Source organism: Thermobia domestica, chromosome 14 (assembly GCF_964235325.1).
Source record: "Thermobia domestica chromosome 14, izTheDome1.hap1.1, whole genome shotgun sequence".
Lineage (NCBI taxonomy): Eukaryota > Metazoa > Arthropoda > Insecta > Zygentoma > Lepismatidae > Thermobia > Thermobia domestica.
In genome coordinates this window covers 157933317-158005405 of record NC_137467.1, presented here as the reverse complement: position 1 = coordinate 158005405, position 72089 = coordinate 157933317, and the positions used below count along the sequence as shown (strand labels likewise).

Here is a 72089-nt window from a genome sequence, read left to right as displayed (position 1 = left end):
GCCCGGCGTCGACCAATCAGCGCGGTACTCCTAAAAGACCATGCGCGTGGCCAGCCAATCAGCGTCAAGGGGGGTGGGGTCCGGTGCCAGCCAATCGGCGTGAATGGGGCGGGAGGGTCCTGCGCCAGCCAATCGGCGGGGTCCCGCGCCAGCCAGTCGGCGCAGTAGATACTCCTAAAATGGAGGTCATAAAAGAGCGTGGCCGGTGCCAGCCAATCAGCGTCAAGGGGCGTGGCCAGCCAATTAGCGTCAAGGGGCGTGGCCAAGCGGGCGGGGTCACGTGACCTGCCTTTGCCAATCAGCGTCAAGAATTTGCGCATGCGCAGTAGGAAAAATAACAGCACCAAGAGACCCCACTCTACCGACATGAACACAGAAACATATGGAACAGTTACAAATCATAGATGCTCTCCCGCCGGGAATCGAAACCGGGGCACCAGACACCAAAGGCGCACGTGCTAGCCACTAGACCAGCGGGCAGGGCAGTGCTCACTCTCTTTGTCGTTAGGGATTAGGACCACTGTATTGCCAGCTATCACTTCTGTGGGTTGTATACTATGATCACATGTTTCTTCTCTGCTGAAAGAGTTAAACATATATTCTATGAGGTATTTAGACCTACATGCTCTTCATATAATGTAATAAAAGTGTGATGCTGGGAATAAGAAAAAGAACATTCCTTGGACAAAACGGAAACTAGTGGCATCAGAAGTATATATCTACGAGGCATGCGCAGTAGTATATTTCAGAATAGTTACTGTTCAGTTCAGTAAACGAAGGAAGGGGTGTTAAAAAAGCAAATATGTCGCGTCAACGAGAGTTGACAGAGGCGGAAGCAGATGTGTAGTAATACAACAACTTTGTTAAATTGATAATTGGTTCTTTATTCTGTAGTAGATCGTATCACAACTTTACGGGAGAGCAGAGAAAGACTTACTAACGCTGTCATATAGTAAGCTTTAGTAACACGATCATACAGACACAAATGGATGTAACTGTGAGTACTACAACTTGGATTTAACGAAAGCCGTTTAGATATTCAGTGGTTTGCAGGGTTGTGTAAGACACAAAAAAATAAGACACAATACAATTCTTCATACCTCAGCTTCCAGTAACTAGATACATGCAATTTCTGGATAGATACTAAAACTGCTGTCGGGTTTTAATACATGACGTATTGCAGGATACAAAATGCTTTGCATTACTTGTTTGTTTGTAGACAGCTACTAGCTTAGTGTTCTGAAAGGTTGTGTTTAAACTAGGGATAGTCAATTCCGGAATTATTACTTTTCGGACTCCCGAAAGTAAAACCGGACAAATTCCGGAATTCCGAAAATTCCGATTTTGGAATAATTCCGGAATTCGGAAAATCCGGAATTTAGAAATTTCTGATTTCTTTAACATTCCGGAATTCGGAAAAATCCGATTTTTTTCGAAATCCGGAGTTTTTCTCAATTCCGGAATTTTCTAAATTCCGGATTGTTTCCGAGTTCCGAAATTATTCTGAATTCCGGAGTTTAACTGAATTTCATAATTTTGTGAAATCCGGAAAGTGAAATTTCCGCTTCCGAAAAATGAATTTATTTTGGTTAATATGAATCGTGGCGGAAATAAGTCTTTGACCAGGTAATGGCGACTTCTTTGAAAGAAATGGGGTGTATGAGAATTCAATCTGTCCTATTTGTATTTTCGTGTGGAGAAAAGACAAACTTGTGAACCAACCGTTTAAGAACAACTCAAGTTATTAACGTAAAGTTTTCCGACTTCATAAAAGAAATACGAAAGACATTTTGAATCGAAGAAATATAACATACAAGTTTGCAAGCGGAGACAAAGAAACCTAACGTAACAATACTAAAAACGAATCTTTTACAGCATAGCGATTGCGGTTCAGTGGTTAAGGTGCTTGTGCAAATGCACATTGTAATGTTTTTTTTTTTTTTTTTTTTTTTTTTTTTTTTTTTTTTACTTTAGGATTTTTGATGGCGATTTATCAGCGATAGCATATGTTTTATTATATTCAGATATTTGAATACTCGGATGTTTCAATATTTGAACTATCAAATCTTCAGGAATAATAATAATAATAATAATAATAATAATAATAATAATAATAATAATAATAATAAACTAATAATAATAATTATTATCTCGTAGAAGATTAAAAGCTAGGAGCTAATTATCGCTCAGGTCATACCATTACAAGCAGAAACGTGCCATTTGGAAAGAATATTTCGGTTTGGTTTAATGTTGCCCTCGAGAAGAGGACTTTCTCATCTCGTTTCTAAAACGAATAAAATAACATGAGAATTAACATTTTACATTCGAGACGGGTCAAGACTAACTAAAAATTTTCGTCTCTCTTTGGAGATGAGAAACGAGACGAGACGAAAAGTATCGTAAACATTTCCCGTCTTGTCTCGATTCTCGAAATAGTGTATGTCCATTCTTTAAGTAATAATTGCTCTGTAGACTGAATCTCATAGGCTATTTCGTTACATTATATTTCAGAGCTCATTGAATTATTCTCTGTGTAGGTATTTTGTAGCAAAGCTTTTATATTTACCTCTGCATATCCTAAAATTAGTTTATTATATGCCTTATTGTTGATATTCAGTTATATTTATTACAGTTATTTTCCTTCAAACATACAGTAGAATACTTTCTACATGAAACTTCAATGGAACGTTGTAGTTTAAAATGTTGGTAGTTGCAGAGGTGTGTCTTGAAGCAGTAGCGTAGCCAGGATGTGTGTTTGGGGGGGGGGCAAGTGTTGTTATAGGCACATATAGAAAAATTACAAACGAAAAATATATAAACATAAAAATATATAAAAAATTACAAACATCAAAGTACCAACGTACATTATCAGACCTCTTTGGGGAGGCGGCCTCTCCGGGCCCCCTCCTTCCCTACGCCACTGTCTTGAAGGTACGGAACCCTTTCCCGAAATCTCTACTTTTAAGTAAGTTTTGCCAAATTTCAACGGCAAGTTTAAAACTTTTATTATTATTATTATTATTATTATTATTATTATTATTATTATTATTATTATTATTATTATTATTATTATTATTATTATTATTATATCAACACCGTGTATAATCTTTAAAAGATATACGGTTTGTATCTGAATAGTAAAAGCTAATTGACTGTCGATCTCGGTCGTCGAGAAGTCTTCAGTAGGGAAGGACATCGGTCACGTTCTGGGTTTGAGTTCCGAAGGGGCAAATTTTCGGGCTCGAGCCAAAAATTGTTAAAAGTTATAGGCTTCAGCCAAACATGTTCAAAACAGCTGGGACCGGGTTTAGGCTTTCAACGGCTCGAGCGGCTCGGCTTACAGCTCATTCACTATCGAACCGAACCAAGAAGTGAACCGAGCCAACAGCTCACCCAACCGAACCGTTTTGAGCCATCGGCTTAGTTGAGCTGAATCGAAACCTGCCGATGGACTAATTTCAACTTAGCTGGCTTGAACCGGTTCACATGAGCCGAGTAGGGGACCCATCCCAACCGAGAAAGCTCGAGCCATCGGCTCAATTGAGCTGAGTCGATGGCTCGTTCCAACTGAGCCGGCTCGGGTCATCGGCTCATCCCAACCGAACCGACTCGAGCTGGTCGCTCAGTTGATACGAGCAGAGCCGGTTGATATCGCTACCTGAGTTGGTCTTCTGCTTGGGCTCAAGAATTCGACAGTGCAGGTCTCAGCCTTGATTTTAAGAACAATAGTATATACTTATATTGGTGATTACGACATTTGAGACTGTCTCGTAATAGTAAAAAAAATAAACCTTGTCTTCTCGTTATCTAGACGAGACGAGATACACAAAAATTGCCCCACGAGATGCACTAAAATTACGAGACGAGACGCACCCCTGTCGTGAGCAGCACTAAAAAGTATTCCACATTAGTGCTTACATTTCTCATGGCTTTCGCTTTCTAGTCTAATCAGGCCATTATTTAAAAAAGAGTTAAAACGAGCTGAACGAGCGAGCGAGCCATTATCAAACTCGACTCAACTCGAAACTCGCCCTGGAAAACAGCTTGACCTTGATCGCTACGCGATAAACGATTCGTCTTTAGTCTGGTTACGTTAGGTTTCTTTGTCTCCGCTTGCAAACTTGTATGTTATATTTCTTCGATTCAAAATGTCTTTCGTATTTTTTTTTTATGACGTCCGAAAAGTTTACATTAATAACTTGAGTTTTCCTTAAACCGTTGGTTCACAAGTTTGTATTTTCTCCACACGAAACTACAAATATGACACATTGAATTCTCATACTCTCTATTTCTTTCAAAGCAGTCGCCATTACCTGGTCAAAGAATTATTTCCACCACGATTCATATTAACCAAAATAAATTCATTTTTTGAAAGCGGAAATTTCACTTTCCGGATTTCGGAAAATTATGGAATTCAGTTAAACTCCATAATTCAGAAGAATTCCGGAACTCGGGAAGAATCCGGAATTTAGAGAATTCCGGAATTGAGAAAAACTCCGGATTTCGAAAAAAATTCGGATTGTTCCGAATTCCGGAATTATTCCAAAATCGGAATTTTCCGAATTCCGGAATATGTCCTGTTTTACCTTCGGATGTCCGGAAAGTAATTATTCCGGAATTGGCTATCTCTAGTTTATACACAACCTTTCAGAACACTAAGCTAGTAGCTGTCTACAAACAAACAAGTAATGCAAAGCATTTTTTATCCTGCAATACGTCACGTATTAAAATCCGACAGCAGTTTCAGTATCTATCCAGAAATTGCATGTATCTAGTTACTGGAAGCTGAGGTATGAAGAATTGTATTGTGTCTTATTTTTTTGTGTCTTACACAACCCTGCAAACCACTGAATATCTAAACGGCTTTCGTTAAATCCAAGTTGTAGTACTCACAGTTACATCCATTTGTGTCTGTATGATCGTGTTACTAAACCTTACTATATGACAGCGTTAGTAAGTCTTTCTCTGCTCTCCCCTAAAGTTGTGATACGATCTACTACAGAATAAAGAACCAATTATCAATTTAACAAAGTTGTTGTATTACTACACATCTGCTTCCGCCTCTGTCAACTCTCGTTGACGCAACATATTTGCTTTTTTACACCCCTTTCTTCGTTTACTGAACTGAACAGTAACTATTCTGAAATATACTACTGCGCATGCCTCGTAGATAAATATTTCTGATGCCAATAGTTTCCGATTTGTCCAAGGAATGTTCTTTTTCTTATTCCCAGCATGACACTTTTATTACATTATATGAAGAGCATGTAGGTCTAAATACCTCATAGAATGTAGGTTTAACTCTTCCAGCAGAGAAGAAACATGTGATCATAGTATACAACCCACAGAATTGATGGCTGGCAATACAGTGGTCGAAATCCGTAACGACACAGAGCGTGAGCAGTGCCCTCCCCTCTGGTCTAGTGGCTAGCACGTGCGACTTTGGTGTCTGGTGTCCCGGTTTCGACTCCCGGCGGGAGAGCATCTATGATTTTTAACTGTTCTTTATGTTTATGTGTTCGTGTCTCTGTCGTTATAAATTATTAGAAAAAGCAAGTTGAACGAGTGAAGCAAGTAAAATTAGCAATAAGTAAGTTACTGAAACACGTTCGGTGAGTCAGTTAAAAGAAAAGTGGACAAAGCACTGACTTTTCACGCACCGTTCATGCGAGTTCGAATCTATCTCGGCTTGGTATTTTATCCATTTGAGAGAAAGTATTGTTTCTTTTCGCTACAGCTAATCACTCTTTTCGTATTTTTCGCTGTCGTTCACAGTTAAAGTAACTGACTATCCTTATTCTTTCTACAAATGATGGATCTTCTCTTTGGCTCCGTGTCAAACATGCACACGTAATGAAAAGTCGATAATAATAATAATAATAATAATAATAATAATAATAATAATAATAATAATAATAATAATAATAATAATAATAATAATAATATCGAATATTACTAGTTAACTCGTGTGAGTATTTTGACAATATAATTTTATATTATTATGTGGAAATAAGTAAGGCTGGCTGGCGCCCTCCCCCCCCCCACTATTTTTTTTCGATGAGCCTTATGGGTCCACAGTGTCCAACGTTGGTCGCATCTCACTATCACCTCCTGTTTTCTCTATATAAGTTATCGACATTTTGCCTAAAGAGGGCTCTGCCGTGGCTCCATGACTACCCATGACAATGACTCTTCGTTCATTTTGCATTGAAATCGCTTATTTTTCTGATTACTATGAGTGCATACTGTCCAACGTTGCTCCCATCAATCTACAATTTCCCGTTCTCTCAATATAAATTGCTAATATTTTGTTTGTAAGGGAGATATGTCGTTACAATTATTACGTTTGAAGAAGAATTGAGGAAGATATTGCCTTGCCACAAACAAAACCTATTATTATTATTATTATTATTATTATTATTAGTAGTAGTAGTAGTAGTAGTAGTAGTAGTAGTAGTAGTAATAATAATATTTTACTTACCACTAATGTTGCCTACCTTTATTTGCAATGCAATGTGTTGCTAAAAAGCAAAACAAATAACACTCCTCGCCATTCACGCTCCCGAACGCGAAATACATAATTTACAGTTCTCTGTGTTAGGGGAAGCACATTTATTATATTATTCTTTCAAATAACACGTTTCACAAGTTACATCACTTTTAATGTGTAATTCCATATCGTCACTAATAACAGGGGTGCCCACAAGGGGGGGCTATGACGCAAACTGCGTCATTGAAATATTAGGGGGGGTTAAAAATCTATATAAATATGTTTGATGGGGGGGGGTAAAATTAATCGAAAAGAAGATTTTTTCATGGAAGAACACCTACGGATAGACAATTGGGGGGGGTGCGTCATGGACATAAGGGGGGGTGGGCACCACTGCTAATAATCATCTTGTTCCGATAGAAAAATAACCCCCCTCCTGCAAACAAACAAACAAACAAAAAAAAAAAAGCCTGACCATAGCGAAAGGGCGTGAACCTTCTTTATGCGATTAATCGGGTCGAATATTTCAATAAGTCCCTGCATACAAATATTTCAGTAAAAGAGGAAAAGTTATTCAAACTTTCTGAATACCTATTTATGGGCGAAATTTGGTTCCCTTGGAAGTTTTTAAGAGTTTGAAGGGCCGCCATTTTGAACATTTTCATCTGATTATTCTGGTTAACGAACTCATCAAGATATTTCAACAATTAATGTTTGTGCCAAGCTTTGTCTCAATCCATTGAAAATTAGGGTGGCTATGGCATTCACAATTAGCGTTATATATATATACATACAGATAGATAGATAAATAGACACACAGAGGAAGAGAGAAAAGGTGTTTTGCTCCCTTCTCGCACCTGTAGTGCGTCAGAGCTAAACCGGGCCCCTTTGCAAAACGTATTGACAAGCCTAACCTAAACACAAACCTCTTAATTACTAACGTAGAAACGTGGTCTGGAGGTGTAAAGCATGTAGAAATTGTATTTTTAATAACCATGAGTATGGATTCGAACACTCCACTTTCATGTTTTTCTTTTTACTCTTTGCAGCTACATCGGAACGTTCAATTTTTATTCTTTACTAATTGCAAATGGCGTTTACATTCAAAATATGAGGAATTTTGGTGGCATTTGTTCGGATATTCTTCTCTTTCAAAATTAAGAAGAGAATAAAAGCAATACGCAAAGACAAAAAGTATTATCAGTACTAAACATTACCAATAATAATTGCTACGAAAGACTAAATACGACCTCTTTTACCATCTCTCATGAGCTGTATGTATTATTAACAAAATTTATAAAAACGTCCTTGACGTGGATTCGAACTCGCGTCCTTTTCATTTGTAAGCCAGCACCTTAACCACTACACCAAGATCACAGCGTGGTCAACGTTTAGTTGTCGGCGTATTTGTTGTAATTGTGTTTTATGTTCCCACTTCGACAATTTTTACTCTTTTTTCTAAGTTTAAAAGCTGTTTCTGGCTTTCTCTTTCGGTGTCGTCCTTTATTTACACTATGCAATATTCGTATTCACATCTTGTGTCCCTCTGCAATGTCTTATTCAGATTAAACTTTTCTTTTTGCCCCTCAGTAAACATTTGATTGATTTAATTCTCATACTCTCCACGGATGGAGCGCAGGAATGCCAGACTCGAAAAATAGTTGTACATTTACTTTCCTGACAGATAATACCATAGTACTTTCATTATGGTACGCAAAAGTACCATAATCCAGGAGACGCGACTGTCTTTTTGCTTCACTTAGATATTGGAAAATCGAAAAAAAAATGGAATTTTTGTATTTTTTTCCACATAGAATATAAAATTATAAATATGACACAGGTTTCACTTCCTTTGTATTCTCTGTCTCCACCTTCTGAAGTACGGTACCATAAAAATACACTATCCCTGAATGGCTTGATTGGCCTGTTTACCAAAAGGACAACTTTGTTCTACTTTAGAACGAAGTGATTGGGGTGGTTTTCTTTTCGGAACATGGGCGCGTGAGCCATGGGGCAAAAGGGGTCATTTGCCCCCCACTTCCCAGACTGGGGGGGCAAACATAGCATTTCCCCCCCCACTTTCGAGGCACCAAACAATATCCAAAAAGTCTTGTCTTTCAGGGAAAACTACCTCTCAAATACAAAGCACTGAAATAAATTGCTAAGTGTTTATCATTTTTAATTCTCTGTCTTTCTCTCTCTCTCTCTCTCTGTATATATATATATATATATATATATATATATATATATATATATATATATATATATATATATATATATATATATATATATATATATATATATATATATATATATATAATGTGTGTGTGTTTTAATAGTGTCAGGTTTTCATCTATAATGTTCAAGATGCATATGCTTGGGTCAAAATTAGTGAACCATACATAGGCAACAGCTGGAAAACCATCGATACAAAGAGCTAGATTCCAGCATTCTTTTAATGCTAAGTCAGTTTTAAAATGCGCATGTCCAAAACAATGTGGAGGATTAAAAGAACTGCAGATGGAAAAGTGGGTACAATAACCTGTCAATCACATCCTCAGGGTGTCCCGTGCCGCATTAGAAGAAAGAACGTGGTAGAAAAGCGAGGTAAGGTCAACTTCTGCCGGTATCTGTGAAGCCAAAGAAAAGTATAGGAGCAGGGTGGGCACTTCTGCTATCAAGTGACAGTCCATGTTGATCTGTTGATCTTTAAACTTCCGAACAAAAAATTCTTTTAATGCTAGGTCAGTTTACGGTACAAGAGAGAGACTCACCAATCTTCGAACAGATGAACATTTTGACAGGGTTTGGACTAATGCAACGACAAAAAGAGAGTTGTTAGGCGTGGAAGAACCAATTCTGCCGCGTCAGCGAAAAATTCCGAGACGACTGGACAATGGCTCTCTAAATCACACTTTTAATGATGTGAAACACTTATATAAACTAGAAATCTGGTATAGACTATTGGATATAGTTTGTGGTGAGTTCGAAAGACGGTTTGACCAACAGGACGTGAATACAGCGTTACACACAGAGAAACTTATTGTGAAAGCCGCATGTGATATACAATATGAAGGAGAACGGAGATATATACTTGATACATATAACGATGATTTGAACGAAAGTAGACTTCGAGTTCAGCTAAGAATGTTCCGTGATGTCGTTATAAACGATGTCAGAGATGTTGTTGCAAGACGTCGTTTATATTTTAAGTAGCATGGGGAATATGTCATACCTCTTCTCTGAAATTAAAACTTTGCTGCAACTACATTTACTTTTACCCGCTACAACGGCTACTACTGAAAGAACGTTTTCAGCTCTGCGTTGATTAAAGACCTATCTTAGAAGCACTATAACTCAGAGTAGACTTAATCATGTTGCTGTTCTTCCGATTCACCAGGAAAGACTTGACAAATTAAATGTGCGTGATATAGCAAATGAATTCGTATTAAAGACAGAAATACGCAGAAAAACATTTGGTTGTTTCTGAAGCCAAAACTATTGTGTATATGTGGTGTGTTGGGAACTGCGAGTGATAGTGATATAGTTTGTGACTTTTTTATTGTATAAACAGCTTCTACTGTATCTTAAACATTTCGAATATTTGGTGTTTATATATTTTTTTACAAGACCAGGAAATGTTCATTTTCAAGAAAGAAGCCTTAACTTTACGTAAGTAATAAACATATTACTTTTCTTACCATAGTAGAGCAATGCAGTAATTTAGTATATAATTAGTTCGTTCTTGTATAATGCTTTCAAAAGGCAAAATTCATTCCTAATTCGATTAGCAATGGTTGTTCATATTGCTGTTCATAGTGAAAAATTGTTCTGACTTCTGGGCGAGTATTTTTTGTTGTGAAATTCATCGAATTATCGATGCCTTGTGTGGTAAGAGAGTTCCGTAAGGAGTTTTTTTTTTTTTTTTTTGGTGAAATCTCCGGATAATGTTCCCATTAAGGTGTCGAAAATTTTAATCAACCGAAAACCACTAGTAATTGAGGTTAGCGCAATTTATTTGTTGATTGCACAATTTACTGTCATTGTTATCAGAACATTCATTTACAATGGTGTTTTTTCTTCGTTGGGGTCTTACGTAGCGCAATTTGTAGTCTTCCTTCCCGATAGGATGCTCAACAGTGATCGTCTTCTCGTACGAACAGCAACCATGGTTGCTGTAGACCACAAATAAAAATTGAAGTTATGCTTATTCTCAAAGCCAATGACAGAAAGAATGATTATTTTAATAATAATAATAATAATAATAATAATAATAATAATAATAATAATAATAATAATAATAATTATTATTATTATTATTATTATTATTATTATTATTATTATTATTATTATAAAATTCACTTAATCTTTGTTGGCCAATTTTGCCCCCCCCCCTACTATTTACACGTGTTAGGCGCCTATGTTTCGGAAAATAGTTATTGGTAGATGAGCATTCTGTCTGTTCTTTAATACTTGCCTCTGCGCCGCATCAGAAACTGAGAAGGGAAGAAAATATGCAATTCCAAGGGGACCACTGTATTGTACTGAATTTTTAAAAAATAACTTTTCTCATGTATTACAGACCTCAATAGTGATACGGAGGACTTTTTAGAAAACTTCTTTAGAATGTAATTTTTGTAGTGGAGATTTATTGATCTAAATATAGATTTATTTATATATTTGAGTTCTGAGTATTACTGGCATCTAAAGGCTTAAGCCCATCGTGTATTAGAGATAACGAATCTCGGTGATCACACTATTCGGGTATGGGGAAGGAAGGAAGCGACTTGAGACCTATATGTTAGGTGCCATCCCGTCATTCGTGAGTTTGAATCAGGAGAAACCAGGACAAGCCTCACTCAGAACAATTGTTACGCATCTTTTCGACCGAGTGTCCCAACCAGAAATCGAACGCGGACTGCTCGCACCAAAGGCGAAGACTTTAGCAATTACGGTATACGGGACGACGTAGTGCATAGAGCCCTTTCATTTTGTGCGTGTTAATATTACCCAATCTTTTTTATTGTTTTTTTAAAGTATAGTGCGTGCTTGTTTTATTGAAGTTTTATTCCTTACAGCACATAGAGATGTAATGTTGAATCTGAGCAAGGTTTGGGGCTATCCCGTCTCTAAAAGGTGTAGTGAAAGAGCTGTCTCGTCTAGAAAAAAAGAACGCTGTTTTTACTGGAATAGTTCTGTTCATCTCGTAATTCATCACGAAAATTCTGTCTTCCCTTGTCTCGTAGGCAATACTAGGTGCATAAATTTAATCGGGCCCGAACCACACGAAATACCATCGGATATCAGACTGAGGTTTCAAGCATCTAACGTAGTAACAGAGATCCTCTGCATATATAGCCTATCACCGAACGAGCGTAGGTAAGTGATAAGCGTGGGCTTTGCAATTGGGAGATCCTGGGTTCAAATCAAGAGGCCGACCATTCTGACTGAGGTTTCCCATGGTTTCCTCACTCTCACCATGTGAATGCTGGAATGATACCTTTAAATAGGGCTATATAGGGCCTGGCTGACTTGCTTCTAAATTTTCCTTCCCTAGTTATTAATAGTATTTGTGTGTAAAATATCCCTTCAGTTGCTGCCTCTGAAATCTTGGTAATAAATAAATATTAAATGGAAGAACAATCAATCCTAAATGAGAGAGGTTAGTTTGCTCAAAGCTACTATGTTATTCTTTGCAAGAAAAAAGAATTTGACGTGCTGAAATGCATTACAAATAAAGTTGTACAACTTTTAAATTTTATGAGGAGTTAACGTTTCTGTGAAGCCACAAAAATTCTGTGAGCGTTTTAGCGTTTTCCTTTTACGTTTCTCATAATTTAGCATGGTAAAACTGATAGTCTTCTATGTAATGAATCTAGTGTTTTTTCCGTACAAGACGGTGTAACACTATGTGCAAGGTTTAGGGAACAAAATTGATCTTCTTGAGGTATTGTTGGAAAGCGACTTCTCAAATGTACAGCTTCTTTGTATATGTGAGCACTGGTTAGATGCAAATATCGTTAGTATGGTTAGTTTAAACGGTTTTAATATTATTACTCACTACTCTCGTACAATAAAAAGTCGAGGTGGTGTCGCAATTTTTGCTCGCTCTTATATACATGCAACTGAGATAGACGTTCGAAATTTTTGCGTCGAAATGCATTGCGAGGTAGTCGCATCAAAACTTCAAGAGTTAAATATTTGTATTGTGTGTATCTATAGGACCCCTTCTGGTGATTTAGGAATTTTCTTTAAAAATTTTGAGAAACTTCTAGCGAACTTGCGTAGAAAATTTAGTAGTGTAGTTATCTGTGGGGATATAAACAGATTGGTTAAAGAATTCAACTGATAAATCTAAGTTTCAAGATATGTTAAATTTATATGAACTACAAACTATTATTAACGTACCTACTCGTCAAGGAAAGACAGCTATCGACCAAATTATTATTCCAAAAAATAATCTTAAATGTTTGTTTGAAGTTACTGAACTTGGATTTTCTGATCATGAAGCCATTTATTGTAGAATACCTACCGAGAGAATAGTGAAGGGAAGTCCGAAACCGATAACGAGAACAACCAGATTATTTTCAACGGAAAATATAAATTATTTTTGTTTTCTATTATCTCGTGAATCTTGGAATCCCTTGTACGACTTACCTAGTGCTAATGACAAATTCAATTATTTTGTTGATGTTTTCTTACATAATTTTAACATAGCATTTCCATTACAGTTACGGAAAGATCTTAATAACATGAAAAAGTGGGTCACGCAAGGAATAAAAGTTTCAAAGCAAAAGCTTATATATTATCATAAACTTAAGAAAACCTGTGTTAATTTACCAGCTAAAGTTATTTCCCATATAAAAACATACAAAAGAATATATCAGAATGTTATTCGAACAGCCAAAAGAATCCACAATGACACTATAATACACGGATACAAAAACAAAATGAAAGGTGCGTGGAACGTAATAAACAATTCATCAAAGACTGTTCCAATGCGCGAAATATCACAAGTTAATTATAGAAATAATTCTTTTGCTGATCCTGCTGCCATTACTGAAGTCTTTAATCAGTATTTTCTTAATACGAATTTACCACCTGGAAAGTTGGATCTTGCTGTAGAGTCAAATATTCCATGCAACAAACATAGTATGTATGTAACTCCGGTAACTGAAGAAGAATTGTTGGACTGTATCAAAAGGCTTTCTAGTACCCGTTCTGCAGGTATAGATGAAGTCCCATCCCTAATTATAAAAAAGAGTGCGCATTTAATAGTGAAACAACTATGCTTTCTTGTAAATGTATCATTTGAATCAGGCGTTTTCCCCGATAGATTGAAGACTGCAAAAGTTATACCTTTGCACAAAAAAGGAAATACTTATGATGTTCAAAACTATAGGCCTGTTTCTATTTTGTCTGTTTTCTCGAAGATTTTTGAATCACTAATGTTATCGCGCTTGAGAAATTTCATATCCTGCCATAACCTAATCTCGTCTTCTCAACATGGTTTCCAAAAAAACAAATCAATTGATACAGCGTTGTTTAACTTTATTAAAGAGGTTTCTACAGTACTTGATAAGGGAAAATATGCAGTAGGTTTATTTGTTGATTTCTCCAAGGCATTCGACAGTGTTCAACATTCTCTTCTACTGGCAAAACTCCAGAAATATGGTATTAGGGGTGTAGTACATGAATGGTTTCGCTCGTACCTGACAAACAGAAAACAAGTAGTAAAAATACAAAAAATAATTAACAATAAACAAGTCACATTTTCATCCACAACTGCTACTATCTCTGCTGGTGTTCCTCAAGGCTCAATTCTTGGGCGAATTCTTTTTTTATTTTACATAAATGATCTTGTTCAATATATGTATCCCCAACATATTGTACTATATGCTGACGATGTAAATGTCATAGTAACAGCGGACGATACAGTTGAACTAGAAAGTAAATTAAAACAAACTGTGGAGCGTTTGATAAAATGGACATCTCAGAATCAACTGCTGATAAATGCAAAGAAAACAAAAGCACTAAATTTTCATTACTCATGTACACCTCGAACAGTACCACCCATTGTGATAAATTCAACTGATGTAGACTATTCAAAATCCACTAAATTTTTAGGTGTAACAATAAGCAATAGGCTTACATGGGATGCACATATTACTGAGCTAAACAGCAAATTAAGTCGTATCTGTTTTGTCATTTATAGACTACGTGGTTCAGTGTCAAAAGAAACTTTGCTGTTATTGTACTATGGTAAGTTTCAATCATTGTTAAATTACGGAATAATTTTCTGGGGAGCCTCCTATTCCAGTGTTACTACTTTTCGTCTACAGAAAAAGGCAATAAGATCTATTTTTAATCTATCACCAAGGTCCTCATGCAAAAGGGTCTTTCAGTCAAATAAAATTTTAACTGTGCCTTGTCTGTACATATACAAAAGTATCATATATGTAAAGAGAAATGAAAGTAGTTTTCTTCATGTTGACGATGTACATTCATACAACACACGACAAAAGAATAACATATTCACAGCATACCAAAACTATGCGTGCACCAAAAGAAGTGTTCTTCCTATGTCCGCTAAGTTGTTTAATAAGCTCCCAAGTTATTTGAAGAATATCAAAAACATACGAAATTTCAAAAATGAACTATTTAATTTTTTGTGTAACAAAATGTATTATCATATTAATGAATACTTGGGTGATAGTTTGTAAAATAATGTAAATCAATTATATTGAAATCTCTTATTATTATTTGACAAGTCCTATGTACTGGTCTCTGACCAATAATGTACGACATGGATGAATAAACAATGAATGAATGAATGAATGAATGAATATATATGAAACATTAGCTACTAATTTTCTTCCTTGCATTTGAACGTTGAATAAAATGATTTGAACTATATCTCGAGTTCTGTCAGTGAGTATTTTAGTTATTCTAATTTTAATGCACAATGTAGTCTAGTATATCATAAGCTTGAAACGATTTATTTCGTTCAGATGTTATTGTAACAATACGTAAGAGAAACGACATTCATGCTATTGTCACATATTATTATTATTATTATTATTATTATTATTATTATTATTATTATTATTATTATTATTACTACTACTACTACTACTACTACTACTGCTACTACTACTACTACTAATAATAATAATAGAGCTCGAAATAAGTAGCTTTCCAATTGACAAATAAACAAAGTTGGGCGCAATAATAATTGCTGTATATCACGCTTGATTTTTGGAGCGTACCATTACACCCTACAAAATACCATAATTTTGACCATCATGCACAATAATTACCAGCTACTTAGCTGGCAGCCCTGTCGTAAATCATTTCATTAACACTGGCAAACAAAATATAAGGGAAGTAAAAGAACAGTGTTAAGTTCTTATATAATTTGAATTCACAATGGCTGGTGAGGCGTCTGTTAAGTTGGAATTGAAGTGCAAAGAAGAAATTGTTTGTGACTTACCTCAGCAAGATCCACTCGAAGGGAAAGGGTGGACATACGAACTGATGACTGACCACAAAGAGTTAATATTATCTACAACGGAAGGAGAGCAAACAATAGACAAGGGTACAGCTATGTATTCTTTGGATGTGAAACTGACCGTTAATATGCTGAAATCAGAACTTGCAGAATCAGATCCTGCATTAGAAAGTAATATAGAAACGCTACGAAAAAAAGTGGTTCAGGAGACTTGCGCGTCGTACTCTAATGACTCCCAACAATTAACCACTAAAAATTTAAATTTAGTTCGGTCAGAAAGGTAATGTTCAATTTTTCATATACTAAATGGCTCAGATTGACAATACGGTTACATGGGTTCGGAAAATTGTTGGTTAAAAGAAATGCTTCACAAGGAGTATTTAGATATGGGAGATATCTAGAACATAAGTTAGTAATCTACAATTTGAAAATGGCGTGGCACACATACACTAGCTGTATACCAAATAATAACAAGGAATCGATTTTTTTGTTAAGTTATGAAGGAGTATTTTCTTTTTCAAGATAAACACTACTACTCATACAAATCTTCTGTAGTTTATATCTTGATAAAAAAAAAGGATTCTTTTATTATTAATTACACGTTAATCACTAATTATTGCACATATATAAAATATAGGTGCTCAACGATATTGTTTTATTTATATAGAGACTTTTGTAAAATAACAAATTGCGAGAATGATATTCATCCTATAATTTTCCAAATTAAACGTGGAATGTATTATATTGGAACAAAAACTATGCACGTTTGTAATTTTAGTCAGGATTTAGCTCAAATGAGTCTAGCCTCATTTCTCCGGAGGGCTTAGAAAGACACAAAATAAAGAATATTTTTTACCAACAATGGATGTTCATTAATTATAGAGGTCCATACACAAATCCATTTCATAGGTGCACTAATTTCTTTCAAGGAAGTCAAGTTTTTATATTCCCAGCAATCATTTCTAGGGTATGGACCTCCATTTCTCAATATAGGATCACTTTAGGGGTTTAGTAAACGTACATAATATATCAATTATTGTCGAAACAACTCTAACGAGCATGCGCTAGATGGCCAGTAAAAGGAAGATTGCTATGTAGATTAGGGCATTACGCAGAATGTTGGTAAACGAGGATAGCGCAAAATACTTCATTTAGGATAAACTTACATGTCTTGCGTGTTGAATGTGTACTTGAACGTTCCTAAGCATTTTATAGGTAACATCCTGAAATGCTTTCTCTGCTTGCATATTTGTGTACCGAAGTACCACAATACATTAGGGACGTAATTTCTTAATTATATGGATTCTTTCATTCTCAAACATTTTTCTAGTTCCGTGTCATGATTTGACTCATTGAATTTTGATACTCCATTTCGTTTACAGTGGTTACTGGATGCCGTAACACGGGATTACTTTGCACATCGGTCGTTACTTTGCACGAAATATGAAAAGGGTTTCACAGTCCTTTGTCGGTAAAACCATGAACTGTAAACAGGAAGTTTCAACTACGATGTAAGATAGAACATGTAACTGTATTTTGGCTGTAATGTTGGGGGTTAGCATCAGTTCTAATTACGGGGAGTTTTTGTTCTAGTGGTATGGCAAGCAGTTACTCTAAAAACAGCCTAAATTTAAAAGAATTTTCGTCAAAGTTAAGTCAGTTGGTAGAATACTAGTGCATATAATTTGACTTTGATGCAATCGTTGCAATTGAAATGTGAAACGTTTCAGAGGTGACGTTACTTTCAACAACATACAAAAAAGTATGTTGAACATGCGTTTCTGTGCAATGTTTTCATTCAGTATTTAAACATTTCACACTCTACACAAAACTGCATGCATTTTATTAACATCGATATTATAATGATAGTAACGGTATCAGTACTTAGTTTGAATTATCGATATTTGTAAAGGAAATTATGTATTTTCTGGTATCGACTCTGGAACCACATTCTAATAGTTTAATATATGTCCCACACAAATGCCAACTGACGAACAGAAAAAATCATTTTTGTAAACTGATTTGATTTGGTTATTCCCTTTGTCCAAGAATATGATCCGAGCACTAATCAGTTTAAGATTTACGGGGTTGGTAACTTTCAGGCTCAAACCCACCCAAAATTGCATGATTTTTTTTTTTTTTTAACGGCAAGTCTGCAATTAGACTCAAACAGTGACTTTAATCGGTTCTTACAGGTTTAGTCACTTCCTGGAACTGTTTCTGCGTGAGTCACTTGTTGGAACTGTTCGTGCCTTTGTTGTGGCGTATTAGTTCAGAGATTAGTGGTAGTTCATATTTTTCCCACTAAGTGTCTCTGTACAGTCATATGGCAGTTTGTTACTGTGGCGTCACATGTTTTGTCTGCTTGTATGTGTGTGCTGTTGCTTGTGGGATGCGGTGAGCGGGTAATTGAATTTTCGTTTCATGGCGACGATCCAGTGAGCAAGTGCGATTGAAAAACCGTAACATGAATTCAGTACAAAGAATTTGAACTTGTCGTTTTTAAATAGGTTTGTATTAGATTCGGATATTAACTCATATCGCTTTTCAGCACTGTGTGGTTTAATTGAGTTAGAGGAAACCTGCGATGGTTGTGGTCGAAGGCTGAAGATATTCCCGACGTATAGTAAAAGTGGGCGTTTATTAGTTAGTCTTGTTTGTAATAATAACAAGTTTGCTCGCTTTAATAAATCGACGTCGTGCAGCGAGGAACATTTTTCAGTAATGTGTAGTTGAGTATTGAGCATGTGTTCCTGCTATCTTACTTTTTCGGGAATCATCAATTATAAGTTCATTATTCATGAGTGTTCTGATATGGCGAAACGGCGAGTGCTTTCGTTTTTTAATTGATATTTTTTTTATTCTTGATTTGCTTTGCATTTGAGTATTTGGCAAAGTATTTGTTTTGCTGCTGGTTCCATTATCTTGGTGATATGTAATTTATTTTTCCTTGTGATGCTTCACTGATTTATAATTAGTGATGAGTGTTTTTTTTTTAATTTTTTTTCCTTCTTACGTTAGCTTTATAGTAGTGGTTTGACTGAATATTATTTTTTTGGGATGTTTCTATGGTGCTTCAGTAGGGTGGGGGTGGGGTGTTAGTCCCCATATAGATATCAATATTGATAGTCACCTTTTCACCTGGATTGATTAAGAAAGGTGTTTAGTAACATTTTGGCACTTGTCTTTATAGTATAATTCTTAACATTGTACATTACTTTGACTCGGACAGTAACTATAACCGATTCAACTGATCCAATCCCGGGAGCAAATTGAAGCAGTTTAGAAATCATTCCTAAACTGCTCCCGACACCGGATCAGATAAATCGCTGCAGTCACTGTTTGAGTCAAAGTAAAGATTTGCCTAAGAATCCATTCCTAGTGACAGCGATTGCATCAAAGTCCCATTATTCATGGCAGTATTCTACGAAACTAATTTAACTTCGACGGAAATTCTTCTAGATGATATCTGTTAAATTTTATCAGCCTTTACAGTGACTGCTTTCCATACCTCTACTAGAACAAACTTTCCCTGTAATTTGAACTGAATTTGACCGCAAACATTATAGCCAAAATACAGTTACATGTTCTGTCTTACGGTGGCAGTTGAAACTTCCTCTCTACTGTTCATGGTTTTACCGAGAGAGTACTGTGAAACTCTTCTTCAAATTTTGTGCAAAGTATAAACCCCGTCTTATGGTACTTAAAAGCAGTTTTATGCAAGACATTATAGTTTTGATTAAACGGTAGGTTATATATCATTATTTAGTTTACGTTAACTGGGGAAAAGGAAGTGTTAAAGAAGATGTTATTAACTTTCTCTTTCTGTGTCAGCACATTAGGATTATGAAGCTCGATTATTCGTATACTAATTCATAACAGCTAGTTAATATACACTTATAACTAACATTATGGAGTAGGGTAGTATAGATGTGAAAGAGTAGAGATGAGAAAATGATCAAATAGGGCCGCTATCACTTTCGAGTCCATAGTCCTCTGGCGCAGTAGGTGTTGCTCATTAGTATATATTTTGTTTAATTTTTATAATAATAGTTATTATTATAATTATGATAAGGAATTGAGAATGTACCGGAAAGGACATTAGAATCGCAAGATTGTGGCTTCTCTTATTTATTCTTATCAGTTTTTTATTTCAAATTTTTTTATGCACTTTTTTTTCCCTGAAGCTAGTGCTATTTCGCCTGGCGCGTGGTAAAATACAAGTTTGTATAGTGTTATAATAAGAATTTATACATAATGCTGCGGAAAAAATTCGTAATGTGTATCATTTGTTTAACATAACATAAAAAGGTATAGCAAAAAAATATATATATTAATAATCATAACCTATGGAGTAATCGTGGACAACACATAATGATTCCAGTTATGTATAAAAATATTTATAATAATCTTTAAAATATTCAGAACTCGAAATCGAAAATGGCATCATTAATAACTACAGTTTGGAATCAAATAAATAAAAAAAAAGTAAGAAGTTGTTTGAGATTCATATATAGGTCCATTTTTTCTATAAGACCCTCGAAAATTTTAGTCATTTCACTTGTCTTTTAAATGGTGTGATTTCAAATTATAACCTCTATGGTGAGAAGCAGAACGCACACTATTAATAGTTCCAAATTCTAAACATGTTACAAATAAGACGATTGGGTATAATTATATAGCTGTTACCTAGGATATTATTATCCCTTCCTATATTGTAGTAAATGATAATTAATTATTTCATTCATCGGGTAGCGATAACGTGATTTGAAATGAAATATCTCCATGTTAGTTCCTCAGAGCGCGTAAATGGGAAGTCAAAATTTAGAGTAGATAAAAAAATAGAAGAAATGGATAATTTTAGTTTTTGTTATCTACGGACATAATTGTATGGTTTATATTGTATCATATAGCAACAAATGTGTTTCTCTCAGTTATTACGGATAAGACAATTTCAAATTATATCCTTTGTGCTGAGAAGCGAAAAACTATTATTATGAACCACAAGTTTGATAATATTTCAAGAATATGGATTAGAAATATTTTCCTGACCTTTTTCGGATTTGTACCTTTTACTTGCAGCTATTCTACAACCAACTTTACGGAATAATAAATTTATTTATTTTCATTTTTAGTAGTTAAGTGTAACAAATTAGGAGTTCGTGCTTTCTACAATTTAGAAATTTGTAAGAATATCTTTAGCATGAAACTACAAAGAAAGTTGTATTTTCTGTATTGTATTGTATTGAATTGTTGGAAGTTGTATTGAATTTTTATTTATAGCAATTGGAGGTTTAATTATGCAGTTGTGCTTTGAAAGTTCTCCAGAAAGAACTGCCCAATAAATATCGTTGTAGTGCATATTTAGAAAGTTAGGCCCGAGAAATATGGTTGTATATTTAAAAGTTTACTACTCAGGCCAGATGTGATTTATGCTTTGTAAGCCTGAATCCTGCCCGCGGGCTAATCATTTTATATATTAAGAAGAAGGGGTTGTAGTTATTGTTACTTTTACTTAAATATTACTTAACACATTCCGGACGGACTGCGAGCTATGCTCGCACTGTACTATTCTTTTTTGTAGCAATGAAACGATGGGCGACGCTCGCACCTCGTTTCGTGTATTTGTTAATCGTGAGTACGTGGTTCAGATTCCAAGTGCTAGGTGGCGTGTGTGCTCAATTTTTGTCACAACTGAGCTGTAATTACAACTTTGTAGGAATACGCGGTTTTTTGTCTTTTCTTGTGAAAATGGCGAAGAAGTTGAATTTTTCACACAAAGGCTAATTACACATGATTTTCGAGTTTCCATGTGGGCATAACAAGTATCATTATTGAAACTCTCACATTGTGTATTTTGTGTCTCGTTTCCAACTATAGCTTACATATTACATGCGTATAGGATATTTTTGTAGTTTTTGTTACATTGTAAAAATTTTTCTCGCTTTGCGTAATTGATAGAAGTATATATGCAGTAAAATGTTAGTCAATATATACCAAGTGTTGAATGATACACACCTGTGTAAAGGGGAAGTTCTGTAGTTTGTAAAATGGTATAATCAGTAGCATTGTGTTGAAAACTGTATTTTCTACGAATTTTTAAAATATGCCAAAAAACCGTCGTCTACAAGGAAAAATCAGGTATTAAAAGGCCCGTCCGGAATGGGTTAATTATGCACCAAGGCAGACGGTGATGACGGCAATGAATGAACGGTAGAGTGAGAAAAGTGGGAGGAAACTGCAGAATACCGCGAAAACCCACGTACACGTTTTTGTTCTTCAACTACAAAACTAGCTTGACGGAATCCAAACGAAGTAGCAGAGCTATACCATTCAGCCACCGTGTCCCCAGTAAAAATAGTACCACTTTACAGCTCTCCTACAATACATATGCTATACTGATATTAGTTTATTTAGGAATTCAGTATTTAACTACAATATGATATAATTAAGAACATGCTTCTCGAAACTATTGTCATAATAGATTTTGTCTTTTTTTTTTCATCTAACTTCTGCGCTGATGACGGATAATTAATTAAAGAAGCTGATTGTAAAATTAATTTTTAGCACTTTTACGTCGGGAATCGAACTCGGGACAACATGCACCAATGGCACGCGCTAGCAATTCGAACAACGGCGAAGGCTTTATCCACATGCACAAACTGTCCTATGACGAGAGCATGACAAAACTAGTGATGGGTAAATTCTTGGGAATATATTTTTCGGGAATGTTCCCGGGAAGATTCCCAAAAATGGGTATTTTCTTTGAATTTATGAACAATCACAAATAAAAATGCATTCTATTTCTATATTATCATTTCAAAGGTAAATTCTTTTTTATATCACAGTATATTATTACAGTTTTCCCCAGAGGAGTCTTTAAAATGTATATTCTGAATGATGTTATTTTATTAATATTTTATTATATTTAGAGAGTACGTATTAATGGATGTTTATTTACAATATGTTTTACGAAAGAAAATATGTTTCAAAAATGGTATTGTAGGTCCACATACTTTTAAACCGCTAAAAAGTTTAAATTTACATGTAAGTGGATTTCCTAAACTTGACTCTACTACTGATATAAAGATATTACATTTTTACGTTATAAACAAATTAGGTTGGGTAACTGGCAGAAGACACATGTCCCACCATTTTGTCAACATTTAGGCATAAATATGTATGTTCACAATATTTGCAAGAAGAATTCTTATCTTTATAATTTTGCATGTAATATTGCCAAACGACCTTTTTTCCTGCCCATTTCTCAAAATGTCATGCTTTAATTGACATGTAAGTGAAGTCCGAGTACCTCTTCAAGAATTCAAGCCAGAGACAGGAGACAGACCAACGTCTATTGCTAACGGTGTTTGAGGGTTTATTAATAGCGCTATATCTCCATTTCTACGTAATTCTAAATTACTTAAAAGTGGTTCCTTTTCATAATTTGTTATTTAGTACTTTGCTACTTTTGACTATTGTTTATCTTTGGTGGACCAGCATATGCTCCTACTTTTTGCGATATTCTATTCTGTTGCGGTTGTTTTATGTTTTCATATGTTAGATTACGTTACCAACATTAAATTCACACAGCATTGCCAAGCGAGCGTTAGCGAGTGAAGGTGGGATATAGCCCCGCAGGGCACGTTCTTTTCTACCTTCGTTACCAGCAATTCACTATCTTTTCTCACATAAATCACTTCCACTTACACTTACGGTTCGTGCAAATCCCATACCGCCCTAAAAAATTGTGTTCGATACTTTGTGGATTACTTGAACATCACTACCAACTCATTTGTTCCGTAAATTGTCCTACGTTTTGCTAGTGTTTGGCCCCTATACTAAACAGTTACTCTACTTTTTAGTTCAAATAGAAATTAAACTTAAGAAAATCATATTATTAGTTATATAAAGTACAGTCAATAGTTTTTGATTTTTTAACGTCCAAATTCTTTAAAACCTAGAAGTAAGTCATAATATATTAAAATAAAGGAATTAATCATATTGTTCTTATAATTTGGAAGATAAAGTAATGAAATGGAAATAAATTCCTTCCCGGGATTTTATAGGCCAGGGAGAAAAACCGGGAATATTCAGGGTCTCAAATAAAAAAGTAAGAAATTGTTTGTGATTCATATCTAGCCCCATTCTTTCTGTAAGATCCTCGAAAATTTTAGTCATTTCACTTGTCTTTTAAATGGTGTGATTTCAAATTATAACCCCTATGGCGAGAAGCAGAACGGACGCCGTTAATAGATCCAAATTCTAAACATGATACAAATAAAACGATTGGGTATTATTGTATAGCTTTACCTAGGATATTATTATCCCTTCCTACATTGTAGAAAATGATAACTATTTCACCCATCGGGTAGTGATAACCTGATTTGAAGTGTAACACCTCCAACTTAGTCCCTCGGAGTGCGTAAATGAGAGATCAAAATTTAGAGTAGGTAAAAAAATAGAAGAAATGGATAATTTTAGTTTCTGTTATCTACGGACATAATTGTATGTTTTATATTTTATTATATAGCAACACATGTATTTCCCTTAGTTATTACGGATAAGACAATTTCAAATTATATCCTTTGTGTTGAGAAGCGGAAAAAGCATTATTACCAACTACATGTTTGATAATATTTCAAGAAGAAGGATTGGAAATATTTTTCTGACTTCGGATTTCCTTGTTTCGGATTTGTATCTTTTTAATTGCAGCTATTCTACAACCAACTTTACGGAATAATAAATTTATTTATTTTCATTTTTAGTAGTTAAGTGTAATAAATTAGGAGTTTGTGCTTTCTACAATTTAGAAATTTGTAAGAATATCTTTAGCTGAAAACTACAAAGAAAGTTTGAACTCTTTCTATTTCAAACGCTTTCCAATTCGATTTTTTTTTTCTTTTTGGTGCTCTGAGCCTATCGTACAGGTATATATTTGACATATTGCTATTCCTAGTATAAGAGGCAAGTAATTCGTGAGTATTTTTTTTAATGAAGAAGGAAGTATTAATGTCCGTACTGACAAACAATGAAAGAAATTTTGATCGTAGCGTTAGACTTGTTTCAAACTTGGTGATCAGAACGGCTCGTGCTCTGCGGATGGTATAATTTAAGACCTTTTCTTTTAGGCGAGTGAAATGAATTGAGATCTTAGTTGAGAATATAAATGAATGTAAGAATATCCGAGGTACAAACTTTGAAAAAAATTCTAACCATTCTATTTGATACATCTTTCGAAATTTAACAGCTATTGCCAGTTATTTTGCTTCTAATTGCAGAGAATGCAATTTAAGTACAAGATATTTCTTATTAGGTGAGTGAAATAATTTCTTTACTCTGCTTTTAGATTTTAGACAAGTGAAAATGGCTTTAGATACAAGTCGCGCAGGATTTTGTATTTTTTTATTTAAGAAAAGCTTTGGAATAGAAGATTAGGAATAGATTTATCAATACAAAATAACTATGCAAAGTATGTTTTTTGACCAAATAAAATCCTAATACCTTTAAAGATCTGCCCAACTTCGGCTTGTTTTTAGTTTTCCTTTAAAGGGAGGTTGCCATTATGACTACTAATCGATTCCTAAGTGAGGTTGGTTTCAGTTTTTGTTAAGAGGCAGCAGCATTTTATCAGATAATGTTCTCGTAGTACATTTGAAAACTGTATTTTATAATGGACTTTTCGTTCTTCTATATAGACCTCCTGTAGCCTGACATCATCATTATTATTTAATTTCATTTCAGAACGATGTTAAGTCGAATTTCATTGTGGGTTAATGAGATATACTCACAAAATGCCAGCGAAACGTTACTTATTTATTTACAAATTAGCCCGGTACAGTCCAGATTAGGAATATAATCGTAAATACGAAATTATTAGGTACATCCCGCCTTTCGAACAAAATTTTTTAGTAGCATAGAAAACTACACTGTCTAAGCTGAATTTCATTCTGGATTGCAGGTTTACATTAGGAGAGCACAATGATGGCTTTGAATCCAAGGTTTTATGAGAGAAAGATATAAACTGCTTTAAGAAAAACTATTGTCCACTTTTATTATATTTCTTACACGGGGGAATATATTCGATGATCCAATCGAAAGTGTAGGAACGTGAGAGTACAATGAACCAAGACTGACGAGAAGGTTATGGAGCTAATGGCTTATAGTTTACTTGTGTATCAGTTCTTTGATATATTTTGTGTTTCCACGTATATTTCCCTTTCTTTAATTTGCACCTTTTCTAAATTTTTAAAAGTATTTTCAGACTATTTTCGATTGAATTCCACCAAGATATGAGTTTTCTATCATTTTGTCAGTACTGGTGTCTACTGATAGCTTTTATCATGCTTCATACTGCCTTTTTGGACAGTTTCATATTTTTGCACTTGAAGATGTAAACGCTGAGCTATTCCATATAAAATCAGGAAGTTCACGAGTGAACACTCAAAAATTAGAGTTAAATTTTACATTTCAAGTAGCGTTACCAATTGGTGAAAACAAGTGGAAGGCAGAGATTTTTTTCAAAGTCAGTTTTGAAATTACAGGCTCTCAAAATACTGATAATTTACCAGCAAAATATTCCATGCTTGACATTTGTTCGATTAGCACTTGCAGAGATCTCAAAGCTCATAGGATACTAGCAAGTATCAACATAGCACTTGCAACTTAGATATTTTCATTTTGTATCCAAGTAGTATGTGAACAGTCAAGGTAATTTGAATGATATTTTTATTACTTGTTTATGGTAATGAACAATTTGTTAAACAACTAATTTATATTTTAACTGAGTGTGACGTGAAAAGTCACGAAATATCAAAACTGTATTCCAGGTGGCAATAATATCATAGTGTCATCATTAGCACAACGAATTCACACCTGCGGAACTATTTCCAAACAAGCAAACGGAGTGAAATGAATAGTATATACCCAGTCAGGAATGTCCAAGGGAATGGTAACTGTATTCGCATCAATAGTAATTGTATTTAAGCGCAGAACTGAACTTCTACAAACTTGAAAGCAGAAACTTAATGAAACGACATAATGATCCTACCTTCCTCCAGACGCTGTTATGTTTGGACCTTGAATTTACCATGAAACCATTGCCTCCAGGAATCTTAACAACACACAAATCTTGATAGATAAGGTTGGTAACTACTCTTTACATCTCTTATACGTTACAACTTCTATACACTATTCAAATAGTACACGGTGCAGCTTCTACACAATATTCATCTTACCTTCCTCTTCCAAAAAAAAAAAAAAAAAAAGGATAAAACGCAGCGAAATGATAGCTATTTCACAATAAGTTACTAGGTTTGGAAACACACCTGCTCGAAACACAGGTGCCGTAGTGAGTCATCGAAACTGGCAGAAGGCAATTTTATAACTTTTACGTTTGCATAGAAAAGTTTAATCGAATAATTCTGATTCAGGCCTACACATCCAGGATAGCAATGCTACCAACTTGAAATGTGCAAAATATAGCTACAGAACCAAATATTTAAACATGTACAAATTTTAGCATGAATTCCAAATTGAAAAGTTGAATATAATATAAATCAAAGATAGAGTAGTCACATAGATTGATTGTTTTATATCTGTGGGATCAAACTTCAGAAAAACGACCATGTGACATTTCACTATATTTGACCCAAAAGCCGTTGCTTGTAGGGAGCATAAACCCATGGCCGATAGGTTAGTCCGGCGTTTGGTCTACCATGCAGTAACATGTTTAATCATACTTGATATTTAATCTTCTAGTATAAAAATTACAGGAACCATGACCTGTAACAATGTCCATCGTTTCTTTGTGTAACTCTCTTTCCCCTTTCCTAATTTTAATAGTCGGAGTGTATTATTCCAATTTTTCCTTTTATGGTTAATTTTCACCATGTTATGCATTTTCTTTTGATGATTGCGTTTAGTTGCATTACTAATCGGAATTTTTACAATTAATTCTTAAATGTTCACTTATTTCTTTTTAATCCAATTTTTTTATTTCTTGTCCTAGTCAGCTAACCACTAACATTTAAGGAGGCTGGCGTTCTAAGAAATAGTAGTTCCTTTATCCAGGTGAATTGTTTCAGTGTATGTCTTATAGCTGGACATCGAACATGAGACGCCAGGATATTTCTCCAATTGAAGCAACAAAGAATGAGTATTTCTGCATCACTTAGAGAAGCACTAGATAGGATAAATTACATTCACGTTCTAAGAGATGAAAATTAATGCAAACAAAATGAATATAATAATGTGCATCATGCTGAGACAGAGAAAGATGGACAGAACCAAGAAATTTAAACTCTTAAGCATAGACGGTCTGGATTTCCCTCCTGCCCCATGTTTCTGTTTGTTTTTTTCTCTTCCCTTGTGGAATAAATCGCATTTAGTATCAATAGCCAACATAATTTACAATGTGTAATTCATTGAAAAAAAAACTAGGCGAATCGATCGGAGAATATTTAGAATGAGTCTCACATGCTGTCCAAGTAGGGGCACAATCTAAGGCGTATATTCAAATTAGCCATGTAACTGCACTCTGCAATATAGTTGTCCCCGGTTCCATTTCAATTTTTAATTTTATTTACGATTTTTAGATGTATATGGCTAAACATCTGGCTCCAGAAAGAAACCTTAGATCTGTAGGTCAAAATCAGGCAAAAGTTTATCCAGAATCTTCAGAACTTACTGTTGCGTCTACATATATGTAGGATTAATCGAGGATTTGCATTGAGAAAAGCTAAAATATCCTAGATAGACGCACTTTAAATTTGGTATTGGCGCACAATGTTGCGTATAACATGGACCGAAAAAAAAAAGAAATGAACAAGGACTAAGTGACGCTAATGAAGGGCAAACTATCATGAAAATAATAGGAAAAAGAAGAAAAAGCATGCTTGGCCATCTTATTCGGCACTCCAATTGTATCACCATGCTGTTAGTTGAAAATGCAGTAGGAATACCAGCAAAACGAAGACCAAGGACGTAGTATCTAGACAGTTACGAAGAAGTGACGTTATCAGATTTTAAAACTGATCTTTCATGGTAGAGAAAAATTTCAAAATTTCCATGTTGCCCACCTACCTATGTTTGGGAGGAACAAGAAGGAACCGATGATTTAAAGAGTGATTTCCCAAATTTACGATATTGAAACTACTTTCTTAAGGATGATTAGAAAGTTGATTTCATAAATCTACGAAGCCAATTCTACCTCTTGAAGGAGGTCTCCTCACCAATAATCCATGCGGGAATGACATTTCGTAGTTTTGTTAGGTAATGTTCGTGCAGTGTAAATAAAACTTCGAATATAATATGTGCAAGCTCTCACAGGAATATATCCCCTGGTACAAGCTATATTTTACTCTCAAAACACATTGTTTTGTTATTAATAATTTGTTTTCTGCGTTTCTTGTAGGTATCTTAATTTTATTGACTAGTGGTTAGTGGAGGCTAGTTTTGGTCAAATATCTTTACACTTCTATTTCTTTCCTTTTACTGCATGGGTTCTTCCTGTGGCCGTGAAATCGTGTTTTTTGTCGTTGTTTGAATCTTGTAAATATAATCGTAACGTTCATATTGATCTTTACCTTTTTCCCAAAAGTTTACACATCCCTCTGTCACTTGTTTATTCCGTTTTTCCCAGCTTTGCTACGGCAAATCACGATTTCTTCTGTACCTACGTTTTGCATAGACCGAAGTTGGAGAGAACGGTAGACAATGCATAGATACCGTAAAAATGGAAAAGTGAGCAAATGATCAAATTATGCTCAGATATTAAAAAAACTAAAATTATCTTGCGGTGCATATCACGAAACCTGGTTAAACTGTATAGAAAATCTAATAATACTGAATGCAATTCATACTATAATTAAAAGAACATCAAAAGGTTACAAATGAACAAGTAGCTTGTACTGTATATGTTTACGGCCGTTTCGACTTCTTCATTTCCACCTTTATTTTATTTTTTTCTTTTAATACAGGTGTCTGTGTGGCACAATTGATAAATTAAGATTTCACTTACAATAAACTTCGACTGGTCAACACCTTCAGGAGCGTTGCAGTTATAACAATCTCAGACGTTCCACGTCGGATAATCCCATGGGTCCGCTGGAGTCCTCTGCTGATAGTAATAAACGATCGTCCAAGCCGGAACAATTATTCCTTCCTTTTCAATGATTTGGGGCCAGAGTTTGTCACGCAAAACTGAAATTACTAACGAATGTTAAGGTGCTAACACATATGTACTAGTCACTTCACTGCTGATTTCTGCACAATATTAGAAAAAATATTTTACCCAAAGCGTATGCAAATGTAGTACAATCACTGATGGTAAACTAAAAAAAGTTGGCTATCAGGTACGCAAACAGCGATTAAGCTTGCGTAGCTCAATCCGTACAAGGATAGCACTCATAAGAATATAACGTGTGTTTACTTAGGAACAATGCACCGCACTCGCCTTCGTGGGTGTCCTTCCGAGCGACGACCAGGCGTTCGTGCAAAGCACTGAAGGTTCTTTTAGCAAACCAAAGCTTGTATATGGTCAGCCGGGAAAATCCCGATTTTCACTCCTGGCATCGGGACCGGAATTATCGTCCTATTAGCTTTTAGTTATAACTGCGTAGGTGGAGGGTGATTGTCCCGAAAGTCAGATATAAGGAAACAATCACCAAAAATGCTGCACTCACGTGATCAGTGTCCCTGTCTCTTGAGCATATATGGCCGTAAAACCGGAGCTAGGCTTACTAACACAAATGTACAAAATACAAAACTGATGAGAAATGGTTCAAGATTTCTCCTCCATATACGAGGCTTGGTTAATAAAGTCTAAAATTAACTATGTCCTATATCTTTTAAATTCCCAAAAATCAGCCTCAGGTCGTGATAGCCGAAATGTTGTCTTTATGGGGTTATGCTATGTATAGTACGGATTTTTTGTACGAAATAATTTACATCTTGATTTAATTTCGCCTCTTTGCACAGTAAATAAAACAGACAAACCAAAACTTCCAAGGTTGATTCGGTGGTTAGATGGTTAACGCGTTGCTGTCTGGAACAAATGGTCGTGGATTCAAGTCACAGAAGTTGAAATATTTTCATTCTAAATATGTTTCTGTATGTTCACATGTATTATTAATATTACTTTTCTTGCACTTCACATATGTTTTCTTAGACCATGTGTTCATGGATTAGGGTAGTTTACACGAGGTTTCGTTGTATATGCTTACAGTTTCCTATCTTCCCTTCAAAATGGATTTCTATATGTTCACATCTGTTAATATTTATTTAATAAGGCAACAAGTTAATAATTATTTAACAAGTAAGAATATATATTTGCAGAAAATTTAGAACGATGCCAAAGCACATTTTTTTAACACAGGAATGCATTATTTTTCCTTTATTCCGAAAGTTACTGCGATTGGGTGCTATGCAGCCAAACCTTCCACTAACTGATACTGCCGGTGGCATCAGTTTTCTGGACGTACTTGCATTGTAAAATCAGTTTTTCTCTTCAAAAATGACCTATGGATTATTGTTCTGATAAAATATAGAAAGTATCAGTGTTAAAATTGTAATCGTTTTTTTATATATGAACACATTTTAACACTATTTTAGAACAGGAATTCCAAAACTGGTGTCGAATCTGGCGTAATATCACGACTATTTTTTTAACTGTTTACATGTCAAATACGGAAGTAGTTCAAATTTACTATTACATCCAATTACATTACTTACTTTCTTAGAGGAAGAGTGCTGAAATGTATCACGTTGCAATTTCTTGTAATCGATTCTGCATTCAAATAGTATGTTCATTTTTTCCATTGAAATTCAATTCAAGCTGGACGTGGTTAAAATTATCCGTCTCCGGTTTCAACATTTATCGCTATAAAACGAAAATGATAACAAGTATGTAGCAGCTGTTGTTTTGTAAGTGATTAGTTATCCTGTTATCTGATTTTCATAGAGAAAAACTATAAGCTGTGGAGCAGCTCTTCTGCGATCGGGTCAGCGTCCCAACTATACGTTCTGTCTTCTTCCTTAACTTTCTATTCAAATTAAAAGTGCTTCAAATTAACAAGTTTTTTCAACATTTATCTCTATAGAAGTGAAAGAGTACCGTATAACTAGTAATAGATATTTGAGATAGATCCAGCGTCCAAGGAAAAGATTTCTTCTTTGATCTTGTTAATATATGTGAACATGTTGTTACAGATGTACTACCTCATGTTTGAATATTTAATTCGCATATTTTGGAAGTCGACTGTGAAACGATATTCACTTATTTAGTTTGGGTATTGTATAAAATATTTAATAAACCCCACCATGCCATGCATAAAAAAGTTGTAGCTATGTAATAGATATTTGGCAGAAGTTATGTGAATGGTTAAAAAAAATGTGCCGCCTTCACACTTTCTTTTTTACTGCCATGAATTTTAACCTTTATCCTGATTTGAAATATTATTTTACTACTAGGCAATGCGGTTATTTGGTTGTTTTCGAGCCAGTGATGTATGTTTTAATCACTACAAGATTTTACCGTTCCGACATTTACGTTGGTTATTTCACACATTCCGCTAACACCGTATCAGTTGTTCATAAACGCAGATATTTACGAATTTTGTAACATTTTGAACTTGTTCATTATAGTTACCTTAGTGTAAACCTAACGTTCGGCTGGTATTGTATATGTTGGCGATTCTACCTACCTGCACAATTGTCAGAGCTGAAAGGGTTAATTATGGTTATTAACAATAAGGAAAAAGACGTTAAATTTTGAATAACTTACTTAGCGTGAGATAAACGAAAACAAATTTTACGTGCTATATATTTAGTTAACATTTACAATAAGAAGACATCACATTTTTATACAAATAATGAAATCGATATGTCTACGATAGGCGGGTCACGTCGCTTGCGTCAGTAATACGCTTGTGAACTAAAACGTTTGTGAAATTTTGGTGTGTCAAAAACAATAAGATAATATTATAGGATACGATACTCTAAGAATGGGCTATAATGATCGAAGTTGGCATGGTTTAGTGCAGGATGATACCCAGTCGAGAAGTTAAATTTATGAGGTGTGGGACTTCGGGTTTTGTTAATCACTGGGTGAATGAGTTTCGTATATTCTTGAATCTATACTAAAATTTAAAGTGAAGTATATATATATATATATATATATATATATATATATATATATATATATATATATATTACTTTTTAAGCTATTACTGCTAAAATTACACATTGAAAATTACTATGAAATCTTCAAATGAATGTCACGTTTCTTGCAATTAAGTTAGTCTTTTGACCTTCATTCACAATTTCGCGAACGTATGTTCAGTATGCTGTACTTTCTTCTAACCCGCGAAACAAACACCTGATCATGAGGGTGCTATCTCTGCAACAAAATGTGCAGAAAACCAATGCGTAACTTCAACTTTGAAATTTCACAGATAGTACAGTAAATGCAACCGGGACCAAGCTTATGCCTATTCTCCCTGGTTCAAGATTTGTGCAGGAACTTGAACTTAACTTGTACTTTAATGAAATGTGAACTAGTTTCAAGACGCATTTATGCGAAGAAAACATATTTTGACTGAAATCTTATAAATAAAATATATACTTCCTTCGAAATGCGATGGTAGAGTCGAGAAAAGATTTTCTTGAAAATTTATTTCAAGTGTTAATTATTATTATTATTTTGTAGTTTTTACGCTGTAAGTGTTTATAAGTGTCCAGTGTTCAATACAATATTATACGTATAGTATTACGTGATTTTATTCCTCCAAGTTTGTGTTTAAAGATGGTGAATTATGTATGACGTCGTTAAAGGTACGTAGATATACTTAGTGAAGAGTGTCCGTAAGTGTTCTTTTTAATCGAAAGCTTTCCGCTAAAGTTTCCTGTAGGAAATATTCTATTGTAGGTTTTCAGCAAACCAATTGTAATAAAAAGAAATGAATATCACTGAACACTAAGGGTTATAATAAACTAACATGTGGAGTTTGCAAATGTAATTATATAAGCTTTGCTACGAAAATATATACACAGACCATATCAGTGAGCTCTGAAATACAAAGTAACAAAATAATATATAAGATTCAGTCTACAGAGCATTTGTTACCTAAAGAGTAGTATATACTCTTTCGACAATCGAGATGAGACGAGCAATGTTTACGATGCTTTTCGTCTCGTCTCGATTCTCATCTCCAAGGCGTGACGATATTGTGAGTTAGCCTTGTCCCGTCTCAAATTAGGATGTTAACCCTCATCCTGATTTTGTTCGGTTTGTTTTAGAATCGAAATGGGAAATTTCCCTTTTATTGGACATCATTACACAAAACCGAAATTTTTTTTTTTTTTTTTTTTGCCTAATGTCACATTTCTGCTTGTAATGGTATGACCTGTGCGATAATAAGTTTTTATTGTTTAAATATTTCACGAGATACTTATTATTATTCCTGAAAATTTGATACTTCAAGTATTGAAACAAACGACTATTCAAATATATGAATGTAATAAAACGTCTGTCGTTGCCGATCAATCGTAATCGAAATTCCTAGAGTTAAAAAAAAAAAAAGTTGCTCGACGTGTATTCGGTGGAAGAACCTCCAGATTACTGGTCAAGCGTCTGGACCACTGAACCATGATTACTACGCTGTAAACGATAAATCTTTAGTCTGGTTACGTTAAATTTCTCTGCCTCAGCTTGGAAAGTTGTATGGTACTCTTTTTTTTTTTTTTCGTTTCAAAACATCTTCTATGTTCCAGTTATGATGATATAAGTGAATAATCTTCGGTAGTTGTTCTTAAACCTGTGGATCATAAGTTTTTTTTCACGCGAAACTACAGATAAGACATTTAATTCTCATACTGTACATTTGTTTCAAAGCAGCCGCCATTATCTCGTCAAAGACATAACCGCCACGATATAAATGATTGTTAAATTTGATATAGTGAAACAAACTACAGCCACTTATCTTGAGAATAGAGAGATATGGAGACTTCTCAGTGGTACTCCATTTCATATTTTTAAAATACTTCATGTACTAAAAAGACTAAGCGAAATTTTATCATGAAATATAGCGTATGATTACATTTTTTTGTTGTTACTTAATGATTGTCTGCATTCACATTTCCTTGTTTGTTGAATTTGTTACAGGCGCGATAACATATTAGCTGTCCACGGAGAAGAGGATACAGTCATTACATTAAAGGAAGTAGTTTCTCATTCAGATGAGGAATCACATACTTTGATACAATTTGGCGAAGGAATTCATCGATCACGTTTGTCAAGATATATGCTGACAAAGGAAAGTGAAAAGCGTCATACGTACGAAAAGAGTGGTAAACGCTTTAGTCGAAGTTCAACTTTGTCAAGCGGTAACTTATTGCATACAGGTGAAAAAACCCACATCTGCGGAGTGTGTGGAGTGAGATTTAGTGTATGTTCAAGTTTGGCTACGCACATGTTAATCCACACAGAAAAAAAATATTACACTTGCCAAGAGTGTGGTAAAGCATTTAGTCGACGTTCAAGCTTGGCTAATCACCTGTTAATCCACACAGCTGCAAAACATCACACATGCCAAGAGTGTGGTAAGGCATTTAAACGACGTTCAAGTTTGGCTAGACATATCTTAATCCACACAGGACAGAAACCTCACACATGCCAAGAGTGCGGTAAGGCATTTAATCAACGTTCAAGTTTGGCTAAACATATGTTAATCCACACGGGAGAAAAATATTACACATGCCAGGAATGTGATAAGGGATTTAGTCTACGTTCAAGTTTGGCTACACATATGTTAATACACACAGGAAAAAAACTTCACACATGCCAAGAATGTGGTAAGGGATTTAAACGACGTTCAAGTTTGGCTAGACATATGTTAATCCACACAGGACAAGAACCTCACACATGCCAAGAGTGCAGTAAGGTATTCAATCAACGTTCACGTTTGGCTACACATATGTTAATCCACACAGAAAAAAAAAATTACAGTTGCCAAGAGTGTGGTAAAGCATTTAGTCGACGTTCAAGCTTAGCTAATCACCTGTTCATCCACACAGCTGCAAAACATCACACATGCCAAGAGTGTGGTAAGGCATTTAAACGTCGTTCAAGTTTGGCTAGACATATCTTAATCCACACAGGACAAAAACCTCACACATGCCAAGAGTGCGGTAAGGCATTTAATCAACGTTCAAGTTTGGCTACACATATGTTAATCCACACGGGAGAAAAATATTACACATGCCAGGAGTGTGATAAGGGATTTAGTCTACGTTCAAGTTTGGCTACACATATGTTAATCCACACAGGAGGAAAACCTCACACATGCCAAGAGTGCGGTAAGGCATTTACTCAACGTTCAAGTTTGGCTAGACATATGTTAATCCACACAGGACAAAAACCTCTTACATGCCAAGAGTGCGATAAGGCATTTAATCAACGTTCAAGTTTGGCTAGACATATGTTAATGCACACAGGAGAAAAATATTACACATGCCAGGAATGTGGTAAGGGATTTAATCTACGTTCAAGGTTGGCTACACATATGTTAGTACACACAGGAGAAATATTACACATGCCAGGAGTGTTCTAAGGTATTTAGTCTACGTTCAATTTTGGCTACACATATGCTAATCCACATAGGAGAAATACTTCACACATGCCAAGAGTGTGGTTCGGCATTTAAACGACGTTCAAGTTTGGCTACACATATGTTAATCCACACAGGACAAAAACCTCACACATGCCAAGAGTGCGGTAAGGCATTTAATCAACGTTCAAGTTTGGCTACACATATGTTAATCCACACAGGAGAAATATATTACACATGCCAGGAATGTAGTAAGGGATTTAATCTACGTTCAAGGTTGGCTACACATATGTTAGTACACACGGGAGAAAAATATTACACATGCGAGGAGTGTTGTAAGGAATTTAGTCTACGTTCAAGTTTGGCTAGACATAAGTTAATCCACACAGGACAAAATCCTCACACATGCCAAGAGTGTGGTAACGCATTTTGTCATCTTTCAAGTTTGGCTAAACACATGTTAATCCATGAAGGTGCGAAATCTCACACGTGCAAAGACACTGGAATGGAACTAATTCAAAGTTCAAACGTGTTCACCCATACAGGAAGAAAACGTCACACGTGAAAAACTGTGGAAAAGGAGAAAGTCTACGCTCGAACTTTAGAAGACATTTCAATAAAGTAAAGACTACAGAGATTCAAAGCGTAGATGGCATTTACTCAAAGCTCACACATTGCGAATCACATGTTAATCCACACAGGACAATAATCGCACGTGCGGAGAGTATAGAAAAACATTTACTGGCAGTTCACATTTGGCAAATGGCAATATTAAAAAAAAAAAAAAAAAAACATTCCAATAACCAAACACATGCAAATGGTGTAGAATAGGATTTAGTCTGGAATCAGCTTTGGCAAGACATGCAACTAGACATAGGATATAAGACGGGATTTGACAAGATTTTAAGTCAAGTTTTGGAAAACATGTTAAGGTTACGAAAAATATCCTACAAAAGAGGTTTACAATAATATTAAATATTAATAGAAACAGACCACATTAAGACCTTCAAATGATATACCTCCCGTTGGCAACGAAATGTCTTTTGGAATACAAGTTTTAAGTTCGTAATTTTGGGGCATATTACGGCAAATTGGTTCCGCATCTACTCTACGAGCTGCCCTTCTGTCTTGCCGTCACAGGAATTGCAGCATAGTGAAAAAATGGCTGACGCCGAGGAAGATTCGAATTGAGGATTCCACAAGTGAATGTTTGTCTGAGAATAGTGACTCCAAATATACCCCTTTTTGAGCCTTCATATATGTAATGAAGTTAGGGGTAACAAGTTTAAGCGACATCGATAATGAGGGTGCACCTTCATCAGCTACAAGTGTAGTTCCAGCAGAAGAAACATGTTTTATGTCTATTCCAACACTAGGGCCCTCTGGACCATCTGCGATTTGGCTGCATCTTGCTGACCAATACATGGTTGTACAGGTCCGTTTCACCGCATATATTTATATTTCTCAAGACGTTTTTTCATGCTCATTGACGGAAACTTTGGGCAAATTGAAGGAAAGAAGCGATCAAAAAATCAAGTCCTCCTCCCTGTCACATGGGTTAAATTGATCAGACGAACTTCACTCAAAAATCGCATTAAGGTTGTATGTGTCAAAAGAACTCACTAACAATATTGAACATGATTTCACTCCAGTTCCTAATATCTTTGATTTCAAAGGACTTTAATGGCATTCTTATTTAAAGTGTTTATGACTTTAACGGAATTCGTGGTGTATGTTCGGAAAGAGTTTGTGTACCAAAAGCTCGTTACACAGTATCTTCTACTCTTTTTCGCTCACTGTCGTTTCTGAAGCGCGGGATGATGATGTAAAGTGAATGTGCATGTGGGTGGTTAAAAATACAGTTCGTACCTATGTTTTCTATTCCTTACCTATTCTTTATTGTGTACTCAGAAGTTGTTGAGTATACGACTTACCAACTTTTCATTACCTTTATAAGAAAAGTTGTTAAATCAGGTTTTAAATTTTATTCAAAAACGTCCTGCTTACTTTGTACGTATCTGGTATTGTAAGAAAACGTCACACCTGTCGAAACGAAACAGCATACAAAATTTTAGTCCATTGTATTAATATAACTGTATTTCAACACATTTCTATAAGGATTAAAGCGCAATACTGTAAAATCTAGCAATAACGAGCTAGCAACTTCTGATTCTAGTGTCATTTCATTCACGTTCAAGCTTGGCAAGACAAATTGTAATATACACAAGTGGAAAACTTCACACATACGACGAGTTTAGAAAAGTATTTGGTATACTCAAGTTTGGCAGGACATTTTAATACACAGATGAAAATCTCACACACATGACAACACACAGTTAAAAAGAAGGTTTATATGGAGTTCACATTTTGCAATGCACATGTTAAAGCACACTGGAGAAAACATATTAAAAACTAAAGCGTTCTAAGTGTGTAGAAATGACTTAATTAAAGTTCATATTTCGCAGCAGATATATTAACACTAGAACGCCCGGAAATTCGTTTCACCTAGATCGCCCGTAGGGATCAATTTGATCCCTAGCTTCTTTTTGAACATACCTACTTTTCTAACAAACACTACTCGAGTTTTTTCTTTTTCTTCACTGTGTAGAAAAACAAAACGAAGTTCCAGTAAAGTTTTATTAGCGTGTTATATATATATATATATATATATATATATATATATATATATATATGTGTGTGTGTGTGAACATATATTTTTGGTGTGTTTACCACATAAGTACATAGTAGTCATTACTTACATCTTATTACATAATTTATTTCGGAAGCTCTGTAACTACTTCTATTTATAGTTCTGCTTACAACTTTCCTTTATCTTTGTTCACGAATATGTTCAATCCTGCGCTGGTATCACCGTGATTACACACATTTTCTGCATTTATAAGTTACTTTACGAGCACATTTTCCACAAACTGCCTTTTTGCAAGTGCTACAGTTTGCAGACGCTTTGTTTCTCTTGCAGTTTACAACGATTTGACAATTACGTCGTTTACGCGGTATTTCTGAATTTCAATATGTGTCGTCTTCTGTTCTTGTGGCTTGTTTTGAATCCTCAGACCGAAGCTGCAGGTATTCTTTCCGGAGTTCTTCTGATAGCCTTTGAATAAATTCCTTTCGTGATATCTTCATTCCAATGACTGCTGTGTATATTACAACTACATTAATTACTGCAAGTTCAAGTACATTATAAAAAGTATGGATTGCCCATCTTCGTGATGACGCTTTCACTATATTGCTTGGCCATTTTGTCAACAACGTCAACCCGATATTTCGTTTCATTACAATAAGCAATGGTTTCAGGAACTTTCTTATTATTGTCGATTATGTCCACGGTATCATGAAGAGAGCTCAATACCAAAACATTCTTACTTTTCTTACCTTGATAAACGGTCATTGTTACGTCCTTGCTTTTGAGAATCTTTTTCGAGTACAAAGGTGCTTTCTCTGATTTAATTTCTTTCGGTATTTCTCTTCTACTTTCATTCACTAGCCCAACAATAATAGATGACTTTGCTTTCAGATTGTCAGCGAGCTTTAGTGACATAAAATAGTTGTGGTAACGTTTCGAACTTTGCCAGAAAATGGCTCCATAAGACGCATGACAACGTACTCCGGAACTCTTGGATTTGCAGGGCGTTCTTCCTCCTTACTAACGCAAAGGAAGCCGTTCAAAATATATTTCCCATCTACATCTACAGCAGGCCAGAATTTCTGCCCGTACTTATCTGGCTTATTTGACATAAACTGCGGAAATGGACAACCAGTTTTACTAGGAAACAACTGTTCATCTATTGTAATGTTCTGTCCTGGTTTATAGCATGCAATACAATTTTCAATTAACCTACACCAAACTTCACAGACAAGAGCAAGTTTATCTTCCTTTACACGAATCAATCTGTTAGCTTTAATATCAAATCTTAGGAAGCTCATTATTTCGCAAAATCGATTTCTGCTCATAGTCTTGGGACAAAATGGCAATCCCCAAGACTTCGACCACATTGCATGAACCTCAATATTTTTACTGCCACTAACGCCACGAGCATACAGAATCCCTATGAAAGCTTCGAGTTCCGATAAACTTAGTGACGAAGTATTGTCCTTCAGCACACGACGCGCTTCTGTTTCAGTATACTTTTTTTGTGTGTGGGTAAGTATGCGTTTGTCTTTGAATACGCGCCATGCACTTGACACAGATTCACTACTTATATTTCTTCTGACATGCGGTGTTGGTCCTGGAATTTCTCTTAGAATGTTATGAAGACATTTTCTACCCGCGTTTCTAACATTAGCAGGTATTTACTCCCATACAGTACCGTTTGGAGCTGTGTACTGTTTCGCCGCCGCACTGATGCCTTCACTTGAACATCCACACATGTTTCCATCTTGTTCTGATCTCACCTTATTATGTACTGGAATGCCTGCAAAAAAAGGCAGATTCACTGCGACTGCTTTCGTATTTTACAAATAGATAATGTAAATTTATTACATTATTTTTATGAAATTATAAAATATTCATGCAAAGATATGATTGGTCCATAAAATGTTACTTCGCAATTGACCAAATAGGAAGAAATATTATTACTTTCGCAATGAGTTAGGTTGTTTTAGCATTTATAAAATAAACAAATAACGCGACGAACCTGGAATCGATATATTGCATAGGAAGGACCAGTCATATCTAAGAGATGATTACGAGTAATAAAAAAATAATAAAAATACATCAACGTACGTAATATTATTTTAGCGGCAACTCTTTACTTTGACCATAACCAATTTAGTGGCAGACAGTCTGCTTATTCTTGATTTGTATTTTTGTACAAGGGCGATTGTTACTTGTCCTAGTACTGTACATGCATGATAGGTAGCAGCTTTCTTCGTAGCATATTCGCCCTTGTACATAAAATTGAACGGCACAGTTCTGCTCAAAGTAAAGATTTAAAATTTTAGCTAAACTTGATGATAGAATATATTATGCTTTCTGTATTACAGGGAAGTAAAATCTAAAAATTTACAGTTGATCCCAGTTCTATACAACGAATATTTCATCATATTTCTTCATTGACTTGTAAAGAATTTAAACTCATGTTGAATAAAAGAGACTGAAATAAAATGTACTCACCTTCGGGAATTTCATTTTCATCTGCAACACTAACTTCTTCAGGAGATTGCTCTCTACAATAGGTATCCCATTCCAAATTGTCTTCTGAGTTCGATGACATTTCACCGCCATCAGATTTCTCTTCGGATATTTTTTGAAGCTCTTCAAAAACTTCATGAGAATTTAATTGTTTACTTTGTTCCATTTTGTGAGATGCTTCTTTACTATAACATTACTTATTCATAGATTTTATTTGTCACACCTTCGAACAAAGTGTCAACTACTGCATTGCGCCAACCACGTAACGACAAATGACGCTATGAGTGCACATTCTAACTCAATAGTGCCCAACAGATATCCTGGTACCGGGAAAGGAAGATTTCGTAACGTTTGGTTGGACAAATTAAATCATTTTAACTAAAAGCTGCCCAGGGAAAAGCAACATAATAGTCGATGCGAGAAAGTATAACATTTTCAACTTCAGGATCAATTTGATCCCCTGGGCGTTTAAGGCAAATCGATCGATATCAGACTATTGAATTGCACAACCACAATATCATTTTTTTCTTTATGCGACATAAACAATTTAGGAAAAGTCAGGTAATGCCACCTTTCAATTCCTTAAAATATTATAGATAAGAAAACATGAATTTCTAAAAAGCATCAAATTGATCCCTGTGGGCGTTCAAATGTTAATACACGTGGGGAGGAACTGCTCGTGTCAAGACCATGAAGAGTGGTATAGTCGAAGTTCAATTTTGGGGAAACATGCTATCTCATACAGGTAAAAGATGGCTATGCATAATTGTGAAAATCATTTACATGAAGTCCATATTTTGTTAGTGGAAAGATATTGTAAGATATGTGAAAAGATTTACTGAAAAATAATGTTTGTACATAAAATGGTATAGTCAAGTTACACACATGATAAAATATAAAAATGCGAAACATCTTAGTTGTCTTAAGTTTGCGATAAAATTCGTTAAATATCACGTTCCTTAACCTTCATCCGCTCACGTACTGTCAATTCACGTTTCCGCTCGCGACGACGCCAATTCGGCCGTCATCGATTAATCACGTTTTCCAGCATTGTGCATGTTGCAAAATGTATATTTTGGAGCATTTAGGTTTAGTAATTTAAGACAAATCATTGTTGACCAAAAGTATAGTTTTAATTTAAATTAAATTACAACACTGCTAAATATGAGTGGACACACTGAATAAAACACAAAAGAACAGAATCTAACCTAATCAACATCCAGGTCACTGAGCTAACTGTGATAATGTTGATATTTATTGCAGGGAGCACTAATCATTGAGTGCTTTTTGCACGTTTTTCCACAATATGAAGACTCAAGGCGAGTTCAAAGTTAATCAACATCCAGGTCACTGCCCTCTTTCGGAGATCGCTGGCATGTATTGCAAGTAGTAGTAATTGTTGACTGCCTTCTGAACACGTTTTTTTCACAATCATTACATTCAAGGGGAGTTCTGTTTTCTCTTGACCCGGAGATGAAGCAATTATGTATTCGGATTGGTTAGACTGGTTCATCATCGGTAGTTTGCTTTCTGTATTGTGCCAAGAAGAGCAAGTTTTTTTTTTTTTTTTTTTTTTTTTTTTTGCAAAGTTGAGATTTCAGAACGAGCTTTCAGGTTTTCATTTATTACTTCTAATGCTAACTCATACAGATATGGTCTTCTTGTATTATTTTTGATATTAGGGCTGTTAAAAATGAAACAACGACTGAAAAATAATGAAAGTTTTACTTAAAATGCGAAACAAAAAAATCACGTTTTGGCTCCCTCTGACGGCAGATGGGCCGTCAACCCTCCAATTCCAACTTTGGGATTGCACTGAACCGGAAGTAATGTCTTTGATAATTTTCTCGTAGAGGATTGATATATTTCAGAGTAGTGAGATATTGCTTTAGGATGACACATAACTATCTAATCCAGATTTATAAATGGGAGAGAAACGGGCTGTTTTCCAAGATCAGGGAAAACAGGTTTCCCTGAAACATCTATGAAAAATGAACGAAAGTGGAAAAGAAATAATAGATGACGTCGAACGCACAAAGGTTTAGCTTATATTGTGTGGCCAGAGGCTCTCAGGCCGGAGAGAAAATAAAAGTAACTCATCCTATGGAGGAGTGATAAATAAATGAGATAAAGTAGACGAGCAAACGGATTGAACAGGAAGTACGTTGATTATGCAGTTTAGAATTTATTACACAACAATTCATTAAAATTTTATGTTCTTCCCTCAACTTCTGCACCTGATGCATCATTGTACATTACAAGAGGTATTCTAGAATTTTAAAAGGACCAAAATTGTTTAGTGTTGTTGATGCTGGTGTCTGATTTTTTAAAAAATATAGTCTAGGTATTTGCTGCATCTCAATAGCTTTTTTATATGAAGTCCTATATCAGAAATTCTTTTAATGATATGTGTTCATTTGGAAATGCACGCCACAGTTCCCAAAGCTTTTTCGTATTTCAGAATATATGACGACTCTGTTCGCCGTGCCTTGTTGTAAGTTTCATTGTTTTTACTTTTTTGAACAGTACAAAGTATTTATTGTTGCATTAACCCTTTCGGTATCTTATGGGAGGATTTGTACCATATGCACTTTTCATGCTACATTGCGTTATTTCTCTTCTATTTGAGCTTTTTCGTCCGTTTTTTTTTTGTTTTGTTTTCCAAGTCCAGACGCCTTGTAGAAGACATTACGTGTGGTTTCAGAGCGTCCTGCGTCCAGACATAGGAGGTGATGACGTCACAAATCAAAAATTTCTCTTCTCATTTTCTAAGCCTATGTTCAATATTTTTTGGCGGGCTTATTTTTCTACGTAGAAGATTGAAATTTTGCACAAACATTCAGTCCACCGAGTAGTATTTACCAGATTTTTTGTTCCGATGTCAGTGCTAAAACAGGGGGGAACCAGAGGGGACCAAAAATCCCGTATTTCGTAATTTTCCCGCCAAAAACATGATAGGACCACGTGAGTCATACCGTCTGAAAGGCCGTTCCAATCTGAAGAGAATGACGGTCGAATTATTATTCTAGGGTAATTAGGGACGTCTCGGATTTTTTGAAAAATATACTTCTATATAGGGAAAAATGGGGCATTGTCGGTATATATATTTTTGGCGGGCTTATTTTTGAACGTAGAAAATTGAAATTTTCCACAAACATTCAGTCCACCAAGTACTATTTACCAGATTTTTTGTTCCGATGTCAGTGCCAAAACAGGGGGGGAACCAGAGGGGCAAATTGGTAAAAATAGGGATTTTTTACCCCAAAAATCCGGTATTTCGTAATTTTCCCGCCAAAAAAACATGATAGGACCATGTGAGTCATACCGTCTGAAAGGACGTTCCATTCTGAAGAGAACGACGGTCGAATTATTATTCTAGGGTAATTAGGGCCGTCTCAGTGAATTTTTATCTAAATACACTTCTGTATACGGTAAAAGCGAGGCATGGTAGGGAAATTTTTTCTGGCGGGCCTATTTTTTCACGTAGAAGATTGAAATTTTGCACAAACATTCAGTCCACCGAGTAGTATTTACCATAAGTTTCCTTCCGATTTCTGCATAAAAACAGGGGGGTCCAGAGGGGCAAAAGTTGAAAAAAGGGAAATTGTGCCCCAAAAGATCCCTTTTGTCAAGAATTTCCCGCCTTAGATACATGATGGAGACATATGAATGGTACCGCCTGAAAGACAGTTCTATTCTGAAGAGAATGATTGGCGGATTATAGTCCTAGGGTAATTAGGGATGTCTCAGGATTTTTTTCCCTGAGATCATAGTGTTTTATGTTACTTTGGGGCACTGTGGGAATTTTTGATAAAAATTCTCCCGCCCTTACTATTCAAGACAGAAACTTGAAATTTGGCACACACATTCAGAATACCAAGTACTATTTACCAGATTTTTTTAGAAGGCTACGATCACAAAGGGGTGGTCCAGGGGGGGCCAAATTCGAGAAAAAAAATTTCCCTCTGAAATTTTCACTTTGACATTTTTTCCCGCTTCTGGTATATGGTATGAGCACGCAAGTGGTTCTATTTGAAAGCCAGCTCTATTCTGAAGAGAATGAGGTATGAACCATGATCCTAGGATAAATAGTGACGATACAGTAGCTGCTTGACTGAAAGTCTATAAAATAGCCCAAAACGCCAGGATCCGGAAAGGGTTAAAAATATCGGCAAAAGAACCCAGTGTCTCGTCTATTGTTCCATTCTAGTAAAAGTGTCCACCGTAACACCTGTAGTACTTTACAAATTTCAACCAAAGGGACCTTCCTTCAGTCAGGCACAAACTTTCTTTCTGAGTTGGATTGCTGGCTTCTGAGGTTGGGAGTAAGATATGGAACGGGGAACTCGCGGTCTGGGAGAAGCAACTCTTTATATGAGATGACACATTCTGTCTGAAAAATAGAGACGACATAACCTAAGCTGTTATTTTTAAGCGCGTTATGAATATTGTACTATCCCAAATCGAGTCCTTGAATAAAATTGTCGACAAAGGGATGTCATTTGTGTCTGGCGTTATCCCATGTTTACTGTCGATCCATATCTAAGCCCAACTTATAGTCACCAAAATGAGCAACTTTGTCACCTGGTGATGGCAACCATCGGCGCAAATCTGTCTTGAACATTGGGGGGGATGGGTAAGACCGTTCCCATAAGGTATATATATATATATATATATATATATATATATATATATATATATATATATTGAGACGAAAATATTGAGAATTTTATTTATTGTGTATTATTACTTCTTTGATAAATCCACATCATTAATGTGCATTTTTATTTAGTAACTTGTAAGTTAAAAATTATTTCAAAGTAGTGGGCTCATCGAACCCCCTCCTTGGACTTCCATGTGACATAATTTCTACAAGTATATTTCCTGAAAAACTCCGTCGTAAGTCTTGACTAAAATATTGAGAATTTTATTTGTTGTCTATTATTACTTCTTTAATAAATCCCCATAATTAATGTGCGTTATTATTAGTAATTTGTAAATTAAAAATTATTTCTAAGTAGTAGGCTCATCGAACCCCCTCCTTGGACTTCCATGTGACATATTTTCTACAAGTATATTTCCTGAACTTAGATTTTTTCGTTTGTATTTAACAAGGATTGTGTTCTTATGTTGGGAAACAACATATCAGCCACGAGTAAGTTCTGAATGCTTATTCTATATTTATTTCTTGTTAGATGGCATTAAGTATGTTATACTGTGGGTTCGAGGAGCTCCCCTTGGGCCTACTTGAGACAAAAAAATTCTCGGACTTCCTAGGGTTAAGTTACAGGAGAAGGTAACAAAAACATTTCCATACAAAATTAATAGATGTTTTAAAAATATTTTTGGAAAATATTTCTCATATTACGAACGAATTTATTTTTAAAATATTCGAAACATTTTTAAAATTATATTTTATACGTTTTCTCGTAACAAAAAAAAAAAAAAAAAAGATTGCAAGGAACACGTTGGAAAACATTTGTAAAATTATGGAATATATTTCCTATTCTGTTTTCTATGTCATGTATGTAAAACATTTTCAGTGTTACTTTGAAAACTTTTTCTCTCTCAACATTGAAAACATATTGCATTACATTCAACACAATAGTAGAATTTGTGAAAATTTTTCTTAGATTATTTTCCTTCTAACGTTCTAAAAGTATACTTATTGTACTTCATAAAATGTTTTCCAAACATTTTTTAAAAATTATTTCCGTTAAGTATTTGGGATATTTTTCAGATATAACAAGAAATATATTTTCTCCAGTAACGGAAGAGTATATTCTGAAAACAATGTAATTTTGTTTTTTATTTATTAAAAAAATGGTTAATATTATACATTTGCATCAAACAGTAATTTACAGCAATATATGATTGTAAAAATATGTAAATAAGTTTCTGAGATATAGCGTATAGTATGTAGTATTTAGAAACAATGGATAACAATATAATATATATGTAAAATTTCTCTGAACAGTTGATATACTATTTTTATTATTCTATTGTTCGCTTGTTTCTGTTGCACTAGAGAAGAAACACCTCCTCCAGTTCCCTCCGAGGTGGCAACGTACGAAGAACTGACGAAACGTTGCCACGTTGGACCGCAATGGATATACGTTGGAATAGGAAGGATGCTGAACGAACATCTCCAGATTTCTATAATATATCAGAAAATGTTGTTCACTAAAAGCACAAAATATGTTCCAAAACATAACGGAAAACATTTTCTATTCATTTTTAATATGTTTACTTTTTCCTGTTTTGAGTTTTATATTCAAAATCATATAAAATATTCTGGAAATAAGACTAAAATATTGTACGAAAATATTTCTTTTAAGTTATAACAGAAGGTTACCAAATACTTTTGTTAAAATTAAGTAAACCTTTTTAAAACATTTCTGAAAAATATTTCTCATATTACGAAAGACTTTATTTTTAAAATATTCTAAACGTTTTAAAAAATATATATTCAGTATGTTTTCTTGTAAAAATAGAAAATATTGCAAATAACCTATTAGAAAACATTTTCCAAATATATGGGATATATTTCCTCTCATTGTTTCCCACATCATATATTGAAAACATTTTTATTATCATTTCGAAAATATTTTCCTTCTCAATAGTGAAAACATATTAGATTACATCCAATAAAATATTTCTAATACATTTTGTGAATATTTTCCTGGATATACTTTCCGGCTAGCATTCTCAAAATGTACTTTCGGTAATTTCTAAAATGTTTTCTAAACATTTTTGGGAAAATATTTTCCGGAAATATTCGGAATACATTAGGGAAACCAGCATGGAAATCTCCAGAGAAGGAAAACCTTTTGGAAACCAAGGAAAATATTTTCTTTTGGTTGAGAAAATATTCCTTGCTGTGTGAGCTTTTTCTTATATATATAATAATCAACTGTTGTTATAATATTAGACAATCCTGCACGCCTGGGGCCGTGACGGCTTCGTGCTAGAGTGTTCACCTCATGTGCATGAGTCCATGGTTTGATCCCTACCGGCGCCAAGTGAACTTTGTAGTTGACAAACACCGCGTGCGTGGGTTTCCTCGGGGATCTTCCGTTTCCTCCCCTTTATTCATTCCACCATTCATTCATTTCTCATCATCACCGTCTCCTTTAGCCTAGCCGGCATAACTGCGGGACGTAAAACATATAAATATTTCATATTCGGTTCTCGATTTTATATTATTATAAAATAATTATATCAATAAGTAAATACCCATTCAATTGCCAACCCTGTCATCCCTTGCCATTTCAACATTAAGTCAGAACTCAGACTACCGAAAAGAAGGAAAATAAACAATACAACTGTTCAAAAAAATGTCCATTATAATAACACGTTTTACTTACTTCACTAATACAAGTAAATGTAATTCAGTGTTGTGAAATACGTTGTGTTATTATGAAAATTTTATTTGTTATCTAGACATATTAAGATACACTCTATATCTCCGTGTGAGGGGGTTGATGGTGGAAGACGGAACACACGCATTCATCTGTACTTGAGTCTGGTGGGGGAAAAAACTTCTTTTTCCTGTCAGGTTACGTGAAACAGATTATAGAGAAGAGGCTTCTGTTAACTTGTCATGTCGATTTCTTAAGAAGTGAAATAGACTGCGTGCAAAGAAAGTAGTGGATGTTTCTAAATTCATAAAGTTCTTAAATTTGTATCATTGAAAGAATATGCTAAAGTATAAAATTATCAATATAAATTAGTTTATGTTATAATAACTTCATATTGTAATATTCTAGGGCTGTCACCGGTAGGCCTGGTAGACCACAAAATACTCCACTGCGTTCTTACTGAAAATATGATAAACTTGACTGAAAGCAATGGCAGTAGACAATACTAACGCCTCAGAAAAAAGTGACGACGAGATGGAATACGAACAAGATTAGACGCATAGTATGTACACTCATGTCCAAAATTATTATCGCATATCTATAAATATGTTTTTGTAGAAATATAATTTGACAACGAATTCGTCCGCTATTTCTTAAATTGTTACTATGTTTATAATCGGAAAAGACATGTATTTGGAAAATTTCATGTCAAAAGAGCAGTATATAAGAACAATAAAACGAAAATAAAACTATTTTTCATTAAGCAATATTTTGTTTTACTCATTCTAATTTTGGTATTTATAATTCTTTTCCTATGAAATGTACCAGAAATATACATTTTTAGGTTATACACGTAGTATCAGTATTAAAAGTACCCTGCAAAATCAGTATCAAATTGTATTCTTACCAGAAGACGGTTATAGATATGCGACAATCATTTTGGACATGAGTGTGCATAATTGACATTTTCTAAATATTTTACGCTACACGTAAGCCTATCATAATATATATAATTTACGTTAAGTAGTTATTATTAATTGTCTATGTTATATTCGAGGTTAGAATCGGCATGAGTTAGAAACACTAGCAAAAAGTTGTCCTTATTTCTCCGTTGTCCTCTCGCAAAGAATAACGTTTTTCTTACATCCAACTTATACTAGCTCGTGCTATTTCATGCGCGCTGCTGCGAACAAACTGTTTTCCCAGGTTATTTCATGTCGGATGTTGTAGTAATTCATTGTTTCTCGTTTGGTAGTTAACTACCTTTGGTTAATGATTTTAAAAGTTACAGAGTATTCTACAACTTATGTTCAATGTTGCTTTTTTCTAAGATTCACAATTTTTTAGATAAAATATTATCATTCTAACATGCACTTTTCAATTAACTGTTAAAATTAGCATTGACTTCAATTTTACTCAAACATTATTAAAATACTTCCAGCTCATAGCAGAAATTTGTTGGAGTCGAAGAAAAATATAACCAAAATCATTTATATGCTGTCAATCTTCACGTAAATTTAATTTATCCCTACTCGAAAAATTAATACCAAAAAATCTTAAAAACTATAATTTTCCCCACCGGTTGACTTCAATGAGTGACACCGGGCGTGCTCAGCAATTTAGAAAAAAATGATCTAAAAGCTACTTAATTGTCTTACTCGTGCAAATAGGAGAATTATTGTTTCAGATTTCCATTAGTAATTACTGTTTACAGTAGATGGCAGCAGAGATAATGGTAGATATGGTTGCAAAATGTGTTAGCAAACTTACTGCTATACTGAATCAGTTACTTAAGTATACTGAATCATTTTTAAACTACTTACTTCGCTTAATACACTTTGTTAAAATTTGTACGTAGAATGCGGATTTGTATGAGCACCTTAATGAGTTAACAAGTACCACCAAAACAAGCACTATTATATATTTGAAGCTTAGTCACTAGTAACCAGAAAGTTACTGTTGCTGAAACGAATTATTTATCGATGCTTTTTGTCTTTGACTTTTTGGAAGGGCATGAATAGGCAATCTAAGCCTTTGCCCTGTACAACAATTGTACACCATGGTGACCACCGCTAGTACTTTCGTACTAGATCTAGTACGTTCACTAACAAATCTACTACTTTTCTTCTCCTTTTCTCATAAATACATTTGGGAGGGAAAAAGGAATGTCGTGAAATTTGGCAATATACGAAAATTTCAATGTTCCTATTAACTTTTTTCTGCCTGTTTTTATCAACAGAGATATTTACAAAAGCGGAAGTGGGACGTAAATGAAGTTCGGTCGCCTCCTCAAACGAGAAAGATTTCTGGTAGTGGTTAGTTGTTCCTCGCTTGATAATTTACAGGGCTCAGGAAATGCGATGGTAGACCTGGTGCTTTTTTATGATCGCAGCAAACCTGAACTCTACGAAAGAGAGTCGAAAGAAAATTTAGACTTTAAAATATGGATTTCGAGACGAATGGAAAACATCAGCTGAGTACGGACTAATTAAAATACTGAAGAGAACAGACGAATCATTCTGGGTACAATAAAGAAGTTTCGGATTCTTTCAAGAATGTGGGGGTCACTCCCCCACTCATTAGGGAAGGGTAGCTACCGAAACCTTGTAATAAGATACTAATATCGTAAAACGTCATAAATAGGGTGAAACGGGAGCAGATAAAATTTTAGTACTTTTCCACCCAAATCTAGTACTTTTTTCTGCGTAGGTTAATACGAAATATTTTCGCTTGGTGGTCACACATATAAAGTTTGTTCTATGCGTTGACACGGTTATTTTACATCCGAAAACTTCAAAGAAGTTTCCGTAACTTGCTCATAGAATCACCATTTTTTAAACAGCAAGAATTAAATAACTAATTCTAATTTCGATGTCACATTGCTAAGAAATACAAGTTAGGAAAATGGAATACTATATTTGAAGGCATATTTCTCGGTCTATGTTTGTGCTGTGTGAAATGTAAAGATAAATATTTTATTTCATTATTTTAATGCTGCAATTCAATACATTTTTTTAAAGATCCTTATTATGGTTGGTATGCAAAACGGAAATCCATGTTTCGACCATTAACTTCATTTCGTATTTTTTCTTAGAAAAGATGGCAGAACTTGACTCTTCCATGATATGTCTAAAGTTTAACTTATGTCATTAATGCATTAATACACTATTGAATAAATGACATATTTTCCCAAAATCAAAAGGACTTACCACTTAAAATGTCACGTCATTTCTACGTCTTATGTTTCTTAAATGTTCGCTGAAAATGCTCATAAAAATACCATGACACAACGTATCTCACAAAAAATATTTTGTTAATATATATTCCTAAGTTTTGTTAATATGTTAATATGTCGACTACGAAAGCAGTGTTATGCTTGTGAAAAATAAATGAACTTCCACTATATCCGAGCTCGAATTTATTGTTGACCAGCTCCATCCTAAATCTTAAAAATATATTGTACAAGTGAAGGATACACGTTATAATTCCACTGAGTACTTTTCTGCAAATTTCAAAATACAATACATCATATAATCATTTTTTTATTGCCAATTCATTTTCTAAAGCACAACGTCAGAATTTTAAAGCACAACTCATAAATTATTTGGTTATGAGGAATGTATCAAGTATAAAAATTGTTTTACTAAAATTTTTCTAAGTATTAAGCTAATACAAAAATTATTACTTCTTGATTGGGCAACGCTTATGGAAATGTGAAAAGCTTGTTAAATGAAATACGATTTACAGTGGGATATTGCTTTGTCCCAGATTAATTATGTACTATACATTAATTCGTAAGTGTTGCTACGCGTAGCGTAGTCGCTAAAAATCTCGACTTTGGTCCCTGGTTCAATTCAAAGTAGGTACGGTAACTCAAGTTGCACTAAAAGCTCAGCGAGCCATCCTGAGTCAAATTTTCCTCATTCATCTTAGAAAGGTGCCTAAAACAATGAGCACAGGTATTTCTCTTACTTTCTCACTTATTTGTTGCTCTCTAATACCGCGTGCTGTGTGGTCGCCGAGAGACTTCATCCGTTATATGTAACTGCCTAATATCGTCATAGATCCCGAAAACTTAGACAACTAATTTTTAATCCTAGCAGAATCATAGGGGTTTTGTGAAATCATTATCTTTTGTGTTCGGGGTCTGAGTGAAAAAGTTCTCTCCTTGGCGGAAGGAAGCGAAATTTTTACCTATTTCTGATATTCTTATTAATTTCCGTCTTCTATTCATAAAAAGAAATAATCGTGTTTGTTAGTGTGTTCGTGACTGATTTAGTATGAATGTGGTTATTTGTTTATGTGAAGCGGTGATGCCAAAATGACGATCTGTGGGACTAATCTGACCCAAATATTTATCCTGCTCCCGGAAATAAAAATGTAGCTATAATCAGTCCTATTTTCTAAACTCTTGCCTGTAATGTAAGTTTAGCTACCAATCATAATGCATCTGAACCAATAGAAGACCAATCGTTTTGGTCATCAAGCACTTTTTGCTATGTAGAGATGTCGCTTTAGAGCTAGTTTTTAGAAAGAAAAGGCACATTTTGTAGAGTTACTGTGAAATGTTCGTGTGTCACACACTAGGTGGTCTAGCGTAGATACATAAAACAAAAAGTAGGATCTATAGAATAAAACATAGGATTTATAGATTTGAGTATAAAATTGCCACAGTTGCATATTTAATTTTCTTTATTTTATAATTTCTATGGTACTGAAGTATCATTCTTATTTTGTCTTCCCCGGTACGTGAGAGGACTTGGCAGAATCAACTCCAGTCTCTTATTCCAGAAATTCTCACGCCAAAAATTACTATGGATTTATTATAACTAAATGGGAGAGAGCGTAAAACGTCAGGAAAATTATGAAAATGAGTTAGTAATTCGACTTGCCTTTGGATTTCGTTTTGATATGCAAAAGTTTTTGCTCTAGTTTTCTTCAAACTGGTGTTTTCTATATATTGTTGGAGATTAAGTTATTTTTTATGATGACGTAAAATTACATGAAACTAGTTGAATTATATTTATTATATTTTAATGTGTTTCTATTTAGTATATTATTTGTTAAAAGTATAGAAATAATGAGTGGATGCCATATTGCTCTTTATGCATTTGTATAATATATTTTGTGAATGTTAATGAAGTTTACTTAAGTAAGGTATTATGAATATTTTGGTTGAATAAAGTTCTTAACTGAAAATCAATCAAACGAACAATTTGTCGTTATTTTTGATGTGGTATCACTTTCATTTTACACAAATGCCAGTATGAGAACAAGAAATATATGCCTCAAAATACAAGGAACACACTGTATAAATAACTATGTTCATGGTACAATATACAACGGTACGTTGTATATTGTATTCATTTGTAGGTTATAAGTTACACTTGTATATTTATTCACTTGTAGGTTATAACTTACACTTGTATATTGTATTCACTTTTAGGTTATAACTTACACTTGTATATTGTATTCACTTGTGGGTTATAAGTTATTGCGAATATGTACTAGTCTGGCTGATTTTAAGATCAGAAGAAGAGAAAGAATTTAAATAATATAATTGTCAATATATATAAAAGATATTCAAATGTAGACATAGAATTGTATATTAATGTAAAGATATTTGTATATTATGTTATTTGTATTTATACTTATTATTTGTATTTATATTTGTATATTACGATAAAAATAATCTATTCTTACTATTCACTCGTTCTTTTGATAATAATATTTTAGCCACCAATAATAACACACTTCGTTTCTCTTATATCGATTCCATTTATTTATATTCTATATTATTTGGTTGCCCTGGACAACTACGTATCCAAAATCGTATTATTATTCAAACATTTGAATATGTTTTTTATATATTGACAATTATATTATTTAAATTGTTTCTCTTCTTCTGATCTTAAAATCAGCCAGACTAATACATATTTGGAATAACTTATAACCCATAAGTGAATACAATATACAAGTGTAACTTATTACCTACAAGTGAATACAATATACAACGTACCGTTGTAAATTACATGTATTTTCCACTTGTTGTTCATATTCTTGATATGTCACCACTTGCTGGTAGAGTACTCACTATCGTGCCACACTACACAGTCATAAATGACTACAACATAACCCTTCCAGAAAAGCGTTTTGGCAGCCGTTTTGTTCCAGCGGATGAATACACGCATTTGTATACATTATAGAATGCACAGATCTTGTAAGCGTCTCAACGTGGGTTAAGGTTTTAACCCAGTACCAAAAAGCACACAACTTACGCATTGTACTGAAGGAAAGACCTGATTAAAATTTAGCTAGTTTTATCGGTTTGGGTATTAGGGGGAGGTAGGAACAGACACGGAACAGCCTAAAGTATTTATAAGCAATCAACACGGGGAACCGATATGATTTATTTTGTCTCATTTCAGGTACATCAAGACTTCAAGGTTGTATATCGCGACAACTATAACTGTCCATTCTATACAGCTACTAGGCACAGACATTCTGTCAAAAAGTTGGCCCTAAGGGACATCCAGCCGCAAAGGGCAAGGATATCAGAAACCAGATTCAATTATATATTGTCTTGATATAATATATTGTGACAGTTAATTCGCTTTCTTCCCTTCAAAATTTGGCCTAGTTTGGATACATTCCTGGATTCTGAAAGGAACTCCTGGCTATCCAACCATAACTTTAATTGTATTTGCGCAACGGAAAAAAAAATTAAAAAAATGAAAAAAAAATAAAATGGCATAAGCAATAGTGAAGAAAGGAAGAATTTAATAAAAGAACAAATATAAAATTAATCTTTGAATCAGGATCTTTCTCCTGTTGAGACCACTGCAAGAAGCGCTGTAACTGTTAATAATAGACTTCAGGTTTATTTCTTCATTCTAAAGAGCACTTGCCAAATATTATTGATCCAGCTTATAACTAAGGGATATTCTGATTTCATAATGCAGTGACTATTACTTAATTCAGAACAAACTGAAATTTATTGTCACAAAAGAAAAAAGATAAAAACTACAACGACAGAGCCCTCTTCCCGCACGGGGAGGAAAAAGACTGAAGCACACATTGAAAGTGGTGATTAAAAAAATATAAAAATAAAAATAATAAAAAGGTTTAAAATTTAGTCTTAATTTTAGTTCTCAATTCCAAATTTATCTTCACCAATCTTACTTTTCACAATTTCCACGCGAACAGAACAAATTTTTCATGCACCTCTTAAAGTTCCAAAGAATAATTTTTTTAATGTTAGAGTTAGTTTCGTACAATATGAACTCTGTCTAGTTAATCCTATTCCTAGCTCAAGTACACTCTTAAAATTTTGAGGATTTCGCTTAAATAAAACAAAATGGGAGAATCCTAATAATACCCAACGATGGGGACGAACTTTGTACACACTCATTAACACTATTGAAACTAACCTAACCACTATAACTAACAAAGAAAATATACTCACACAAAACCAATGAAATTTAAACATCGATTTGACATGGAGAGGTGGTAACCTATACGTAAATTCAACATTTGAAGTTCTGACTGAGGCAAATGGAAGTGGAAGTGAAGGGAGAGGAAAACTAATTCTATCACCCAGGCGACTGAGGACCCACGCTTGACTGGAAATAGTTACATTAGGCGATCATGTTTTTAGTTTCCATTATTCAGAAGAAACTTAACTATTATTACAATAAACAAGTGCGTTTCAGCAGGAAAGATGTGTACTTCTAACGATAAAGAATTCATCTTCGCAAGCTATTATCCAATAAATATATTTCAGACAAAACATGTGATGATTGGCATCAGTGCTACAACATTTGAACCTGTAATTCGATTGGGCAAAGCAGAACAATTTGGTGTACAACTGACCTGTGAAGAATGGCAAATATTATGTTCACGAATCGACCAAATGAACGATTATTTTCATGATGAGCTAAATGTGACCATAGTCAAATCATTAGGCTCAAATCATGAAGTGGTGCTACGTACAGTCCTTGAAGAGAAGATGGTGCTGTTATTTAAAGAGTACATTTCATGTCCCTCGCAATATGGTGTATCTAACGCAAACGGAGTGAAACAAATTCATTAACGTATTCCAGTGCGTGAAACATGCAGTGGAAGTGTGCAACAAAACAAGTATATTCTTGAAAAAGTACTATTTTGAAAAATGTGTCATGCATATTGTACAATCCACGGCAAAAAAACCTCCAACATGAGGATGTAAGTTTATTGTGAAACTACGCCTAATAGCACAGGGAATGAACATAACGTCTAAGTGGAACAAATCACGCCAGGATGACACTCGACCTCCTCCCGTGCACACTTATTTTGGAGCAAAAGACTTCGTCATTTCACAATAAACTTATATGCTCATGTTGCAGGTTTTCTGCCACGGATTGTACATGTATCTAGATGTTGTGATGGTTGTCAACATCGTTCCTGGGGGCATACCTGTACTGATAAACAGTTTATTTGTGATCAAATGGATATTGAGTTTCCAACAATTGATATTGCAATAGACCTTAAAAGACTTCAATTGGAATTAAAATTATATGTTAAAGACAAACTAGTACAAGAAGTTCAAAATACATTGTATCGACAATATCCAGATCCTTTATCTGGTATTGATGTATGCGATTAACCAGTGCAGTGTAATAAAATGATCCATTTCAATGATTTGTGTTTTTTATTTCAAATGCAACCCTATGTTCTGACGTGTACTATTGCACAATGGTAAACAATGTTACAATAGGTTTTTGTTCTAAACAGTTCCGGTTCTTTACTAATGAGTACACAAACTTAAAAAAAGTCAAACCAAACTTTGAAACAAAAATTTCAAACAAAAATGTTTAAACAAAAAAATTTTTTTGAAACGAAAAAAATTTGGAAACGAAAAATTTCGAACGAAAAAAATTCAAAGAAAATTTTGAAAGGAAAAAATTTTTTCAAACAAAAATTTTGAAACAAAAAATTTCAAACAAAAAATTTTAAACCAAAAATTTAGAAACGAAAAGTTTCAAACAAAAAATTGAAACGATAAAATTTCAAACAAAAAATTCTAAACAAACATTTTCCAAACAAAAACTTTCAAACAAAAAATTTTGAAACAAAAGTTTAAAATAATTTTTTTTTCAAACAAAAATTTCGAAAACAAAAATTTTCAAACTAAAAAATTTCAAACAAAAAATTTGAAACAAAAATTTCAAACACAAAGATTCTAACCAAAAATTTTGAAACAAAAAATTTCAAAGGAAAAAATTAGTGATCAACCAATCAAATTACATAAAGAGTAACATTGCCAGTGTCAGATTACATCACCTTGTGGCTAAATTTCAGTGTTGTAGCATATATTTCCTTAAGAATATGAGTCATAAGATTCAATAAGGTTAGCTATCAGATTCAAAAGTTCAAGGTCAAATCAATCACCACAAATGATCTTAGACTATGAGCTGTGACTAAAGTTCAAAGTATTGTTTCAAATTTCGCGCCTTATGTTAAAAATCTGTTTATCACAATTCCCAAATTTAAAGAATACTTCTCTTGATATACTAAATCTTAGAATTAATCATATCATTATATGTTCAATAAAGTCAATAATGTTCGTCAATTGTTTACTTGAGTAGAACCAACTGTTTTCTACAAGTATGTAATCAAACTTAAGAAGCACCACAACAAAGGAAATGAATCCCTGTACACTACCTCATCAAGGTCAATCACGTGGTACATCGTATTGCTTACGTTTATATTTGGTCCATAGGCTGGAATAATCAAAACAATGATGCAACTTTATTTGACAATTCTCAAATTATCCTACAAAGTTTAAATGTACCAATGTCCTGGACTCCTAATCCCATCATAGGGCAATGACTGATCACGTGATCATACTAATATTTGACAATGATTTACCCAATGAATGAGATACTATCCAATTTTAAGAACAATTACCAATTATTGATATGACAATAAGAAATGTACCCCTCCCAAAATTTAAGATTGGTACACAAATACACCCGTGTCTTATGAAAAAGTAATAAATCCTGTACTTATTCAATAATAAAGCCGTATAAAAAAAAAGGTCAATAACTTTTAAATTTTGAATATTTGGCCATAAGAGGAACACCACCATCTACAATGGGTCCTAGAAAACGACAATTTTCAAAACTGAAGGGGTGGGCCATGGTACCCGTCCCAAAAATTTAAAGGGGTGCACCAATATACCTATATCTTATGAAAGGGAATGGACCCTGTATACTTCCATATAACTATATAAGGGAATAATACCTCATCAAAGGGGATAAATTAGATCAAAACCCCCAAAATTTGAATGTTTGGCAATTTTTTACCCATGAAAGGGAACGATATAGACCCCCAATACTGATAGAGGTACATACTAGTCCTAGGCTACCAAACCAAATTTTTAGATTTGGCAATTTCCAAAATTTAAGGGGGTGGTCTCATGTACCCCTGCCAAAATATAGGGGGTGGGCCAAGGTTCCACTGCCAAAATTTAGAGGGGGAAGTCCTAAGTACCCCTAGGTCATTGACCCCGGGCCAAGGTCATTGACCTTTGACCTATGACGTCACAAATGTCGGGGTCAAAGTCCAAAACGCGATCAGGTCATGCAATTACTACTATAGCTTTGAGACGTATACTATATAATTAAATATACATTGCTTCCATTTTGGAAAAAGATAAAAAATGAAAATTTAACTGGGGTCCCGGCAGGTAAACTATGTTCCATATTTTAATTACTTTATTTCTTGATTTTTACAGATTGTGAATGTTGAAGTTTTTGAAAATGGCTCGTAGGTGGATCTCAGATGATGATATTGTTTATATACTTAATGAATGTAATCTCAGTAACCCAGATGTCCCAAGTGAATCTGATGAGGACTTCATTACACAAGAAGGTGTGTCAGAATCAGAAGACAACCTTGAAGTCAATTCTGAGGACAGTGACATTGTTAGTGAACCATCAGATTGTGTTACTGATGAAGAGAAATTCATTGCAAAGACAGGACGAAAATGGACTAGTGCAGTGCCGCCAGTGACTCGCCGTCGTCATAATAATATTGTGAAAGCGTCTCGCGGCCCAAAACAACCAGCTACGTTTGCAACCATAATGTCTGAAGTTTTCAATATGCTCCTTGGTCACCAAATTGTTGATACTATTTGCACCCACATTAATGCTGAAGCATCACGTGTTATTCAGGGTTTCAATGCAAAAAATCCTCCAAAAAATGAAAGTATTGACCAATGTAGATTCTGTCGAAATGAGAGCATTTTTGGTGTGCTACTGATCGCTGGAGCTCTTCGCTGCCGGAAGGAATGAATTTTTGAAATGTGAACGACAGATGAAATTATTCGTCGTGCAATTTTTATTGCTGGACACGGAATAGATCTGCACATGTCCTACAGTATATCAGGTTTGATGATAAAGCAACACATGCTGAAAGAAAGGAAAAAGATAAACTTGCAGCCATAAATGAAGTTTGGAATTGGTTTGTAGAATGTTGTAAGAAGTTATGTGAACCTTTTGAGGAAATTACAGTGGATGAGCAGTTAGTCCCATTTCGGGCCAAATGTTCAATGAAACAATATATGAAATCAAAACCAGGAAAATAAGGATCAAGGTCTGGGCAGCTGCAGCCGTGAAGACGTCATATTTGTTCAACACGCAAGTCTATACTGGGAAGCTTCCAGGAGGGGCACGAGAGAAAAATAGGGAACACCGTGTAGTATGGTAAATGATGGAAACACTGTTTGGGTCTGGAAGGGGGGTAAATACAGACAATTGCTTTACATCTGTGCAAACAGCTGAATTTTTACTGAAGAACAATATTGCCATGAGAGGAACTTTGAGAACAAACAAACCTGACATTCCCTCAACGATGGAAACTACAAAAGGAAGAGATATGTGTTCATCAAAATTCATATTTTCACACAATATAGCAGTGGTGAGCTATGTACCAAAGAAAAACAAAACAGTCCGTGTACTTTCCAGTCAGTTTGTAGATGATTCAGTTTCTAAAGAAAGTCTTGAAACGCTTGCTAAAAGATGTAATGACATTTATAAATAAAAAAATAAAAATAATAATGAATAAATAAGTACTGTTAAAATAAGCGCGTCATTTCATGTAATCTATGATTATATACCCTAAATATATTTTTAGACACTCAAAGAGCTTAACTTGAGTCACCTTACAGACTAAAATATTGAGAAATATAAAAGAAAGCATGGGGTCTTTCAAGGACCCCAGCTTGGTAATCTACGTTGGTGATTTGGACTTGGTATATTAAGGGAACCGTTTAGGTACCAATGTTCCCTTTTGGGAACAACAACTTTTCAGCGTTCTAACGTTGTATATTTTCTATATTTCTACCTGACATTAAGTAGTATTATAAATGAATGAATTGTTAATTGTTTTATTTGAATTAATTTCACAACAATGTATTTTAGATAGTTTCTGTCGATTGTTTTACAATTGAAGTTTTCATGTTTTTCACATAAGGTTGCAACACTGCGTGCTTAACTGATTGTGGACAGTTGAGAGCTCAATGTATGTACTTTTTTGTAGTGTGAGTGAACGTGCGTTTGTGACCATTGTTTGTTATTGCGCAACTGATATATTTTAATGTTCCCATTTGGGAACATTGGTACGTAGCGTGTTCGTGTGAATATTTGTTCTCTAAAATAGCGAAATGGCAAAGAAATTTCTTACGCTGGATGAAATAGTAGACACATTGGACACTGTGTTTTTGTAATGAGGAAACGGATGTTTGCATTCTCCATTCAGATGAAGCAGGTGATATAACAGACGAGGAGCCCCCGCCAAGTGAACTTTGTGGTGGACAAACACCGTGTGCGTGGGTTTTCTCGGGGTTCTCCCGTTTCCTCCCACTTTCTTCATTCCACCATTTCATTCATCACTCATCATCACCGTCTCCTTTAGCCTAACCGGCATAACCGTGGGACGTAAAACTTAAAGATTTCATAACAGACGAGGAGCGTATAAATGAAGACGAATTAGTTCCGCTTATGCCTAAGGACGTATGTGGTGAGTTGATAGTGGCAGTGAATAATCTCATCAATGACGCAAAATGAGCTTGAAAATATATCATCAACTTCATCATCTAAAAGGAAAGGGAAACAGTGTGTGCCTAAGTGGAAAAATGTTGCGGAAACTTGCCTCAATCCCACTTCCAGTTCACCAGAAAAACTTGTGGTTTCTCATCCTCATCTTGACGGTAGTTCTCCGATAGATATTTTCTTCAAGATTTTGCTCCCATCATACATTGAACACCTTGTTCAAATGTCTAATTTGTACTCACAGCAGAAGGGAACTCCACATATAAATACATCATATGAACAGCTACTACAATTTTTTGTTTATTACTTCTCAGCGGGTATCCTGTTCTTCCTTCTGAGAAGTCCTACTGGAGCATAGCAGACGACTTGTATATACCGATTGTCATTCGTAATGCCCAGAGCTCGTTTCTAACAAAGAAATATTTCCATATTGTTGACAATTCTAACTTACCAAAAGGTGACAAATTTGGGAAAATAAGATCTATATACAATGAGCTACAGAAGAACTTGCAGTAGTTTGGTATCTTTCAGCAATATCTGAACATTGATGAAAGCATGGTTCCGTGCTATGGGCATCACACCTGAAACATATTTATTAGAGGAAAACCAATCTGTTTTGGTTACAAAATAAGTTTTTTATGTTCTTCTGACTGTTATCCCTATGCAATGGACCCCTACGGTGGAAAAGACAATAAAAGCTGATAACGTTAGTGGGAATATTCCATTAGGATCGAGAGTTATTCGTAGTCTCACATCATAGAAAATAATGACCAGCACGAAGTCTTTTTCGATAATTTCTTTGCATCTTATGATATTCTTTTAGAATTAGGAGGAAAATGTGTTTGAGCAACTGGGACAGTAAGAGATAATTGTGTTCAACAGTGTCCCGTGACTCCACAGAAAGAACTTGCTAGGAAAGAAAGAGGAAAGTTTGACGTCAAAAGTGATGATAATCTGTGCTTTGTAAGGTCGAATGACAGTGCAGTTGTAAGTGTTGGTTCAAACTGTCTTATACACTTGCCAGTAGAATCAGTGAGGAGATACTGTCGTGCACAAAAAAAAGATTCCAATTATTAGTCTATCATTCGTTATTCAAAAGTACAATGAAGAAATGGGAGGTGTTGATGTTATGGATTGTCTTCTTGCATCATACAGACCCAAACTCAGATCCAAGAAATGGTGGTGGAATCTTTTCAATAATGCACTCAATTTAGCGATTCTTTCTTCCTGGAAATTGCATTGCGAATTGAATGCAAACAATGAACTCACACATCTACAGTTTTTGAGGGAAGATACCATGTGTCTTTCGCATCGGAAACATGACATCATCCATGTTCCTCTCGAAGCTCGAAACTCTGACACGCATTACATTGTGGATGGATCAGAAGGACGCTGTATAGTGTGCAAATCTAATAGAAGAAAAATGTGTTTTCTTTGTCTAAAGAGATTACACCAGAAGTGATTTCAAAAGTACCGTGGGTTATAAGCATTTTTTCAGAGACCTGAAAAAAATTTGTTAGCTTATGCTCAGCAAAATTCATATATGTAGTATTCGAATTGGAAAAACTTTTTTGGCGAATATAAGTTCTTAAATTTCCAAACAAATACTCTTTATATAGAATTTACAAAACTACTACTAAATACATGTACATATACAAAGAGCAAGTGAATAGAAAGATTAGTAAATACATATCTAAAATAAAAGCTCGTAGGTATTCAACTGTACTCATACGTAAAAACTCGAGCCATCCAATATCTATTTACCCTCATATCTAATATATATGCGTGTGTGTGTTTGTAATAAATTCATAGAAACGTAGTCTATATGAAATTGATTAACGTAATTAATTAATTACTTATAGAAAGTATTGTGAAAGTAAAATTAATAAGACACGAATTCTACACACACAAGATACCAATGTTCCCAAAAGGGAACATCACGTCACAGGATGTTGGCAAGTGGTACTCGACCAATGAAAACGGAAATTTAATTATGGGTGGGAAAAGGACAGAAATTGAAAATTTTGAAGAATTCGCACCAGTGGATCCATGTCCGGTCCTTAAACGGTTAAATGATTTCATGGGATGACACTGTATTTACTGATTTCATGAAACTACGGCTGACGTCATTGGAAAGAAATGTGCTGACGTTTGAATTCATGATTCCATCACAGTTGCTGACATCATGCTGACAAACCAAATTCATAGATCGCATTCTGTATACAGCTATGTCTGACGTCAAAGGAATGTGCTGACGTTTAAATTCATGATTTCATCACAATTGCTGATGAAACCGGCTGTGTACTAAATTCAAATTGATGACTTCGACCCAAGAATCCTTTGTAACATAAAGATACAGATCCAGTATTTAAGAAACGTAATAATTCTTCTTGTTTTGATGCTTCCATGGGTAAATATCTTGCTGGTAAGATTATATTCTTATCATTTTTAAGCTTCACTACGATTCTTAATCCTAACTTTGTAGGGATTTTTTGGCTAGCTAAGATTCTATAAGGTACATTCTGTTGTAAATCAGTAATCTTGGTAAATGATTTTGTCACATCACGTGTGTTTAGAAACTGCAGACAAGTAGCCATGATGACGTTATCATGAATACTAACTCGAACGATGATGCAAAACTGATGACGTAGCATTATCATGTTCTGACGTGTACTATTGCATCATGATGAACAATGTTACAAGAGGTTTTTGTTCTAAACAGTTCCGGTTTTTTACTAATAAGTACACAAACTTTAAAAATGTACAAAAAACTTTGAAACAAAAATTTCAAACAAAAATGTTCAAACAAAATTTTTTTTTTCAAACGAAAAAAATTTGGAAACGAAAAATTTCAAACCAAAAAAAATCAAACAAAATTTTGAAACGAAAAAAATTTTTCAAACCAAAATCTTGAAACAAAAATCTTCAAACAAAAAATTTTCAACAAAAAATTTGGAAAAAAAATTCAAACAAGAAAAGTTAAAACGATAAAATTTCAAACAAAAATTCTAAACAAACATTTTCCAAACAAAATCTTTTAAACAAAAAAATTTTGAAACAAAAATTTCGAACAAAATTTTTTTTCAAACAAAAATTTTGAAAAATTTTTAAACTCAAAAAAAATCAAACGATAAAATTTCAAACAAAAATTTTCAAACAAAAAAATTTGAAACAAAAATTTCAAACAAAAAAATTCTAACCAAAAATTTCGAAACAAAAATTTTCAAACTAAAAAATTTCAAATAAAAAAATTAGTGATCGACCAATCAAATTACATAAACAATAACATTGCCAGTGTCAGATTACATCACCTTGTGACTAAATTTCAGTGTTGTAGCATGTATTCCCTTATGACTATGAGTCGTATGATTCAATAAGGTTAGCCATCAGATTCTACAGCTCAAGGTCAAATCAATCACCACAAATGATCTTAGACTATGAGCTGTGACTAAAGTTCAAAGTATTGTTTCAAATTTCGCGCCTTATGTTAAAAATCTGTTTATCACAATTCCCAAATTTAAAGAATACTTCTCTTGATATACTTAAGTCTTACAGTTAATCATATCATTATATGTTCAATAAAATCAATAATGTCCGTCAAATGTTTACCTGAGTAGAACGAACTGTTTTCTAATAGTGTGAAATCAAACATAAGAAGTACCACAACAAAGGAAATGAATCCCTGTACACTACCTCGTCAAGGTCAATCACGTGGTACATCGTATTGCTTACGTTTATATTTGGTCCATAGGCTGAAATAATCAAAACCAATGACGCAATTTCATTTGACAATTCTCAAATTATCCTACAAAGTTTAAATGTACCAATGTCCTGGACTCCTAATCCCATCATAGGTCAATGACTGATCACGTGATCATACTAATATTTGACAATGATTTACCCAATGAATGAGATACTATCCAATTTTAAGAACAATTACCAATTATTGATATGACAATAAGAAATGTACCCCTCCCAAAATTTAAGATTTTTACACAAATACACCTGTGTCTCATGAAAAAAGTAATAAATCCTTTACTTACTAAATAATAAAGCCGTATCAAAAAATAGGTCAATAACCTTTAAATTTTGAATATTTGGCCATAAGAGGAACACCAACATCTACAATGGGTCCTAGAAAACGTTTACCGAATTTTGTTATTTGATAATTCCCAAATTTAAAAGGGAACATAAACATGAAGGTAATAAACCTCTGTACATACCCATATAACGTGTTAAATCCTTATCAAACGGGGTCAATAACCTCCGAAATTTGATTTTTGGTAGTTCTTTAGCCATGAAAGAGAACGAGGTTGACCATCCTAATTTCTAGTGATACATATTGGAGTCCTGTACTAGGATACCAAATGCTTATATTAAACAATTTCTAAAACCTAGTGGATGAGCCAAGATACCCTTCCCAATTTTTAAAGGGTGCATCAATGTACCCATGTCTTATAATAGGAAATGAACCCATATACATGACCATATAAACATATACGGTAATAAGACCGCGTCAAAGGGAATAAATTGGGCCAAAAACCAAACACGTGGTACAACATATTGCTTATGTTTATATTTTGACAATTTTGTACCCATGAAAGGGAACAAGGTGGAAGGGGTGCATCAATACCCATGTCTTATAATAGGAAATGGACCAATATACATGACCATATAACCATATAATGTAATAGGACCTCATTCAAGGGAACAAATTGAGCCAAAACCAAACACGTGGTTGTACTAAAATTTAGCAATTCCGTACCCATGAAAGGGAACGAGATGAACCACCCAAATTTATAGTAATCTATATTAGGGTCCTATACTATTATACCAAATGTTTAAATTGGGCAATTTCTGAAATTTAAAGTGTGGGCCAAGGTACCTCTCCCAAATTTTTAAAGGGGTGCACCAATGTACCTATGTCTTATGATAAGAAATGGGCCCTTATACATGACCAATAACCATATAAGGTAATAGAACCTCATCCAAGGAGATAAATTAGGTCAAAAACCAAAGACGTGGTACAACGTATTGCTTACGTTTATATATTTGACAATTTTGTACCCCTAGAAGGGAATGAGGTGGACCACACAAATTTATCATGATACATATCAGTGTCCAGTGCTATAATACCAAATGTTTAAATTGGGCAATTTCCAAAATTTAAGGGGTGGGCCAAGATACCCCTTTCCAAATTGTTAAATGGGTGCACCAATATGCCCACGTCTTATGAAAGGTAATGGACCCTTTTATACGCCCATATAACCATATAAGATAATAACACCTCATAAAAGGGGATAAATTAGGTCAAAACCTCCGAAATTTGAATTTTTGGCAATTTTTTACCCATGAAAGGGAACGACATAGACCCCCAATACTGATAGAGGTACATACTACAGTTCTAGGCTACCAAACCAAATTTTTAGATTTGGCAATTTCCAAAATATAAGGGGGGTGGTCCTATGTACCCTTGCCAAAATATAGGGGGTGGGCCATGGTACCCCTGCCAAAGTTTAGAGGGGGTGGTCCTATGTACCTAGGTCATTGACCCCGGGCCAAGGGCATTGTTCTTTGACCTATGACGTCATAAATGTCGGGGTCAAAGTCCAAAACGCGATCAGGTCAGGCCCATACTACTGCTATAAAGGACACATATAAAAATCAAGAATAAATTGGTTCTTATAGTTGCGGCCAAATCACTAAAATTATTCACTGGGGTTCCTACAGGACCCCGCTTAGTATACTAAGGGTTAAACCGTTGTAAGAGAAACTTACAATAAGCAGGCTTAATTACATTAGAATTTATCCCCTCCTTTCATAAAGATAAAATTTCCAAACTGAAAATTTTAGAAGTTCATAGTTCCGATTTCTGAGAGTTTATATCAATTTAAGAATTTATATCAATTTAAGAATTTATATCAGTTTAAGAATTTATATCAATTACTTCGCCAATTCACCCAAATTCACGAATTTAACCAGCTACAGTCATTTTCCCTAAGCATTTTCATTTGCCTCGAACCTTCCTATTCACATGGTCTTCTTGGTTTAAAAGCCGAGTCTTCAAAATACATCTGTTTGCATCCCAAATTAAAAGAAATTAATATTACCTTTATATCCTGAGTGCTTTGAATCAAACCTGGTAACTTATAAGTCCTTCCGAGAATCCATTTCACTACGGTAGCAAACTCACTTTTTTGGCAGAAAGGGAAACTCCGTAGTATCCGTCAACAGTGTCTAATTTCACATTTCGCTAGTATCCTATCTTTACATAACTACAGTAATTCAGTGGCCTTCACTCCCTCCTGCCACGTCAAGGCTAGATAGTGCACAATATGTTTTTTTTTTCACTATCAAGTTTGAAACTCACAGTCAGATTTGTTCGGTTGTTAGATGGCTTTTAGCCAAAATTCTTCCTGCACCAAGTGTCTAACCTGATAACACCACTACGCCATTCCAACGTATAATGCACGCTATCCTTCTTTGTTCCCGGCGAAAAGAAGCTTCACTTCGCACCCCTTTAAGTCCGATTGGTGCAGTGATTACTACCGGATAAATTTTAAAATTTTAACATACTTATCGACCTATTATAATTTACTTAAAAACTTACAATTAAAGTAAAAATCTCTAAATTATAGTTACTCACCAAATAATTTGCAATTTAGTACTTACAAAAAATGCTTGGTAGCTTTTGTTTTACTTATAATTTTTCTCACTTGGTGGCAGCACAATCACGCACAGCGAGGACTATAAAGGAACTATCAATGTTGCTTTGGGTCGAACTCAAAGAAAGGCGTCATTTTGGGTCCCCACACTCCCAACGATCTTTTATTAATTTTAGTCATTATACATGAGCGGAAAAGACCGTCTTATCTTCGGGGTTCACCGAGGATAAATAAAATATCTCGACCTAGATTATTTATTTCTCCATCTTGATTCCCAATTATTTAATTAAAATTCACACGACACCAAAGCTCTTACCTAAATTGTTAATAAAAGATCAGCTAAACGACAACGAACAAGACATGAAATTTACACACACCTTACCCTAAGGAATAGCATCCTATTACTAATAAAAACATGACATAAGCAAACAGGGGAGAAGAAAAAGGCCTAACCTATACTTACGAAGACATTGGCAAAGAGGGAGAAGAAAAGAGAAAAACAAACAAACATACACTTCTTAACTATAAAAAAGAATTCTGGGTTACATTTACACTTCACATTAACCAACATAGCATGAAAATACACCTAAGCCAAAGAAAAATACACAGCCAATGAAAATCATGTGCACGATAACCAATATGACATGCACAAGTAATATGACATAAGACTATACCTAACAAAAAAAAATATACAAGAAAAATCAATTAATGAAAAAAATCCCCTAGAAGACAACCAACATGACATGGAAATACACTACCAATGGAAAAAATCTCAATATGACAACATGGCATCGAATTTATAATGCCTACTTATCTAACCCTAAAGAATATATTTCTACTGCTAACAAAAATATGGCATAAAACAATCACATACAATAAGAAAAATTCGAAGGAGACCACCAACGTTTTTCTAAAGAATTCTATACCCTACAATCTGTCCCTGGTTTCTACTCCTTTCACCTTCCAATCGTTACGTAGCATCGTCTTGAATGACATGAGGATAATCACGGAGAACTTCTAATCGCTTCTCCTTGGTAAAGTCAAAGAACTTTATGTTTTGGAAGTTTATTGTCCCTATACTTTCACCTTTTTAACGTATAAAGAATGGCGCTGTTTTTTAAATTTTCTGAACCACATAAGTGTCGACATAGCATTTCATAAATTTGTAGGTTTTTGCTTAATTGCAGATGAGAGGTAATGGGTTTTTCCATAACAAGATGTCCTTCTTTCAGGATTACCTCTCGCCCAGTTTTCTTTATCTTTTCTCTTTCAACTTTGGAGGTCACATCCTGATGAATTTCAAGATATGAGGCAATGACAGAATAAGGCAGTGGTGGATTGTGCTCCGTTGAATTTATATTGTGTGAAGTAATTAAGTGAGTTTGACTGCTAAATGTAGGATGCACAGAACTTTGTAAGTAACGGTGATTATATTTATATAGTACGTTATATAAGTTATGCTCAAGAAAAAAGAATAAACTTAAAAGTTCGATAGTTGAACCTGAACAGTGCAATGTAAACAAACAAAAAACGGACGATTTTGTCAGTGCTGCCAACTCTATTTTCTATTTCAATACGGGGTACAATCAAAACAGTCTATACCGATTAAATATGGGTTTGTGCGGAGAGTGTATGAAACTTATATTTAGGCAGGATGTAACTTCTAAAATTGAATGTGGTGACAGCCTTAATTTCCGGCACATAAAATGTACTCAACTTAAATATGAGGATGTTCAGTTTATGAAATCGGAAAATAAAACATAGCGATGTAAAAGTTGTGAGAAAAAGAGACTTACTAGCCTTTACAGCGAACCATCTCCTTCAACAGCGTGTCCATCATTACAAAATATTTACGAACTTGTACAAAATTTAAGCAATGATCTTATAGAACTCAATAAAGTAAACCGTGAAAGTGAACGAGATTTATTAAAATCACTGGACGTTGTACATGAAAAGCTAGATGAGAGTGCTAATTTAATAAAACAACAATATGAAACAATTCAAAAATGCATGGAGAAAATAGATACATTAAAGGAAGAAAATTTACAATTAAAAAAACAGTTCAAAGACACACAGGTGAAACTTGAAGAATTAGATCAATACGGAAGAAGAAATACAGTGGAAATATATGGGGTACTTGAAAAGACTAATGAAGATGTGTGTGAAACAGTAAAAAACATTGGTAGGGCCTTAGACATGGAAATAACGAACGAAATGATCGACGTGTGTCATAGGTTAAAAAAACTTCCAAACCAGAGCACAGGGGTAATTATTGTAAGGTTTTTGAGACGAACGGATAGTCTCATGCAAAGGAGAAAGGTAAAAATAAATCTAAACGCAAAGCATTTGGGTTTTTCATCTAGTGAAGTTGTGGATATAAATCATAGCCTTACTCCTTACCGCAAGAGTTTGTTTGGTCAAGCTAGGAAATTTAAACGTGATAGAAATTTTGCATATTTGTGGGTGGATCATGCTTGATCAATTAAATTAAAGAAAAACCAAAATTACAATAATGTAATTGTAATAAAAGCGATTGAAGATATTAAGAAGTTGTACTAAATGTGTGAGACAAATCAAGTCAGAATTTATTATCAGAATGTAAGGGGATTAAGGACGAAAACGAATGTTTTTTTAGCTAATACGTGCTTCAATGAGTATGATATTATATTGGTAACAGAAACATGGTTAAATGATAGTATTTATGATGGCGAGCTATACAGTATACAGTATATAACTATACAGTATATAGACGGGATAGAGGTGTTAAAGATAGAGGAGGAGGTGTTCTAATTGCAATAAAAATCAAATATGCTATCTATAGATGTACACTAAATGAAAAATTAGAAAATCTTTGTGTACGTGTGAATTTTCAAGGAAAATACTATTATATTGTCATTGTGTATTTTACCCCAGGATCTAAGGTAGAGGATTATATTAGTTTTTTCAATTCATTCGAAAATAATGTACCATTTCATAGTAGTTTTATTATAACAGGTGATTTTAATCTTCTTTTAATTACGGGTGTCGAATGGGATCTACAGCTTTAAGGACCAAGTTATAGAGCACTTGATAATTTTATGAATTTTTATAATTTAAGATCGATTAATAATGTTACAAACAAAAATAGACGAACTTTGGATTTAGTTTTAACAAATTTAAGACAAAATATTTTAGTAACTAAAGACGACTCACCAATAGTTCGACCAG

General features: G+C 34.4%; 1 protein-coding gene across 1 annotated transcript; it reads left to right on the top strand.

The window, feature by feature from the left end:
* Positions 1 to 15800: 15800 nt before the first annotated feature.
* Positions 15801 to 38488, top strand: LOC145670439 (uncharacterized). Its single transcript, XM_081739116.1, has 2 exons — positions 15801 to 16281; positions 35164 to 38488. Exons 1-2 carry the CDS (start codon positions 15920 to 15922, stop codon positions 36608 to 36610), a joined length of 1809 nt encoding a protein of 602 aa, XP_081595242.1. The 5' UTR covers positions 15801 to 15919; the 3' UTR covers positions 36611 to 38488.
* Positions 38489 to 72089: the final 33601 nt, after the last annotated feature.

Excerpts from the sequence above, each read along its gene's own strand:
- LOC145670439 (XM_081739116.1), top strand. The coding sequence starts at position 15,920 with ATGGCTGGTGAGGCGTCTGTTAAGTTGGAATTGAAGTGCAAAGAAGAA. Across the intron at positions 16,282-35,163 it reads AATTTAGTTCGGTCAGAAAG|GCGCGATAACATATTAGCTG; the intron begins GTAATGTTCAAT and ends AATTTGTTACAG.